We start from the raw sequence: 72,089 nt of genomic DNA, 5'->3' as shown, positions 1-72,089 counted from the left end.
TACAGGGGGTTGATATAACGTAGGTAACTACTTTAATTGAACACGCCATAATTTGAGTCTCAACAATTCTTCTATCACAGAATGATATCTGAAAATATTACAGTGGTCCCTTACTTCAGGTAAATATTTCGGTGGAAGCGATGCACAATTTTCATTGAAGAGTTACGGAAAAAACTTATTGAAATACCTTTAAAATGAAATCCTATTTTAAAATGCTTCTTAAAGGACGGAACCTATTTACTTTCATGTATTCCATTTAATTCAAATATTTACAGTAACTTGCCTTTTCAAGAATATCATGTTTTTATATTTTACTTACAATTAGTAAGATTTTTTTTTAATAATGGACAAAATTCTTGGCAGTTGACGGCGGGGATAATAGCACTTGAATATGATTAATAAAAAGTGTAAGCGCCATTTCTCAGAATCCTTTTGGACAGTTACGAAGAGAGAAAGTCGATATTCCGATAGGATCTTACAATTTAATCTTTTCTGTCAACAGCCCTCCTCAATGGACCCTTTATTATGTTCTTCCACCTTTTATTCTCTCAGTGAGGACAACAATTCCAGGAAGAAGGATCAAAAGGTAAATGATACGTTTCCAATTTATTTTTAGCTGCTCTTTCACATCGTCATAACGGATTTAACCATCAATTTATTTGATAAGCTGGGCCTTTCGGGATGGTTCTTCCAAGTTACTGAAAGATAAAATCGCATAAGGGTCGCTAATCAGAGAGCAGCAGAATGAAGCTTTGAGTCGTATAGTATACTTGAGCCAAGAGATATGAAGTATACTATGAAAGGATCGTTCGCTACTACTGCCAAAAACTATTTTTTACCTAAAATATAAAAATTGCCACTAAAGATAAACAACGGATGTTAGTTTGATTGACCGTATCCCATCGGGTGCAATTAACACCTTCTATTCAATTTTGAATTCAAAAGGTCAAAAACAGGTGAATAGATAGGAAGAAATTTACTATCGTCTAGAATCAAAGGTAGCATCCTAGCTTGTGCTAAAAGCACCTCGACAAGAGCCAAAGACCTCCGGTGTATTATGTATCATAACTTTGGATATACCATAACTTGGCATGTATCATAACTTGGTTAGATCTAACTTTTTGGTGCTTCTTAACATCAACTTCCAGCAATATACTAGAATAGTTGAGTCGCAATTGAAATACATGTAATCAGTACGTATAAAATAATAACAAGAACTTCGGTTGAGGGTACTATTATACTTTACCGGGATTCGTCAGCGATTGCCAGAATCACGTTTTAATATGGTAGTGAAGGCTATACGAGTTCTCCACCGGGTAATCTCCTCAATGGCTGCCGACGTTTCGGGGTACGAGTCGTCCCCCATTTTCAGGGCTGAGTGTCATTTCTCGGAAGGTGTTCGCCTTATATAGCGTGCCGGGATGTCAGGTTCCCTCTGATTGGCCCTTGGTATTGGCCAATCAGATTATATTCAATACGGGTTTCCATACTTTATTAAGGGAATAACCGCCATCTCTGTTGAAGTTTTTGTCCATTAGCCGGATTTCTATGGCCTCCAGAGGGAACCTGACATCCCGACACGCTATACCAGGCGAACACCCTCCGAGAAATGACACTCAGCCCTGAAGATGGAGTACGACTCGTACCTCGAAACGTCGGCAGCCATGGAGGAGATTACCTGGTGGAGAACTCGAATAGCCTTCACTACCAGCATACGCCGGGAAAGCATCCGAACTTTATTCACGTTTTAATCTGGTTAATAAATAAACATCTAAGAAAGTTATAATTGAAATGGATGAATAAAACCAAGGAGGGTCACTTTGCCTTCGCACCAGGATAAATATTTTGTTCATTGCTCATACATTCTAGGTTCAAGTTTTCAAAATATTAAGTTTGATTTGATTCAGTATGCTATTGTGAATAGCAATAAGAGGTGAGTAGCAAGATGTAGAAGTGGGCTGTCCAAATTTTAACTTTTGCAGTGGGAAGGAACTATTCATAATGTCTTGCTTTTCATAAGGCTTAAGTTTTCAAAATAAATATTTGAAGAAAGATAAATTAGCTAGTTTGGGAGATGCGAGGAATGGAGGAATAATATATAAAATATATTAGCCAGAAATAGTTACTCCATCAGAAGGATTAAACTAAAAACCTCTCTCTCTAAGAAATAGTTTTGCTATATGTACGGGAGCTGGCAAATTGAATAAAATGCCATTATAGAAAAATTACGAATAGTAGAAAAGTAAAAAACGTTTCCACAGTCATTTTGGCATAAACTCATTATTTCTTTAAAACCTAATGTTTTGAAAATTAAAATAATAACAATAGGATCTCGAATGCAGAGAGCACCTGATCAAATCTGAGATATCAGATGCCCATGTCTCTCCCGGAAGTCTAATTGAAAGGTTGTCCCCTTCTGCCCATATTGGATTCCCCATGATAAATCTGATTTACTGCTTCATAGGGTCTGAGACCGTTTCAATAAGGACCTGGTTCAACGCATACCTTTCACTTGCACCGCCACCGCATAACTATCCTGTAATGTGATTTTCCTGCACTCGTTCTATGACAGTAAACGTATTCCATCTGTAAATAAGAAATGTTCCTACTAAGATCATCACCATTATTAGAGTTTACTCAGGCGTGATATATATATATACTATAATACATATATGTAGTAGCACAAGATTGGCGGTATCCTGCTTATTATGCACCTTGTCCCGATGTTTGTAAACTAGTGTTGCCTATACTACAGGATAGTAAAAAGGATAACTTCTTATAAATATATTCCAGAATAAAATGATCGAACTCACTTACCCATAAGCGGATGGACTCGAAATAAAAGAATTCTTAAAGTTCATTATGTGTGGACTGATGGAACATCAAAACCTTGGACGGTAAGCTAAATCAGTCGGGAAAAATATGGAATTCAAGGGAATTTTGTATCATTCCGATACCTCTGCAAACAAAATTACGTACTATGATTATGTAGCATAATGGTAATGAAAAATCACTTACGAGGTATAAGAATGATGAGGAGAAAGATTTGAGAAGATGAATAATAAAGTACATGGGGATATTCCCCATCAGGGAATCAATATGTCAGCTACCATATATAGTGTAAAATTCGAATGTAGCAACAAAAAAAACATTCGATTTTTCTAGAGGAAACTTAAATTTTCTCTGCATGAACATGAGAGAATTCAATTTTTTAATAATGTTGCCAAGTCAAACTTCCAAATATTAAAACCTTTGCATTTATTTCTATTTGAAATGCACAACTAGCGTTGCAGATAGTTTCAAATTTAACTTTATTTCTCCCGGAGTTGAATATATAATAGACTTTTGGCATTTAATTATACGTAGCATGTGAAGTTAATCAAATTCGTTTAATGCATGTAAAAAATATCTTTTCTGCACAATACCATGAATTGTAATCAAAAACACCTTAAAATCCGTTCAACATCTGAGTATATCAAGTGATTCTGAGGAGACGGCAAGAATCTTGCCATTACAGCCGCACCAAAGTGACCTAAATAATACGCCTCACATCCCTCTGAAAACGTAAACACCAGGGGACGGGGAAAACTTACGGCACTTCCTGTTCACAACCGAATACTACGCACATCAGAAATAGCAGCGAAACTTTCAGTAGGGAGCCTTGGGAAATAACCGGTGAATTAAGTATGATATTTGAATGAAAATAATATTTTGCCTTCTTTACAGATTTATATTCTTATTACATAACCTAAAACTCGACACATCCGTTTTGAATTGAAAAAAAATTATTGCGATCATCAGCGGAAATTTTGCTTCAAAATTCAAATGACACACAAGTTATTTTAGAACATAAATGGTATCGCTTGCACTTTCTTTAAGATTATCTATTACCTTCTCTCTTTAGATTTACGTCCTTCTTACATACTTTAATATGCTATATCTCGGTTTTCAATCATATAATGTATTTCCATTATTCAGCGGGAACTTCGCTCAAATATTTACAAGTTATTTGGCAATATAAATTAATTAACTCTTTCAATTAGTCGCAGCTTATCACTATAATTTCAATATCCACAAGCTAGGGTATTGCAGGATGTACTAAAAAGTAGTCGGAATGCTAATTTCTGCAGAGGAAAGGAACTAATCATAATTTTTGGCTGTCCCTTAAGTTTTCAAAATAAATATTTCAAAAAAAAGGTAAATTAGCTACGTTGAGTGAAGGTAGGAATGGCGGTGTAAGATATCAAAAATTGTAATCGTATATAAAACCTACGCGAAAAGGATTAACCTAATAATTCTTTTCACTAAAATTCGGTTTAGCTATAATTGAGTGATGATAGCAATTAGATAGGTTAACACGATTAATGAAACTACATACACTTTTTACACAACTTCATTATGACCTCGATCGAATTCAACGATATAGCATCGTTTCCAAAGGGATAAGAAACGCTTGAAAATTACGCTTTTGAAAAAATGACAACCTTGACAATGAAATCGATCGGGTAAATGTTAATAATCTGTAGAAACTACCAAGTTTTTTTCATTTGCCATGCTCAACGTACGGAAATTCCACGAAGTATCGCCACCATCCATCAACCCTTTCTAACCCAGAGCTGTTTTTGGGAGAAATCAAATTTCAAGATTGTTCATTTTGAAAACTTGAAAATTTTACACTCGATGATAATTATCCTGGCAGCTAAATAATTCGTCATTAAATTTTACACTACAAAATAATATTTAGTTCAGATATCTCATAAATGGAGCAGAAAGTTTAATAAATTTTGATGTTGCTTAAAAGCAACATTGGATTAGAAAGGGTAAACGTGACGTGGGTGTAAGATATTTAATGAGAACCAATCTATCCACAAATAGCTCCATCCTGTTGACCCGTGGGTGACAGTATGCTACGCGGCAGTCAAACAGGAGCTGAGTCTTGATTGCAAAAGCGTCCCATCAAAGCAAGCCATCCCCAACGCGCTTAGACAAACGTACGATCGACACGATAATGAGGAGGCCCTCCTCTCCTCCTACTCCGTAACCGAAGAGGTCAGTCGCCGTCCTATGCATCGAACGCACAGTCCTCACACCCAACCTCCACTCTGATCAACTGTACGATCTATTACTGGATATCAACTTAAAGGAAATACAACTGATGATTTCAGGATTAACTTTTTGAAATTTTCCATTATGTAAAATGAAAGAATAGACTTTGATAGATTCACTTATATGCTTGAAAAAGCACGACCCTGGGTTTGGTAACATCGTAACATCGTCAGGTCACCTCACGGTGTGACTATGTTATGAAACAAGGGTTAATATTTCAATAATATTAGTTAACTCAACGAAGTTTTTTCTTTCATTTTTCCAAGAGGAAGTAGCCATCAAATGGCTCCATCCACTCATAGATATAATCCGAAGGTTTTCTTGGATAGGTGAGGATAGAATTAGACCCATATTGAGCAACAGGAGTCAAAGCAATTTCACTTTTTCATGTTTGCGGGGAAAATCAGTGGTGGCTTATTATTTTCACCGATATTTTTATTTTTACCCCTTAAAAGAAATTATAGGGAATATACAATCGATAGGTAAAACTAGTTAGGTCCATTACTTAAGAAATACCTCGACATATCATTTCAAATAACTATGGAATTCTATTTTCAAACAATATCGTGAATTGAAAAATATATGAAATTATTGAATTTTTTCTATCCTTCTTAAATATCTTATTGAATTCCCTTTTGAATTCTCCCAATGACTTGAAACGTTTTGTCAATGCGTTAAGTTTTGTTTAGTAACCTCTATTTTAAACAGCTAGCCTGATTTTTTCGACATGCGTACTCTACTTCACATAGTAAATTTTAAGAGGTCAAAATCAAGAAAAATCGAAAATAAGCCACGCCAAGGGGGCAGTTCCCTTCGATAGTTCACCTCACACTTCGAAAATTTATTTTTGCAGAGTCTATTGACTTCACTCAGGATTTGAACCTAGGACATTTCGATCAACAGACAAGTTTAGTATTCTCTAGGCTAAAAAACACCCCAAGCAACCGAAAAAATACATTATAAACCGAATGTGTTTCATAGGAAAACGACGCTGTTGATTCTCCTTCGCACCGATAGCAAGACTGATGAAATACAGAATAGGAAAAAAATTTTCCCTAATATGCAAAGATACTTTTACCAACCATGTTTTTTTTAATCTAGCAAATAGAACTTTTAACACAAACTAAATATGAATAAAACTAAATATCCGAGATTATAACGATCGGTTTTGATAATATATTTGAGATGAAAACTCAACCCACCTCCTTTTATTATTGTTTGGAGCATAGGGGAAAGTTTATGGAAATGAGAAATCAAGGACTATTCGGTGATCATTCCACGCCAAGTTTTTGAGCTCATTTCATTCTTAATTTGTGTTTTCAGGTACAAATATAGCACATGTAGATTCTATTTCAGTAAATTGAATATTTTCTGAATTATCATCGAGTTAACGTTCCATTTCCTCATAATTACTTAGGGCATTTCCCGTATTTCATTAACTAATTCCAGGTACGTTTCCACAAATGGAGAGGCATTGAATTGCACATTTGACATTAAAGAACTATGCTAAAAATATCCGGGAAGTCAAGACACGAAGCGGAGAGAAATAAGCCCTATCATTTTAGAGATCTAACTCATTACATCTCTGAATTCTTGAAATTCACTTCGCTTGTTTTCGTGATGAGCCTTGAAATTCCATAATAAGACTCCATTTCCTGTGAATTCAAATGAAAACAATAGCAAAAGGTTGCAAAGGAATGAAACAAAGATTGTATCGGTGAGGCAAGCAAAACATCCAACTTCCTCATACGCAACTTCGGCATAATTAATAATAATGAACCGCTAAGAGTTAATTCCGGATTGATCCGGCGTGAATCACTGCGAATCGCAAAATTACTTCCCTCTTCACATTCGCTGTAGTTCTATCAACTCGATTCCACCTACAATAACAGCTCCGAATCAAAATTTCAATTGGGTCGTAATCCCCAATTTGCCTTTCCCTCCACGACCGACCTCATACTCGGAATAGCAATTTCAATGGCACGAGAGTGAGGCATTACGACTTCGAAAATACAGGAATTGTTTAATGAGGGGAGGAAACCGAGCCACAACAATAACCTGCGAGTGGACCAAAATAAATGTACTACTCCGAATAGCCAATACTAACTGAGGTTATTACTTGAAATGAGTGGATTTCAAATGTCGATTCATTGGGCACAAAATCGAGATCGAGAATCGATCGCCTAAAGTCGATTCCGATTCCATAGATTCCAGGAAGATAAATATTATTTAAATAGTCTATAAGCTTGGGTTATAAAGACCACTACACTCCTTAGCTTTTGTTCTATGCATATTATTAAGTTAACGAATTATGCTTGAAGTAGTTACAGTGTTAATGGTTTTATTAAATTTGAAAATACATTACTATAATACTAATTAGCTATTTTTAATGAATATGACTTTTGGGCCACTATATTGTATTTTTTATTATATTCCATTCCGTTCTAAAATTTTTAATGACAGCAACGCTACTGAAAAATCAATACAACACCTGCTATTATGAATAAAAAGTGATGGAATTGGAATGGCGAATCGATTTGAAAGAATCGGAATTGTTATAGGAATCGAAAAAAAGTGGAATCGCCTCATCCCTAGTTATTATTTTAATATAAAATTATGATTTCGCGGAGAAACTATGTAAATGCCTTATCTACTTTTCATTTCGGAAGTATTACCTTCGTATTATACCCAACCGAATGCCATTAGCAAAACTTTTTGTTTTTTAAATGTATTTTCCAATTGAAACTACAATTTAAGAATATACTTCTACAAATAATATTATAGCTATACCAATTTGCATATGTGTATAATGGATAATAAATAGGAAGTAATTAGGCTTTAGGAAATACATTATGTTTGACAGGTGCTCATGTATATGCACATGAATCGCCACTAAAATACAAATTTCACACTACTCCCGAGTTGAAAAACTGTATTAGCAATAATAAAAATAACATAAGTTGACTAGATAAAGGAATAATTCAGCATGGAATAAAAAATGGTACGAAATTGTTACTCAAAGTAAATGAAATGGTATTCCCTGTTATTACACGAAGATGGTAAAAATATTGACACTTATGAGTACGCTAAAAATATTACGCTAATACGTACGCTATTATTGAAATATTTTTATTTGAATTTAACGGCTACGATGTCATTTTTAGGAGAATACTACAACTGACACCGATACAATAACATTGACTGAGCTAAATATACGATAAACTATGACATGCAGATAGGAGACGGTATAAATATTAAGGGTTTTAATTATCGAGGCGAAAAAAATATGACGTTAGCTTTACAAATAAAAGAATTTTAAACCGATAATAATACGAGAAATCAAAATGTATCCCCTAATACAATTATAAAATCCCAATTTGACAGTTATGAAAATAAAATTATACTACGCTCTTATATTTACGATGCAAATGATGCATATCAAATATGTAACGTTAACGTTTTTTCGGTAAAACATTTGTTTTAACTATTCTCCAATGATTGCCATTCCCCACTTCTCTCAATTTACGCCAATGGAAGAGAAAAATAGATTTGATAGGGATGTGCCTTTACTATCAACACAATCTTTTCCGATTCCTCTCTCTCAATGTGCTTGTTTAAATAAACGAAAAAAATTAATTGAATGGAAGAAACAGATACTTTGTGGAGATTCATTATAAAATATGATGATAATGTGATACTACTTTGCACTTTCCCACGTTAGACTTTATTTCACCAGAGATAACATGTTTCACTGCAATGCAGCATTATCAAGACTAACAAAAAAGTTTACTTAGCCAGAATAAATAGCCTCGTATAAATTTGTACACTAACAGAAAAGTGAGAGTGGGTGTGGAAGGAGGGTTCCATCAGTCTGTTTCAACATCCCATAAATGTTGCACTGGGTAAAATAGGGGACAAAAATGGACATTTGGCAACAATTGTACATCGTTTCAGCCGTTGGTTGGAAATAAATAATCACTAATGACCACGTTTTTTCCTTCCATTCCCCAATCCTGGCCGGCCTCGGTGGCGCCGGGGTAAAGTCCCCGACTGCTAACCAAGAGGTCGCGGGTTCGAATCCCGCCTGGGTGGTTTGACCACCATCCAGGGCATGGATGTATGTGATTGTCAAACAAGTTAATTGTAAGAGAGGACTATGTAGTCCTAAATTCACTTGTGAAATAAAGACGACATTATTATTATTATTATTACTCCTTGACCTCTCTCAGCTAATCGGGAAAAGAATCTCCGATCACCAGAAGACAGTCACCATCCCGTCCTCCCCTACCTCACCTCAGACCAATGGTCAGTTCAAAATTCCCAACCCTCCCCTCACTCTTAACGTCGACTATTTTCCCCACCCTTGAAAACAAAGGAATACGATAATTTTCTCCTCCCACCCCACCTTCCACCTCCACCTTCTCATAATTTGTTAGTATGTTGACTCAGGTGAAATAAAGCTTTATGTGGAAATACTGCAAATTAGCGTCACATCATATCTTATAATGGATCTCCACAAAGTATCTGCTTCTTCCATTCAATTTACAAAGTTAATTTAAAGGATAAGCATTACAAACTATTCCCAGCATTTTGGTTTAAAATATTTACGCAATTTTTTTGCATCAGATAAATCATTTGATCCGCGAAATTTTACTAAGCGTTTTAGCTGAGAAGTCATTTGGTAGGACTAATATTTGGAGCATGTTTCTGTATGGAGGCAAGGCATTGGTGATGGCAGCAGAAGAGAAATTGAAATTGGAAGCTTTCGAAATGTGGTTTTATGAAGAATGACGAAGATCGACTAGAAGTTAGATCGAGTGACTTAAGGAGATTTCCCGATTAGCTGAGGGAGGACAAGGAGCGGGGAATGGAAGGGAAAAACATGCTCATTCGTGATACTTTCTTTCCTACTAACGGCCGAATCGACGCACAATTGTTCCCAAATGTCCATTTTTGTCCCCTATTTTTCCCGGTGCAGCATTTCTGGGATGATGGACACCGGGCTGATGGACCCCACCTTCTCATTTTTTTGTGAGTGCGCAAATTCGTACGAGACTACTTATTCTGGCATGGTTAACTTCTTTGTTAGTCTTGATAATGCTGCAGAGCAGTGAAACATGTTGGCTCAGGTGAAATAAAGTTTTATGTGGAAAAGTGCAAAGTATGTAGTATCACTTCATAAATTAAAAAAATTTAAAAATTTCAAAAAGTAGTAATATTTAGGAGTACTCTGCACGAGGATCAGGGAGCCTCGAAAAGTGAAAAAAGGAGCAGGTGAACCGGCATATAGATCAGAAGGGGTAATTGACCGAAGCCAACGGAGCTTTCGGGCAAGTCAATCGAACCAGTGTCATAGGGAGATTTACGTACATTCCGCGAACATTATATAGGAGGATAAAACTATATTAGTCCGAGTGTCACGTCTTAACTCTTAATGCAGCAGAATAAGACGTTTTCAGCAGTTTTAAAAATCAAATTTATTACTAAATGGAGTTCAGAAAACCTCACGAATAGAAGTAATTTTTCAGCATGCACTTGAAAACTATTGATTCGTTTTTTATTAAATATGATAAGCCTTCCTAACAAACATTACTTAATGATAATGCAGGACTCTGAGAAAGAAAAACTGACATTACTTTTTCCATTTAAACTGTATTCATGATAATTTAAATCATGATCCTACTATATTTTTGCTTCTACACATACACCGGAAAAATATTGGTTCCTTTTTTATTAAATATAGGGATGGGTCGAATAGTAGATTTCTCGAATTCGAATATCGAATTCGAATATTAAATCATTGCTCGAATATTCGAATACCTCGAATTTCGAATACCTCGAATACTAAACGATGAATGTGAAAATGTTTGACTAGGTCGCCTATGCAGCAGGAAACCCAAGATTTTGGCGAGTAACTGTGATTGCCTTTAAAGGATTCAAACAGGAATTTAGCTGATTAATGGAATATTTTAATTTTATGTAAACAATAGGGTAGTTTCCTTCATTAAAGAAAACGAAAGGTATTGATTGTGATTCGTTACCCACCATTAGTGTATTCATAATATACAAATTATTTCGTTCTAGAAATACCGGTTTAGACTAATGGCAATGTTCAATTTTACCTCATTTGAAAAAGGCCAGATTGGCGCCTATGCGATGCCACTCCACGTGACATCACAGGGACCTAGTTTCTACACGAGAGGATCGGAGTTTTACATCGTCTGAGGTTACCAATGCATGCATGAGGCACAGAGCTCAGGGAAACATGGCTTAATAATCACACAGTCTGTTTGATAAGGTATTAATAATCCTTATTTAAGCCAAGCGCTACCAGCTAGCATGGTACTCGGCTACCTGCTAGCATCCTGCGTCGTAATAGCGCTCAGAGCCTCGCCCCAAGGTCACCTCACTTGCGGCAGCGGGAACCAGAACGACGTCACGCGGAGTTTTTCCCGGCATTCATACTTACCCGTCGCGTATTCGCGCGCTTGAAAATTTTCACTTTTAATTTAATCGCGAAAAATAGATATCGTCTTATAAAACTCTAAAAGCGTTAAATACGTACTTCAGGAGTATTAATATTTCGATTTAGGCAATAAAAAATAATAGGAAACCACCCTATTTGAGCAATCTTCTTTCTTAAATTACGCGCACATCACTAATATTTCAATCCAATAAAGGTGTAATAACAATTGCCGAAAGTCATTGTTAGACACCTTTCGGGCTAGTAGATGACTCATGCAGCAGTTGACCTCGAGAAAGGGGGAAATTCGAAGCAGGTAGGTAGAAAAAGGTCAGTGGGTGAGAAAAGGGGGTGGGTGCGAGACACGTTTCTATTTTTCTCGCGTAACTTGATATTTTTTGAAGCTAAGGTTTTTGTAATACAATCCCTGCGCGAGCTGGGATCTTTTGTTTGATTTCGGAGAAGAGGAAATCGTCAAGAGTGGGTGAGGCGAATGCTGAATGGAGGGGGATAGCAGATCGTGGGAAATGCGCCAATGTCACTATCCCACGGCACTGAGTTCCTCCCTATGGTAGTTTCATCTCCTGGGGAAGATTCAAAATAAGTGCTTGTCATTATTAGCCACAAAGGACACACGGCAAACACCTCCTCTCATTTTTTCATAAGATGGATGCGGGAAAATGGTCAGTGGGGAGAAAGAGGGAAGGGTGAAACACGATTCTATTATTTTCCGGTAACTTGATATTTTTTTCAAAGCTGAGGTCTTCGTAATATGATCCCTGCACGAGCCGGGACCTTTTTTTTGTTTTCTGGGAAGAGGAAATCGTCTGAGAGGGGGGGGCGAAAGCTGAATGGATGGGGATAGCGGATCGTGGGAAATGCGCCAATGTCGCTATCCCACGGAACTGAGGTTCTCCTGATAGGGGACACCTGGGATTTTCGGATTTTTTTCATCCGATCAATTTCGGTTCCCCACGTCGAACTCTTTTCACCGCTCAAACCCGTGAATTTGATGTATTTCGTCAGCTTGCCTAAAACGGCGCTGCATGCACTAGACGAGTTCTCATTTTTCCGAGTCAACTACCAACGACGTGCGAGCGACAGTGTATGACGCGAAATTCAAAGTATTCGAGGTATTCGAGACGGTACCTTTGGCATAACTATTCGAGATCTCGAATATCGAATACTTTCTATTATTCGAGGTATTCGAGTATTCGCGGATACTATTCGCACATCTCTAATTAAATATCATAAGCCTTCCTATCAATGAAAATAAACTGTCTTTTTCATATTTCCACTATGAACTTCTTTTTAAATTTAATGGAATACATGTTAAAACCCAAGCATAAGAAAACAGGAAGCATCATCACCATATAATAGATACAAATTTTAGGGGAGATTATGACCGATATTCATATTACCAAATTAAATTTATTTGCTCAATTAAATCAATAATTATTTAATTATCCAGGATATATAAAAGCCAATGTTTCGGAAAATGTCCTCAGCTGAAATACATGCATTAAAAGCCATAGTAAATAAAAATTTAAAACAACGCAGAAACATATCATGCCCTTAAAAATTAAATGTTTATCCAAAAAGAATTTTTCTCTAAAGAAGTTTGGCCACCAATTGATACCAAATCAAATAAATTATACATTTTAAAATGCTAATGATATCCCATCCCATTGCCAGCAATTAATTTTTAAATTAACTTTCAGATTAAGTGTTTAATTGTGATTTGGTTAAACAATAAAACAATCTGAAACATTTTGTTATTCATAAGTACTACCAGGCTTTTTCTGGGTATTACTGATCACTACGGTACAATGTTATAGGGCGGGCAATATTTTCCATCCACGGGCGACCCAAAGTGGAATGAAGCATTGGGAAATGAAAAATGGAAAGAGAGAAAAGGAGCAATGGAATTACAAGAGTCAGCCCAGGCATGGAACTGATTAATTGAGGGATATGATAGGGCGGCTCGAAGCACTTCGCGTGAGAACGAAGGCCTTGGGAAGTATTAATGCTAATGGGAGGGGAAAAAATATGAGTGGAGCCACTCCATACCTTCTTTCATCTGGACTAATTGAAATTGGAGCTCTCTCTCGTTTGGAGAATTTTTCATTGAGGAACACCCACTCCCGCCATGAAAATCGATTTTTCAATACGCCAAATTCAGTACAGCAATGTTACAACTACACAGTCTTCTTCGTCAGGGCATAAATCGCATTACAGAAATAGACCTAACACCTCTCAAGCGCATATCTAATTCCCATCATATTAGATAAAAATGAATGATGAAGTTCTTAATTTTTCCGTTGAAGCTTCAGGCAGGTTTTCCATGCTGTATGAGGCTTGGATATATTGTTTACAGTTAAGTTCTGATGTGATGACTATAATTTTAAAAAAAATTGATGACTAAAATTAAATGTAATACATTTTACTATGGCTATACCAACACATTTTCCAAGAAAATGCCACCGGAGTAAGCATTTTATTGCTTTTTTCTCACAAGGTTAATGTTTGACAAAAAATCACAGAATTCGTTGAATTCAACAAGGAAAAAACTACGCTATGGCATTTTAAAGCTCAAGCTCCATGGACGGCAAGTCTTCCACTAGAATACATGAATAAATAAAGCCCCACCTCAGAGTATATAGTTTTTTACTTCACATTTTCTGGCGACATATATTCCCATTGGCTAATAATACCATCGATATAAGTCTCCGCGACAACTAAAAATAACAATACCTATCAATTAAAAAATTAATCCTAAATTAAGTAGCTCGATTAAATATGGTTAATAATACCACGACTATATTAGATAAGGACTATGGTACCTAAAGGGAAAATAGGCAACTCCTTAGTGGTAGGTAACCTAATTACTTATAACTTTGGGCCAAATAAAACTAAAAAAACTCTTAACTTAAAATCAACGCGCGAATGAATAGTAAACCTAACTGAAAAAAGTTATTCACCAGACAGCAACCAGACAGATCAGATAAAAAGATACCAAGAAACCTGGCACAGCTACAAAACTATTTCTTTATTTACCCCACAGTATAGCTTTGCATTCCCGTGACGTAATATAATATTCTTTTACCGGCCAAATAAAACTAAGAAATAAATCCCCAAGCCTTTCAGGCTTTCAAATTGCAGTCCTCTGCTTCCTTTTTCGCTTTCAAAATTCGTTGGTTCTTTCTCTGGCAGGGGAAGGCAGAGCACGAGAAAGAGAGAAAAAAGCCCCCTTTGTCAGCACTGCTTTTACAACATACAATGAACGCCTGCCCTCTTTTGTTCCAACTCTTAAATCCTTGATCACCGCAGAACTTAAATTGGAGTTTAATGAAACCCGCCGACTTCCCTCATGAATTTCTTTCAAACGGAACCATTGTCGTGGATGTTTTTCATGCTCATTCTAAATCCTCCGGGATAAAAGAATTGTCATTCACGACTTCCCCTTCGCCGGACCAACTTTTTCTCTTTTACAGGAATGGTTAATTACCACTTTAGAAGGCACAGGAAGAAAACAATTACCCAACTTGTACTAGATGACAACACGCTAATCCATTAGCAATACCACCATTGGCCAATATGGGAGGGCATAACGATTTTGTTTTCTGGTACAGTTATAGAAAAACAATAATATTCCAGCAAAACTAGAAAACAACTTCAATATTTAAACCATTTTTAGATAATATTGCGATAACAGGATATTTGACTCAGTAAGGGAAGAGTCACCACGAAACTGGATACGAATATAGGAAGAGGAGTCCAAAAACACGTTGGAGTATTATCAAAGTTTAAAATAGTATAATATAATTACTCACGGCCATACTTCTCAAAAAATCTTGTCATTTAATACATTTACAAAGATAAAATTGCATCTAAATGCCTGAAATTACTGTTAAAGGTAATATGGATTTAAAACTAATCAAATATTTTATAATCGAAAGAAAATATTTTTATAATAATTTCATAAGCACTACATAAATGTTAATTCCATCAACAAATACATAGGATGAAGAAAAGGCCTATGGTATTATTGCTCAAGAATTTTGAAAAATACATACCTCTGGTAAGGGGTCGGAGACGTTCAGTAATCAGTGGTAGGTAGTTCGTGCGGTACCTGCTACATACATCTCTCAGAAAGGAAATGGATTTAAATGTTACAATCAAACATGATAAATAACGAGTCAATAACAATAATGAGAACTTAGAATATAGAACCTTTTGTTCTATTGACCATTCCATTCGGAAATCGCTGATGTTTTCCTTATATCGCTTTTGATATTGATAACAATTTAGGTACAAAAGTAGAGAAAACAAGTTGCTCATGAAGGCTAGTAAGATTATTCGAATTAATAGTTTTTATAACTGAATTAAAATTTAATATGATTTATGATTACTACTGCGTGGTTTCATATCAAATCTTCCACACTCACCCTCGATAAATCATGCATTCGCATGCCATTTATAAACTGAAACCTTTATAATCGGCTGTTTCGATGCGAAAATATGCAGTTGGAAAACAAGGTCCTCAAAATCAACTAAAAAACCTTATAATTTCACCGGCATTAATACGCATTAAAAATTCTTTTATACCGAAATATATGCCATAACGTCATGGTTAAATGAGCTTCAAAGACAAATAATTTTTTTGTTAATAATTTTTTATTTTTATTTATTTCACACACCACAGAAAACAGCACTGCATATGAGATATTTTCGGTTCATTGATCATTATTCATGACATTAAATTCATATTTCAGTAATATAGCACATGCTTCGAATACTCATACTTAAAAAAATGGCAAATTTATACCGCAAAATCAAAAATATTATGAAAATTTAGGGAGATTAGTGAATAAATTTAATATTTAATGAACATCCGTTTAATTATTCTGAAGCCATTATTCCATTCGCATTACTAGATCGTTTCAGAATTTATTGAACAATGTATTACAAAGCAGCGTAGAGAGGTGCTCACAATTCGCTTTTACTGCAACTCTTGCATAATGATGACTTAAGCATGATATTTTCATACAGATAACATATTTATGCCATATATACTCTTTTCTGAGTAAACTAGTAGGTATTTTCCGTCAAAAAAGCCAGTAGGCTCTTATTGCAATTTTAATACAAAATTTCGAATTACATTCTTTATAAAATAATTCGATTTTAGAATTCTTCGGAGGCAGAAAACGCCATAATTTCACTGCATCCACTAAGAGGTCATTGAAGTGGTAAGTGGCAGCGGGTGATATTGGAACCGTGTCACTAAGGAGGCAGTTGAGATCCGCCTCCACCCTGGCAACATTAACAGGGATCAAGTCAATCCCATCATTACGTCTGGGAGCTCTTAGATGGAAACGGCAGCGCTGACTGACCGAGAAGCAGGCAATTAAAGAGAGCCAAGCTGAAGGAGAATAGTATAATCATTGGCACTTAATGAATTTGGCATCTAGCGCGAGCCCTAAGGATGCTGAAAAGTCATTCCAACGAAACGTCGACCATTACAGACTCGGTTAAAAATGAGATGAGAATTTATCAAAGAAAGAAGCTGTTGCTTTTTCACAAATTTGTAAAATTAAAAGAAGTGGTAACTTTCCAAAAATATTTTAGTTTCCTTCGATTAACGGATAAAATCACACCAGCCGTTTGTATAATCTGAGTACGGGGTGAATTGAATCATCTTCCATCCCATTTTTTCATCACAGTGTGCACAAATAATTGCATTACTTCTTTCGTACACATGAACAAGTTTCGGAAATACTGATATAAGTACTAAAATTTAGGCCACAGTTTACATAACATAAATCTTTCCTATTCTATTCCACACTTCTCTTTAATTTTCAGCAATAAATTGACCTAATCACGCATGACCTTTCACCCTAATAACTTCATAACAGCGTATTGCTAAAAATACACCTAACTAGAGAAATTTACTATGAAACCAGCTACCATAGAGGCCAGATAAATTGATACCGAGAAACCTGGCACAAATAACCAACTATTTCATTATTAGTCCAAAACAATCAGCAAAACATTTTCACGGTGCAATATAAATTCTTCCACGAACCAAATAACTGTACGAAGGATAATATCGTAAAACAAATTGAGAGCCAGAAGATAATTCAAAAGTATTGAAACCAATGGTGAATGTTATAGTCCCATCAGATTAAGCCAGAAAAAAATCTCTGTACCTTGCTTCACAGAGATGACGCATTAAGGAAAGCCGGCTACAAGTTCTCTCCAACCTTAACCTTAGGCTTTTTCTTTTCCATTCATCTTTCAAAATCCTACTCTCCATTAATTTGTGTCGCGCAAAAAATTATAGTTCTCAGAGAGCTTTGATGAGCCGCCTCAACAGTATATCATATAGTCAGGGAACTCTTTCGTCATAAATAGATAGAAAAAATTTTACTGCTGACGCAAATCCTTAAACTAAATCGCAAAAAACGCTGTTTACGTGCATTAAGAGACACTTTACTCCACCTTAAGCTGCCAACTCACTTCATGAAACTTATTTCAGTAACTATGATAGAGGCTGAAAACAATTAATACATGTACACAATATATTCCCTTCTTGGATTCATTTTAAAATCTAAAAATAATAATTCCTAAAATTAAATATTATGAGTAATCGTTCCTCATTACATTAACGTTCATATTTCAAACTCCCGAACGTTGCGCCATTTAGCACATGAACGAGACTAAAAATCACCAATTCCAAACATTGGGCCCACGCTTTTTCAAATATCATGGCAAATATAATAATTCCAATCACTCGATAGGTAACCCATCCGATCGATTCCCGATTCACAACTACCACCGTTGCACAAAATATCTTTCCAAAACTCCGAATTAGGCTGAATCTCACTGTCTCTTTTATGCTGCAAGCACATACACTGCTTATTGAAACCTATGATTCATAACCCGTTAAAAAGAAGCAATAAAAAGCGAATGAATTTCATCCGCATGAAAAGAAAATTTTCTGCATCGACTCCCCATATACGCTCACTCAAGCGCTTTTTTGATCTAATTCCGTTTTGGGAGATAATTCTCTGTTGATAGTCCATTCAATAAGATGATGAGCTCGTGACAACAGTTCCCTTGAGGATGGTAACATGAAATTTAGGGAAAATATGGGAGAGAGTAATAGAAGGCAAGAAAAGGAATGAACAGACGATAGAGAACGTAAATGGAGCACTAACTGCGAGGTAAATGAATATAGAGGCGATAAAATAGGAATTAAAAAAAGGAGAAGTGCGATTAATAGATGAATGCTTGTGGATACAAAATAAAAAAGAAGGGGAATGTATGAAGCCGATGGTGAATAGTAACGTTGATACATCGTCCTCCATTTTAAACAATCTTTCCCAGATAATAATGAAGAACAATAAATGTCTTAGCTGGAGAAGCAATATGACTTTAGAAGAATGCTAGCAGGCAAAAAGCATCCGTATCAGTGCTTTTATACATTATACATATTACATATTCATAATTCTATTATAGTGTTCTACGAGGTGAGTTCAATAAGAAATACTATTTCTCAGCCGATTTGGTTGAAATTACTTGTCATGTCTCGACTCGGCCTCAGTCCTCAGGGCTGTGAGTGAAGAGTAGCTATCTCTTTTTTTCTATTTTGTCTATTTAGTCTATCAATTTTCATTTCCGGAGGACGATACTCAGTCAGACATTGAAACGTCGGCAGTCACGCAGTTCCTGACCCGGTGGTGATCCCGAGAGATCTTCACGAAGTCTATTTGCCGGGAAAGCACTATGTTATTGATGCAGCACGACGTTAGCTCCGACATCGACCAGTGGAATGATAATGTGCAGGCATACAGGCTCTCCTTTCAACGTGGCATCAAGCCATACCTTTGCATAGAGATTACGTTGAAAAATGGTGATGTGTAGTGAAAAGATTGGGGAATAATAAGGTGTATTTGAATGACGTTGACTCCGACATCGACCATTGGAATAATACCGTGCAAGCATACAGGCTCTCCCTTTGAGGTGGCGTCAAGCCGAACCATTGAATAGGGTTACGTTGAAAAAACGATGTGTTGCATTTCTCATTAAATACCCTTCGTTTTGCCTATAACCGTCCTGAATATACGGACAATACTATATAGTTGATTCATCTTCCTCATTTCATGCCTTCCTGTGCTATTTCGTCTCTCTTTCTGCCTGACGCCCGTAGATTTCCCCAGCCTTTCGAGATTTCCGCAAAAATTGGGATCGATCGCCGTAGATTTCCCCGACCAAACCCCCCAAGTCTTCGCAAGTCAGAGCCTGGGGGATCTTTCAAATCCCCCAAAACTTGCCATTTCTCCGCCAAGCGTCCAAAGGCTTTCAACGGGAAACGTGGATGATTGCATTGAATGTGACGGCCACGGCTGCCGAAGTAGACGGTCCCTGGACACGCAAACAGAATCAGCAGATGGCAAAGGCAACCAATACAGAAAGAAGTGCCTGGACTCGGACGCAAAGTTTTTTTTTAGAAAATAAAGATCCAATCTGAACTCACTCCGGCGCAATCAAGAGCAATGATGAACGAGGAGTAAAGTTTTCATTTTTTTATCACTGATTAAATAATTCCTGCCAATAATTAAATTTTTTAAGGCAATGCGGTTATAATTCTTATCAATCATACTAATTAAATCAATCAGGAATGAGAAATATTGGAAATTGCTGTCAAAAATATAAGTTGAGGATCATCAGACTTGTGGAAAAGTGTAAAAATAATAGATGGAAGATATGATTAGATAAGTATTTTCCCTCATGAATCAAGTATTCGGGCCTTGTCCCAAGGATTTGCAATGTATAATTAGGTGGCATTTGCTACCTACGTTTGCCTCTTTTCACACTGCCGGATAAAATGTTCTATGATAAGTTCATGACTACATTGAGGAAACATAAAAACAGAAGCTTCCTTCACTTCCTGCTTATTTAATTCATAGTATCGGGCGTGACTTCATGTAATCGAATTAAAATAATGAATTGTAAAAAAATTTATAATTCTACATAAATTTAATGTTCCATGACCTAGGTTTTGACGTGACACGTCATCTAATGATAATCATCAGATGATAACGTCCCACGTCGAAATCCACAGACCAAATTTGTGTTGAATTACTAAGTTTTTTGTATTTCACTATCCTGCTAACTTCATTACCACCTACCGAGTAGTTACCGATACACAGCATTTCTAACTCAATTTTATCGACTATTTGAAGGATAGAGTAAGCAAAAACTCCGATTAGAACAAAAGTCATTCGCTCTGGTCTGGATGGAAAAGTAAGCCTTGGCAGCTCATGCACTCGGTGCAGATTCAAGGATTTTGGATTAGGATTAGTTCAAGGAAATTGGCTTATCTCCTAGGAAAATGTTTCCATTCAATCAATAATTTAAGCCAGCAGCGTAGCAATGGAACTGCCTCAGAACGGTAGTTAACCGGAAAAAAATTCGCAAAGCCAAAATAGTTTTCTTTCGAGGTTAAATTGAGGCTTAATTACGAATAAAAGATTATTTTCCACTAAATTTCATTTTTATAAATAAATCATACTAAGCTAGCATAAATAATTTGAAATTTTCTAGTAATAATACGCAAAAAACATTATGTTACAATAAATTTCAAGATAACTAGCACAGGCATTACTTTTATCTCATATCGCTGAAAATAAGCTGTGCTCCTATGGAATCAACTCATCATTATAGAAGACTGCTTAAAACATTTCCTCAGAATTATTTTTGAGAGATCTTATCGCTAAGCTTTACTATTTGACCACACTTTCAGTATCAATTATTTCATGAAATATTTATACATTATTTAGTTTAAACCCTGGAACACGCACCTAAAATTATTGAATGTGTTATATGCAACTGAAGAATGTGCAGAGTTTTAAAAAGGGTGTTAAAGTTTCCCATTCACTTTAATGCGTAAATAATCCTGCTAGCTGCATAAATTTAATTGAGTATTAATAACATGGTATCATTTTGACCATGTATTAACAAGATATTATTTATAAAATTGTTACATATTGGATTGGAAATTTCAAAAATAATGCTGAGGATGGGTTTTTGAGGTCGCTTCGATAATGATGAATTCATGACATTGCGACACAACTTATTTTCAGCAATATATGACAAAATTGTTGTTGTCTGTGCTAGCTTTCTTGAAATTTTATAGTATTCTTTTTAGTGCATGAAATATTTGTTGCCTGCAGGGATGGCAATCAAAACAAAATGAAACTCAAAACTAGTAAAATTTCAATAATTTCGTTCCCGGTAGCGATATGTAGAAACGAAAGGAAGAGGATTCAAACCCGGGGAGCTAAACTCCGGGTCGAAACGAAATTGGAGTCAAAACTATTCCGGGTCGAAACTAAATAAGACCTCTGGGACAAAATGAAATACGATAATGTTTCGCAGCGGAGATAACCTCGTGCTACGCCTTCGAAAGGTTCAGTTTCGACCCACACACCAATTGCGAAGTATGGTTGAATGAAGTGGAGGTTCGGCCACTTGATGCATGGGGCAGTCATATTTTGACCACAAACGGGAGAACGGTGAACAGTTTCCATTCATAATGCGCCTCGCAGTATTTCGTCGCAATATGACGAAGCTAAATGCTTTACCCTCTCTATATTCTGTCATGAAATGGGTTGAAACTATTCCCTCTTTTCCCCCTCCACTCAACTTCTAGGATCAAAACTTAACTATGAGCAGCGGGGTTTCGATTAATTTAGTTTCGTTCCCGGGAGTAAAGTTTTGTCTCGGGTCGAAACTAAACTCCTAGGTGATTTTAATTCCGTGCAGGAGTGAATCTAAACCCAGGCCTCGCATTTTTGTTTCACTCCGGGTCGATACGAAACATTTTCGTTTTATTTCACGACCTATCCCTGGTTGCTTAAACCTATACATATGTGTTTTTGTTTAAGGGTTAAAAATTATGTTAAGGGTTATAAATTATGTGTAAGGGTTATAAATTATGGCAGATTGACAAATCATTATTGTCAATCAAGACAAAATCAAACCAATTCCTAAATAAACATATCAAGGTTTTAGATTTCTTTGATTTTGATCTTAAGTGCTTTGTGAATAACTACCTGTTCAATGCATAAGTATAATACCACTCACAATTATAATAAGTGCTAGAGGTGCAAAAGCCATTTCTTGTGGTAGGTGGCGTTTTGGTCCACTCGATGAGCCATTATTGGAAACTGCAATGCTTCCCTCAATATGCGTGGGATGCTTTCAACGCTAACTCATTTGATGTCGTTGAACCGTGCCTCGGGTGACGGGAGATGCGAGGTGGCCCTAAAAATAAAACAGTTCGCTTCGCAATATCGAAAAATATAAGCCAGTGCAAAACCTTGAGAAGTTTACGTTCTGCCAATGAAAAAATAGGTAGAAAAGATGCAGAGAAGAATCCTATTATCTCTAATCGGCGCCTAATCAAATCGTATATTGTCCGTGTATAGGTCAACTGAAATTAAATCAAACGTATTAAAAAATAGGCCACATTATTAGCCTGGTACCTTCATCCCACCATTGGCTATTTTTGAATGTGTGATCCTATATCTTGCGATGATACGTCATCGAATCCATCACTTCAATTCTCCGACACGGTTTCATATTTTACTACCATTGATTCTATTTCCCAAAATATACCTATTCTATTTTTAGGTAATACATTTTATGTATTTTACTTTTTTATTACGCACGTCTTTAATGAAACGTAATGCATAGTTTAATCATTAAGAATACTGGCAATACAAGAAAATTATTTTCTTCAAAAACGGTTACGTTACAGGTAAAATGATGTAATAAACGACCCCACACGAAAGGAAATATTTGATTTGCCATAGCAAAAATTAATGGATTATTACTATTATTATTAAGTAAGGAATGGCGTAAATCCCAAACTCGAAAACATGAAAGAAATGCTCGTCAACATATATAATACTGAAAGATTGTGCGGAGACAACTTTTACCCCACTTCACCGACTAAGGGTTAAGTATCATAATACTTAACTGAGTGCTTGATGTCTCACGGTCACTTTTAAAGTAATTTATTAAAATACAATAAGGTTATCTGCGTTCACCATCATCTTCTTCTGAACTTGAATGGCTACCACCACATCATATTGAAAAAATTTCGTGATTGAAACAGTAAATATTTATCACAGAAAATCAAATCAGTGCTCGAGAATATGAAACTACTAACTGCTGCAGCATTATAAATCTCAAAAGACAAAATAAATGATTCGTACATCGTAAAACGTATCTTAAAGCACCATATCACCATTTCAGTTTTTTTAAATACTCTTTGCTATAGAATATATAAGGGAATGAAGCAGTACATCACCTTTAAGAGTAACAGCCAGGAACGCCGCGGTAGGGAATGATCTGCCACCTTCACAGCTCCCAAGACCTTTTACATAGTTTATGTGACGGGCTAAATCACCATGACTCATTAATGTCTTCGTAATAGCAGGGTGAAGAACCCCAGGAGACACAAATCCCTCGGATTTGAATTCTTTTGAAAACCCTTGCATTATTTCGCTTCACACAGACCTGAAGGAAATTTCTTCCCAATTCGAACGAAGCTTTTTTTCTTTCAAATTTATTTCCTGAGGAGCACATACTGAATTTAATTTCCTTGTCATAGCTTAAGTACACGGCCGTCTGTTTCAAAGCTTCTTACTATTGAAACCACATGAATATTTAGCGGTAGGTAGGTATAATTCTATCATAAACAGTTCACTGCAGTAAATTATTTAAACTTTTAGCCTCTTATAAAAATAGAATTTTCCAACACTTCCCTTCCTTGAATAAAAAAATAATGCCAAAAATTAATTCCGTTGCCCTTGCTCAGTGAGCAAAAGTGTTTCGCGGAGCTATAAATAAGGGTTGGTTATGGAAGGTTAAAAAAAGGGAGGACGAAGAAAAAACTACAATATTCCTTAACGTCAACTAAACAGTATCCAATCCCAAACTTTCTAAATACACTAATAATAATATCTACTTACTTAATGTTCATTTTCACCAAAAATACACCCAATAAAACATCATGTCTCTCTTAACAGTGAAAAAAATAAGCTAGACAAACTGAAATATTGAAAAAATAAATAGTGAATTTGCGAAGTCATTGCAATTTACAGTCTAATTTTGGTTCTGTGTAACAGTGCTTCAAGAAATATATTCTGCTGCAAGAATGCCATATTTGTAAGGCAAGCTCAAGAAATTCAGAAGCAAAATATTCTGAGGAAAGACACGCAGCAGCTGATCAATCAGTTGCGACATAGGAAGATATCATATTTAAAAATATACCGACCGAAAAAAAACTGAAATTCCTGCATACAATCTGTGTTTTCTGCACAGCTGTCATTAAATGCAATCAGTGATGTCTCATCTCTAAACAGCCGCCTACATTTCCCATCTTTTATTGCTATACTCGCAGTGTCTTATTTTTTATCCATTTTATTATTCGTGCAATTTTCTTTTAAGTGAAAAATTATATCCTTTTTTTAATTTTCCCGAAAAGTCTTCTCCAACACAAAATTATAAATGGACGATTTTATCCTCCCGAAATATTTAATTTCCATACAAGCGGTTTTGCATTGCGAAAGTTATAATGAAGGATACAATGATCTGAAAATATTTAACACAACGAAAGCACTCGTCTTCCACACTTCTTTATTTATACCTTCCCATGTTTTGGCACATTGTGCCACTTTCAGCGTCAAAACATTTTCACATATAGCCTTGAAAATGTATTTTTGTGCCGAAACCTGGATCGGTAGAAATATAGTCGTGTGAACATAGAATAATGCTTTTATTATGTTAAATATCAAAGTTTTCTACCGAATTACACCTTTCATCTGAAAATATTTATAGTAAAACTCGCTTTTAGCGAATTTCAGTGAACCGTCGTTCTATTTTGTATTAAACGGGATTTTTTTATATCCATAATAAAGGATTTTGCCCAATACATCGCAGGATTTCCAGTTAATATTCCGTAAATCGTCTTTTTTTTAAGCAACAGATCGCGACAATCAACCATCGTCCCAATCTTTCCATCAAACAGCTATAATGGTAGACATTTAGAGATCAACAATAGAAGTATGTGGTAATATACACACCAGAGAACAACTGATGATAAGGTATGGAACGGTTAAGTACCAAAGATGACTTTGATTTCCTAATAAAAGAGGAAATAATTCCCCAAGGGACCAAGTAATAGTCCGTATTAGCGGGGATTTAGAACCATCCGAACTCGTTATATGACTGGAAACTCACCTACCTGTTTTACTGTGTTACTATTCATTGTATGAATAGCGGTCAAATTAAGAAGGAACTATGATATTATTAACTCCATTAGTGAAATATCTCGGGCTTTCCACCGGGAGAGTAGCTTGCAGGCCGATGTTTCGATAGTTACCTCTGCCATTATCCACAGGGCAATTTCCTTAGTCCTCAGACGTCCTTAGGACATTTGCAGAGGTAGCTAAAGAACCGACGGCCTACAAGAAAGTCACCCGGTGGAAAACCCGAGAAAGTTTAACCACTACCTAATGACGGGAAAAAACAAAATCATATATATATCTCCATTTTCTTCCCTCACAGGCGTACTTCGGGGTCATCGTTGCCGTCATGTCGACCTTCTTGGACGAGGCGGGGGAGAAGGGTGGGGGTGGCGGAGGAGGGGTGGGGGACGTGGAGGAGGGTGGGGGCGAGGAGGAGGACGAGGGGGGCGGCAGCGGGGCCCTAACAATGGGTGAAAACGGGACCACCGCGGACCCTAGGCACCCGATGACACAGAGCTTCCTGGAGCCGGAGGGCATCTCCGTAAGTGAGTATTATGCCGTCTCGGTCTATCGCTCATTTCGTCGGAGCATCATCTTTGCATGACAATAATTCTAGAGCTTCATTATACTTTGAATTCAGGTGAATGCTTCACTCATAGTTGTATGCAGAGTATTATGAATGGAAGTCCCAAGGGACAGCTTAAAAATGCAGACTCTCCAGTTAATGTAGTTTACATTTGATATTCAAATATGGCAAGTATAAGGACTATTTTCTGAAAGTGACCAACAGGCAATAGCCTCTGAGGTCAACTAAAGCGCTAACCTGGTTTTGATTCTAGGTGTATTAAAAATTTTAAAGGAGCAATGAAATATATTATTTTTGATCATTGATATTAGATATTGGAAGGTGCACGATTTTCCTGTGATTCGTTTTTTTTTGTAAAAATTAAAATTTTCCTACAGCCACCCACCAACGCTTAGGGGTGAAAAGGTCAAAATTTCGAACATTGGTTTATATCAAACATAACAAATAACTTTTTTGATGTGTATACTGAGTTTAATTGAAATAGCACAACTTGAGAAGCCTAAAATTAAGAGTTCAAAAATGACACAACGCTAATTGAATAGCCTGATCAACAGAATCACAAATTGAGAAAAATTACAGAGGAATCTCAGACAATTCACTTATTTCCATGCTGTAGGGTCATGATTCTCTCCAGCTTATCGTCTTTTTTCTAGAATATTCTAGCAAGCAATTGTAAAAATCTTGTCATTGTGTTTCGTGTAATATATACCATCACAGTAATATGTGCCAAATAGTGTACATAACTTGCACTCGAGGACATGACTGCATAAAAAATTTCTCGCTCCATGCAGTGCTTTGGCATGAGATAAGCTGTAGTCACGTAGTCAATCTAGCTTAGTATCAACCCAAATCTTCAATTTGGCTCTTCTATTAGTTCAGCCTGAGACATTTTTCTAACAATATAAATTGAAATAGTGAATAGCTAAATAAATAATCAGGTTTTAAATGGATATCGTCTCCGTTATCGGTGAACGAAAAATTACATGGTTTTGCTCCTATGCTATGAATATAATATAAATCGTTGCATAGTTCTACAGAAGGCATACTTTCATATCACTTTACCTTGTTCATAAGTATAGCTTATAATAAGAATAGTCTTTTTTTAATGCTTAGAAAATACAACTGCTAATCATATTTCCCTAAGGTTCAGACTCCATCAATATTAGGATTTTAATTACTATAAGCAAAATTTTACGTTGCAGAAAAGTTTCTCGGGTTTTCCACCGGTTGATGTCACCCATGTCTCCCGACGTTTCGAGCAGCGACTTTCTGATCATCCTCAGGGAATCTTCCGAATCCCTGAGGATGATCAGCAAGTCGCTGCTCGAAACGTCGCGTCGGGAGACATGGACGACATCAACCGGTGGGAAACCCTAGAAACTTTTCTGCAACTGAAACGCCGGGAAAACCTAAGAACATACATAAGTCTAATACGGATAAAGAACAAATAAAAATCCTCGAGACAAAAATTGAATTAAAAAAATATTTGATGAAAAAGTAATATCTCCACGTTATCATTTGGGATAATTATAGTTTTTATTATTTATTACTCCCTCATCCATTTAACATTTTCTAAGTTGGTTGCATCATTTTATATTCCATTCATATTTTTCTATAAAAAGTATTAATGCGAATTGTGCATATGAGAGGATCTGAGGAGGGTGATGAATAATTCACTGCCTCCTCTAGTGCACCCTGTGGGATTTCCGCCTGTTAGGATGGTCATGCCAAGAGACCCTGCACTCCAGGAGAGCCGGAAGCACCAATTGTGTCAGCTTCCTCCCCCTAGACCTCCACTTATCCCCCTTCCTCGGCATTTCTGTGCTTGACTGCAAGAGGCGCGAAACGCGAGAGAAGTACGAAACGCCATCCCATGCTAACGAGCGTCCACTTGTATGCATGGACCGGCAGACGGATAGTTACTCCGGTGCACAATTCTGCAAAATTCCACAACCTTAATCTGTTCCCCTGTGTTTTTGAACTTGAATGATTTAGTTTATTAATAACAATATATACATATTCCATCATGTCTTTTAACATATAACAATCTAGGCCCCGCTAAGTCTCAATGACTTGTCAGCGGGTTCCAAAACATCACAAAAATATATGACAGCATTTGTATAATACAGATACATTTTCCCAACTAATGCAAGCATACATACATACATACATACATGTTATTCATTTAATTTTATCCCTAGGCTAAGGAGATTAACTCTTTGTACCAGTAGTGTTCCTAAATTTCCACCTTCGCGGGAGCTTTGCAAAATGAGTCTTATCGCTTAAAATCTTCAACCGGCACAAAATATACGTTAAAACCCGTCGAGATCCGCTGAATATGAGTGCATTTGGGTATTTTAAGTATATTTTCTAAGGTCAAGATCATTTAAGTTAATTATTTTACGTAAATGAATTTAAAATAAGAACACTACGTCATATTTGGTATCTAAAATGAAGGCCTCGCCGGCAGAGGGGTGAAGTTCTTGCCAGCAAAACAAGAAGTCGCGGATTCGGTCGTGTACGTTTAATAGTTACCTTCTAGAAAATCCCAGATTAAAAGGCCAATATAGTGATGCTTTTGTTGGGTTGGGAATAAAATAAAATAAAGTCGAGATGTACAGAAATGATGAAAAAACAATGGTATTAGAGGAAGGTTAGTAATAGCCGGTAAAAAAAACCAGAAAAGATTGATAGCTCTAAGCGAAAAAGGTAAATAATACACATTTTCCTCCTTTTGGGAGGTTGAGCGGGGTCCCTACTCCCCCTTCTGGCTCTTGGTGTAAAATTCACTTAGGTCGAGTTTAATCAAGTTCCAAGATTCCGCCCGAGAATCTACCTATACATCCGCTACCAACTCACCCCGCCCTCTGTTCCGTATTTTTCCTCATATATGTTCATCCTCTGCGGCTGCCGTTGCTCAGCAACCATGTACTTCATATTGGTGATTCTGGTGTGTGCCTGCGTCGGGTTCCTCGCCTCACTGCTACTCTGCTGCGGACTCTACGTCGTAAGTACCGAATTTGCACCTTCAAGGGTCTTGCAAGTCACTAAAATGTAAAATTAGATCACTTTTAAAAAAACATAACCCCATAATTTACGCTAATATTGTAAATGAGCCGAAAAAGTCTGAAGACGATCTTAATTTCAAGTAAACTTGTAAAAGATTTTATTTTTATTTTAACGTGTTTTACGTAATTTAACTTCCTTCCTCACTAAAACTTAAGCTTAAACCAATGTCCAAATATATCACCTTCTGTAATGCATGAGCTTAAATGTGTAAAATCAAACACCCTTCGTAGCACATGTTCTGGAATATCACACGGGTCCTTAGTAGAAAGGAAGTAATGAGATAGAAAACAATAGGGTGGTTTCCTATTATTTTTTATCGCCTAAATCGAAAGATTATTACACCTGGAGTACGTATTTCACGCATTTAGATTTTTAAATGACGATATATATTTTTCGCGATTAAATGAAAATTGAAAATTTTCAAGCGCGCGAAAACGCGACGGGTAAGTATGAATGCCGGGAAATCTCTCCGTGTGACGTATTTCTCGTTCCCGCTGCCACCCTGTGAGGTGACCTTGAGGGATGCTTGAGCGCTGATACGACGCAGGCTGCTAGGGGGTAGCAGAGTACCCTGCTAGCTGGTAGCGCTTGGCTTAAATAAGGGTTATTAATACCTTATCAAACGAAGAAAACTTTCAGACCTTAGCCAGTTTTAATAAGTGATTATTAAGACATGTTTCCCTGAGCTCTGCGCCTCATACATGCATTGGTAATCTCAGACGATGTATAACTCCTATCTACTCGTATAAAAACTAGGTCCTTGTGACGCCACGTGGAGTGGCATAGCGTGGGCGCCAATCTGGCCGTTTTCAAATGAGGATAAAAATGGACCATTGACATTCGTCTAAACCGCTATTTCTAAAACGAAATAATTTGTATATTGTGAATGCACTAATGGTGAGTAACGAATCGTAATCAATGCCTTTCGTTTTCTTTGATGAAGGAAACTACCCTTTTATAAGATTTTAACATTGAATAACTGCAAGTCCAGAAATATTACATAAAAAACTAAGTTGGGCCCTAGGACATAAATAAATGCTACCTGTCAGCATGATTGAGCTCATGTCGATCCGATCCTTTTAGACTGAAACAAAACTTCCCGTTCACCAAAGTTCAGTAGGGCAAAAATGTAATATTAAATGGAGGAGACTGTTTTTAATGGTTCGTACACCCATTCCTCGCACTCAGTTCCAATACGTCGCACGCTTCTTCCATAACGGTTTTCTTTCAGTATTACTAATAGGTGTAAGATTGTATTCGCAAATTTTTTTGCTGCAAGGTTTTGCTTCCGCATTCCATTATCAAATAATAGCAGAGGCATATACTTCAAGGCACGCATGAGTTTAATGGGCCCATTAAAAGTTTAGAAAAAAATTGAACAAGTAAACTTCCGCCTCTGATTCCACGGATCTAAACTCACAAAGTTCAAAGCTGACACAGGCTAATGGACTGCCGGCATCATCCATCTCTGGCTTCTAGGAAATTTCACTTCTAAAACCATTATCCAGCCCCATAAATTCATCATTTGACTTAATGGCTTTTAAGTAGGATGGAAGCCTAAATATGTTGTACTTTCACCAAATATATACTCGCCATATGAAGAAGAATAAAAATAATGGATAATATTTTTCTTAACAAAAATAATCTTTAAATCATATCATTGTAAAAAGAATAAATTTAATATTTTCAGCAATTTATATATCCTTTCTAAACCTTGATATAATCCAAGGAAATGGTATTAATGGCAATTAACATGCATTTTTTACTTTTTAATATCGACAATACGGAGCGAAGTTTCTAGAATAGATTGGACGAGGAAATAATGCAGATTTAAAATGACGGTGAGTCTTCAGCCTGGAAAAATAACGCTTTATATACCAAACTTTACTAAAACCCACAGTCTTCAACACGCGAATGACACTATCAAGGTAAAATATAATTATAATTAACAATAGAAGGAAGTCCCTATTTAAAATTCATCGATCCCTGAAGTAAATTCTTAAGCGTCATTTATGCCTTATTAGCCTTTTATCCAATCAAATATCGGAATTGGGACATTATAATGGCTTCAAGGAAAAACCAATTTTCAATGACATAGTCTTTGCGAACAAATTCCCGATTCAACAAGGGAACTCACTACCTTTTTGCTTCATATGCAACCCTTTTACTTCAGCTAGAAAAAAAAACTCTTAAACATGCAAAAGGATGGATCCACTCAGACAAGACAGATCAAGATGAAATTCATTAGCTTTTTCCAGACAGTGTGGACAGCTTAAAGAATATTTCAGATTACTTCATTAGATAGTACATACTTTAACAATGTACACATACGTGCAAACATTAAAATGTTATTAATTTCTACAAATGATTAGCCAAATACCCACTCAGTGATAACGAAATGAAAAAGTATTTTATTCCACCAATTTCTTTAAAGTTATCTCAAGTTTCGACGCAGCGGCGTCATCATCAGATACCCAAATCGCCGCTGCATCGAAACTAGAGATAACTTTAAATAAATAGTTGGAATAAAATAAAGTCTTTTTTAATTCATTATTAAAATGAACTTCCACAAAGCTGAGCCTCAGACGATAGAGGAAACCAACCCAGTGATTCAACCCAAAATTTGGTGAGGGTGAAGTTCACCCAAAACTCACCCACGTCTTGGCATAGGTATCATACGGTCGGGGCAAAACGATTACGACAGGGTATCCAACGATTTGATCGATCGGTTTTTCTCTTAAATAGGAAAATCCTCCAAAATCGTTGGTGCATTAATGGCTGATGCCGAGTTTTGCTGGTTAGTGGGCCCTTTCCACTTATATAGCGGTAAAGTGTTTACCCCGTCCCTTCCCTTCTAACCCTTCACCTATCCCTGAGACGTCGACGGGCTCCTATCGCGGCGGCGCCTCTTTCCTTGTTCCTTCCCATCCAAAACCCTCCCCGGGAGCGCGAGCGTATAAGTCTCTGACTTGGTTCCCGGCCCCGGTGTGTTGTATCCTTCAGAGGACCCACCTAGGAGTCCTTATCTCTCTGTCAGACGCTATTTGAAAACTGTAATAAAATATCATGAACGTTAATATAATTACTAACCTACACTTGGAGTGGACGCCTAAATCGGACATATCATGAGAAGCAATGGTGTGATAAAAATAATCATTGAATGGCAATCTGAAGGGAACAACAGGCTCAGATGAGCAGGTGATGACGTATGCAAGGCATAAGAATTATGTAAGTGTTATATGACTACCTGTTGGGATAATTGAGAGTAGATCTTCGGATTAATAGCTAATGACGATGACGATGACATTTGAATTCAGATTTCAGCCATTCCAATAGCGTCACGATACAATTTTCAAGATTAAACGCATTTTTTCGCATGCAAATATTGTGGAAGAGAAACGTGTTTTCTATTTATTTCCAGGAAAACCGTTTGCTGCTCATCCCGTGGATACTGATAGTTGTGATCACTTCCCTGGTGGATTTGCTACACATTCTGTACCTTATGGTGCTCCAGTCCGTGAGTACAGGATCATGTATGTCTAAAAAATATTGCTCACCTAAAACATTACCTAAATTTCCTTTGAAACGATGTGCATTGATTTTATCATAGTGTATTTCATTAAAACTACAAATACCACATATCTAGAGACATGTATTACATATCTATTATTCTATATACAATTAGTTTTAAAAATGCATAAAAAGGAAGTATTCAATGTTACGTTCAACTTTCTTCAAGGCATAATCTCTCAATAATTCAGAAGAAAGTTGAAAAGCATTTAAAAATGCATGCACATTTTCTTCTGAAGAATTTCTTCGTGAAGGATATTGTTTGTGGGCTGAAATTACCTCGATACTTTTTGTTCACAAAATATTTTTCGATCGAAATTCCCCAGTCGAATAACTAATAGCATCATCATCATCATCACTGGTCAACAATCCTAGGATTGATATGATTCAGCTCTCCACTCAATTCTCCTATCAGCTAATCTTTTCACTCCTACGTATTTCTTCTCCTTCACATCTCTCTTTACTTGTTCCATAGCACGAACTAATAGCACGATCATAAATTCACGAAACACCTTGACTGTCATTTTTTAAACGATTCCTCGAAGACATTATGAAACCAAAATACTGCCATTAAAAATTCATAAACTTTTCTCCAAATACGTTGCATTTTTTGCGGACCGTATCTGAAGATGAGGTGAGGTAATCCACTGGATTTAATCGTATAGATGTTAAGGAAGAGTTGTAATGTGGTTAAGACTTTAGGGAAATTGAAACATTGAACCTAGTTTTTAGTCATAAGGATTCATAAAATACCAAGATATTTTCATATTATGCATACCCGTAGTTACAGTCAAGTACGGATAATAATGTAGGAGAAAAGCAGTTTGCATGGAAAGAAATGAAAAATGTTCTAACGCTGGTAGCTGACTTCAAAGTCGACTTGATGTTCACCCTAAATTGCTCCGTGAACTACTTCAAACCACCAACCATATCAAACGTCAAATTATTCCTCTTTATGTAGATGGATTGAAACACCTGATCGCCTTTATAAATCTCCGTAACTGTATGTTACAACAGCAATAAAAATTTGAAAAATGCTGGAAACGATAAGCCCATCGATTTAATGATGCAATATACTTAACTCCATGTTGCAAAAAAAATGTCCCTCCTAAAAAAAATTCCTAATTTTTGCATCGCCTGTATGGCAACATCGTCTTAGGCGAAACCGTGTTCAATGATACACTTCATCTCTATCCTGGAGTACGATTCTCCACATTAACGAGTCTTTGCAGTTACATATTGCTTTCGCGTAACACACGGGGTTGATAAAAAAACTTATTTTTCGAAAGGAAAATATTTCTGCACTACAGAAATTGGTTTCAAAATATCACTAAAGCAATAATAACACACTTCTTTTCTCTCCTTCAATTACAGATGAGTTTCAACCCACTTACGTCGATTGTATTTACCATCGACTTTTTTCTCCTCTCCATAAATGTAAGTACTATCCATCAGCCATTACAATATGTACTTGACTATGTGCAACACAATAAGATAAAGTCTTTATTGCTTAATCTCCGAATAGCATTGTCAATTTGGTTCATTTAAGCAATTTTACTAATAAATACGCATTGTCACAAACTACAAGGTATTACAGCCAAGTCATTAACTACCGCAAATTGCTCAAAGTTTCAATGGAATATATTTAATGATATTTAAGGTGGTTCTATGAAGCTGAATAAATATTCAGTCACAAATGTTTACTCTTATACGGGTATAAAAATTAATCTAGGTACCCATGTTGGGATTCGATGTATGGCTATTTTTTGCTTAATGAATGCACTTTTTTGCCAAATAAATTCATTTTTTCTCTTATATCAACAATAGCATAGGCGGATTTAAGGTAGGCACGGGGGCACGTGCCCCTGCCCCCCACGCTTAAAAAATAGACAAACTTTTTCAAACTGTTATCATAACGTTCGTTGTTTTTTCATTTTAGAGCCTCGATCATTTAATTTCATATTAATAATTTTCACATCAAAATAAATAGAACATTTCCTACAGTAATTGCTGCATTTTGTTTTTAATCTCAAATATGAGAAGGTCGTTTGCCGATCAGGCCCTTGTGCCCCCCCCCCCCTCCCCCCCAGAAATCTTAATACGCCCTGAAACACTAGTGTATTTTCTTGATAAACGCAGTATCGAAATGATGTACGGGAATATTAACCAAATTAATATGGAATAAAAATAGTTGTGCAATCTCTCTTATAACGTACATTGTATCTTTAGAACTAATAAGATTAGCGAGCCATGTCAAAGGCACTGATTGAAAGCCATGGCCAAGCCCTAGTTGGATAGGTAGTATGGAGTCTTAAGCACATGAAATCCATTTCGTGACAGCATTAAATTCCTTTAAGTTAAATTACAGTGCAGATGAACACTGAGGTTAGTAGGTATAGAAATTTGACAACTTATGTATTTGTAACACACAAAAAAAGCATAACAAGACCATCAGTCTCGTAATGGTATGTCGTACGATTTATAGACGGACTGAGTAGCATTGTGCAGAATCTTAAGAGAATATTTTATGCTAAGAAAATGGTGTCAGTTAAAACTGTGGTGTAATAAATGGCAAATAGATTCGTAAATTGTTAAATTTACGGGATTAATCTATTTAATTAAAAATAATAATGCCGTAAATAAAGGCAATGAGAATGCTCCATCTTGTGACTGGACTTATGTATACTTTATCTTCGAGATGTCTACGAGGATTTTGATGATAAAATGGAGAGAGGTAATTCTAATTTTAGCCGTTCCTTATAAACGCGATATAATGACGCGAGTGGGTACAAAACACTACTCGAGTGTCTGTGAACGCTTCCTCCATTGAATTGAGAGGACGCGTCACTCCCTTTCGTCGGACGTATTATATTTCGTAACGAGCTACTCGTTTAAAACATAATCATTCCTTCTAATCATGAAATTTTCAGAACGCATACAGTGTACCCCCCCACAATATATACCTGTATCTCAAAAATGAAATTTCTACAACCGAAAATGGTATGATAAAATTTTCATGCATGAGATACATTATGTCCTTACAAGGTTCCTATATACGCTATAAAATTTCAAGATGATAGCTTGAGCTCCACGTAAAAAATGCCTCACAAAAAAATGTCTCATCGAATAGGAGTAATTTTTACGATGAAAGATACAACTTTATGGACCTACATGGTTAAAAATGAACTCCTCTTAGTGATTTCCGCAATATTTTTTATATCACGGTTGTTATCAGAGAAATGGCTTTGAAACTAAGTCCAAGCCAGTGCCGGGAAGATAAATAATTCCGTGAGCATCGCTGAACCCTGTTTTCCAAATTCTGGCCTTTTGGCCCGATACCATAAGCAGGCGACCCTTCTTATCTTTTACGGACGACCCCCTAATACATATCTTATGGCCCAGCAAGGGGCATGGGCCCGGCAATGGCTTAAGGAGTCATAAACTGATTTTAATGATTTTTTTTACTACATGATCGCAGAGTTTTAATCTAATTATAATTTCATCGTTCTTTTCGCGGATACGGTATTATTATTTAAGTATTATACAGATTAAGTTGGTTTGTATGGAACATGTAGGATTTCATATGTTTAAGTATCCACACTGCCTATCCAATTAGGTGTTGGCTATGGCAGACACTTTGATATAGCTCGCTAATTTTATTGGTCGCCATTTTGCATTTATAATAATACGAGGGGTGCTAAAAACAGATCGCACAACGATTTTATTCAATATTAATTTATAATTCTCACACGTTATTCCAATATCGCAATTATCAATAAAATGCAATAGTGTTCATATTAGAAAAAAATAATCAATACGGCGAAAAATTGCATTCGTTTAAAAAATTAACCATGGATTCAAATTGAATAAAAAAAGAAGTACCTATCTCAATTTTTTAATTGCTAAAATAAATCTTAATGGTAAGGAAATCAGCATCCACTCACTAAACACTGAAAATGGTACTAAACAAGAATTTATGATGAAAGCAAAGTCTCATTACTGTATTCGAATGCATACCCAATAATGGAAAAAAAATCCCTTTTTATTAAAACATTTATACATTTTCCATTGTAACATTGAAGCTAGGGGTTTCGATATTTCACATACTTTTCGCAGCTATGTTGAGCATGTTCTTTTCACTACGCAATCAGTTCAATTCGATACCTCAGTCAAATCCCCATTTTCGTTGTATTTCAGATCTACTGCCTACTTTGCGTGGTGTCTCAGTACCAAGAATACAGGGCCGGAAGAGGAACGGCACAATATGAAGCTTTCACTGGAAGGGTGAGGATTATATTTTGTTAACTCTCCTGGGTCAATCTCGAAAAAATCGTGCATTTTCTACAGGCAAAATTAAAAAAAATCAAGTTTTGTTCATACAAGAGCCAAAATTGTGTATTTAAAGTTTGTCACTCATACAATCTCATGACATAAGCGGCAGAGATCGTTTGTAATATTTATACAGTTTTTTTTTTTTAATTTTGTGCTGTCTGAGGACGTGATGAATATGTTTACGGACACAGCAGAAGGGGAATATTGTGCTTACGAGAACTAGTTTGTTTTCTAGTGCCATGAGCCTCGGTATAATTGCCATGGGAATTGAAGAACCTGGATAGCGTAGTGGTCTGCGCATTGGCCCGGAAAGCCAAAGGTCCGTTGTTCGATTACCGGTCCAGGGGAATTTTTTCTCATGGCAATTCTTGTATAGTTTGTTTTATTTGTCATTGAACTTTCTATAGCTAGTCATAGTGTATCATCATGTCCGTAACCACCTGTCAGTTATAGTTGGGACTGATAGTAAGTTAGGACAGCTTTGAACGTAGGTTTTCGCACCCGGAAGCCGTTAGTAAGTTAGGACACTTGTCTTACTACAATGAACTTGCATCTTACCGCTGTTAAAGGCATTTCAATTGTAATTATTAAATTATTTTACTTTTACCAATTTTTACTTGTCCACGGACATGACTGATGATCTTGGTTCTTTCAGTGAACTGAACTAATATTTTTCTCCCAGCGTAAAAAGCATGAAATAAACCAATTACAAACTCAAACAGCTCATTATTGCTGACAGTCTCATTTTCTACACAGTTGTTGTTTAGGGCTACCACCGGCTCCTATGAATAATTCCCCCTTTATCATGTGTGTCCACGGACATGGCTTTTTTTAGGTAGGACAAATGGTTTTTTTATTTTATCATAAATTTTATGGAATAAAATCAACCCAAAAAGACCATTTTGGAATTTTCATATCGTTGCAACTTGTTTAATCATAGATTTTATCACAAAGTATTTAGTAAATGTTCATCATCATCATCATCACTGGTCAACAATCCTAGGATTGGTTTGACGCAGCTCTCCACTCAGTTCTCCTATCAGCTAATCTTTTCACACCTACGTATTTCTTCTCTTTCACATCTCCCTTTACTCGTTCCATATATTTTGTTCGAGGTCTTCCTTTTCCATTCTTGCCTTCCACTTGTCCTTCGACGATTTTCTTCATCAGGCCATTATGTCTCAAGATGTGGCCTATAAGGTTAGTAAATGTTATTAATACAATAAATACCTCTTCGAAAATCTATGTGGGACTGTTCACGGACATGACGAGTCATAGTCTGTGGACATTAAATTTGAGGAATATAATTTTTTTCATTGTTAACACTAGGAGGACGGGAGTTTCGCGCTACCTAGAAGGACGGCTAGGGGTCATTTGACCCCTAATATGTATTTTGGAATAAAACGCCTAATTTTCAACCAATATTCAGTTAAATCGTATTAATTGTTGAATCAGTTCATTAAAAACACTATTTAACATTATTAAATATTATTTCCATCGTCAAAAGTTAATAACAATTATTTTAAAGAATCATGAATTAAACCGTATGTAGTAGTCGATTGCAAATCAAATAATGAAAATACATGCACTCAATACAAAGGTTGTGTTACATGCCTAAACAATGGGGGTAATGGGCTTACAAAATTTGCATTAAAATTTTTAAAACTTATTACTTTGTTGTAAATCTCAGACAGACAGTATTTTTTCAGCGCTGTTTCCACAAAATATTTTTTTGCGCTGAATGCGTTCATTGGACGATTTATTCATCTACATCTAAATCTACATACTAACCCGCAAGCCGCTTAAAAGCGTGTGGCAGGGGGTGTTAGGACACCAGCCATTTGCACATGAAAAGAATTTGGAAAATGGAAAGGAAATTGGTGCAATGATTCAATTTGATGGTATTTGGCACCTTTTTCTTTTTTGTGCCCGTGGAGATATGGCTGTTGGATTTGGAGACGTCTAAATAAATTGATACATGCTATCCATCATATCTACTTCCGTTTTGTTTTTATTATGAAATAGGATGGTCTCCGGTATTCTTTAATTCGTTTCGGAAATAGTGTCGTCTGAGATCATGCTGCTGAGTGAAAGTACATTATTGTTCTAGTTTGCCTGATTCTACGTAAGAGTATGGCCTAAGGTATTTTTGAACCCTCGCGTTGAATGGATTACATGGCTATTTTAGGGGTCATGGATATTTATGCGTCACGCCTGTTTTTTTCAGATCGTCCATGCAAGAGAAGTTTTCCATTTTTTTATGACTTCCTGCCAGCTGGATGGATGGATAATAATTGTTACAAGTTACATTTATTCCTGAATTCTTGTATGTTACGGTCACTTTAGTAACTATGTATTTCCCCAACGCTTGATTTGATGGCCAATCATCATCTTTGCCACAATATGGAAATTCATTTAGGCTGTATTTTCATTTCACATCTGTCAAAACCCAGTACTCGATTCCAAATTTGTCTGGTTTATTTGAAATTTACCTCATAAAAGGACAGCTGCATTTTGTTGGATAGAGCTGTGCATTTGATATCACGCCAAAGTTGCCATCGGATTCACTATCTTGGACTTCGTCGCTTCCATCACGCGCAGATGTTGATGGATTGGTCAGAATGTCCTTGAATTGATGTTTACGATTGACTTCCAGACTGATCTTCAATATTCCCTACAGCTATTTGAATCGCGACGATTCTCTTCTCTTGATAAATTTCTCGACTTCTTACTTTCTTCCTCAACTCGCTACTGATATGCATGCAAAAAAATCTACAAACGAAAGCGCATTATGGTAGAATCTTCTCTAATTGCATTTGAGGTATAGAGAGCTGGAGAGCATTAGAAATTCATACAAAAGGACAACATTTTCAGAAGTAACGCTAATTGCCGTTCGAAAGGCAGGGACCTAACATCCAACCGCATCCTGATTCGTATCTTCCAGGAACTTGCAGTAATGCTTCTTCTCCGACCTACGTGCGGATTCCAAGGGTAGGATTTACAGTAGAATTTTACAGTCCACCCAATTCCTCCACTCTCTCAAAAAGAGACAGGATTTTTCCCCAGGACGCAGAATGCTGTCAACCCGCCCCAAACCCCGACGGGGTCAGGCGGCACTAATGCTGGACACACGACAAAGGAGCTAGGTCAAGTGACAGTGCCGTCAGGCCAGAAAAATGAAAGTTATTCGTAATCCTGATGAGTCGATATTGAAAATAATGCCTCTAAGAGCTCTGAATCTTGGACGACGGAAAATAATTCTTGGGATACGTGACGATTTTCCGGTGTGGGTAATACAATAATCATTGAACAATAAATAAAACAAAATTAAAATATCATAATTACATGAATTTACGCAAATCAAGGATTGAAAAGGTTTTATTTCCCTTTGTTGCCCAAAAAATATCGAAAGATTGTGCACAACAAGTCGTTATGCCTAGGTCTTCGAATACAGATAGGAGCCCTTGGGACGAAACTGGCATTGAACCGGGTACTTCCAGATTAAAAATGAAGCAAATCATCTACCACACTAGCATCTTGCTGATTATATGATATACATGGCACTAAAGTGCCCACGGGCAAGAAAATAGCGCGAAAACCAGTTGTGGGTCAAATGACCCCTAGCCGTCCTTCTAGGTATAACACGTCATAAAAATTTAAAACAAAACATTATTGTTGAATTTTCACTAATTTATCAAAATATAGACCAAAATGAACAAAGTCAAAAAGTTTCAAAATTAAAAAAAATATTTTAATAAGAGAAAAATGAATTTGAATTCTGAAAATGGGTCAAATGACCCCTGCCGTCCTTCTAGTGTTAATTTGTCACTAAAATTAGTAAAAAAAGGTACATATAATAATATGCCACTTTATTTTTGATTTATCAGTTTTGGTTTTTTTATGGCCGTCCATGGACATGAATTTGTACGATTGTGGGAGAATGACCCTCCTCCATTTAACTCAGTGCATGGATGTGCCGTCAATAAATATATATTTCTGGGGATCTGTCCGTTACAATATAAAATTATCCATTTGAAGATAATTATTATCCCTTAAGAATTATTGGTCAATTAAAAAAAATAAGGAGAAAATTCTCACGATAGTAAAAATTCTGTTAAGGAAATTTCATGGCTTAAAAACTTGACAAAGATCAATGAGGAACATGCATGGAATTTGTTCATCATCCTAGTTAGTCTCATTGAATAGAAAATTTTCTCACGAGTCCAAATATATAAGCCAATATTCTCCTGGTACTCCACAAACGTCAATAAATGCTAATTAAAAACGCTCGAATATCGCTTGAAGTCACGTGACCTGAAACGCCGTCTGACGTCATCGCACGGAACACCATTCACTTCGCTAAGAGAGTAGAGTGTTAGAGGCTTGAATGCAAGATATTTAAAGTAAAAATTGCAATTATTATCGCCAAATTTGCATTTGAGCCCTCGTAGATCGATTTTCTATCCACTTCCTCAGTCTGTCATCAGTGGATGCCGTGATGTCACGCTTCGATGACGTCGTGTTTTCAATCAGCCGATGAAGATCAATTTTTAAAGACTCATAACTCAGCTAAAAAGCATAATTCATACGCGAAATTTTCGACGAGTACATTTGAGGTAGAGGCCTTCTTATTCCAGTACTTTAAAAAAATTGTGCATGTTCCCCATTTTGCAGAAAAGTTTCTCGGGTTTTCCACCGGTTAATGTCGTCCATGTCTCCCGACGTTTCGATCCGCGACTTGCTGATCATCCTCAGGGGATCTTCCGAAGATTCCGGGATTCGGGAGATCCCCTGAGGATGATCAGCTAGTCGCGGATCGAAACGTCGGGAGACATGGACGACATCAACCGGTGGAAAACCCGAGAAACTTTTCTGCAACTGATACGCCGGGAAAACCTAAGAACATACAAGATCAATTTTACATGAATGCTTCTTTTTTAATCCCTACGACATTTAATGAAAGTTAATAATATCACTAACCAAGGGCTCACCATTGTATTGCCTCTCCTCCCTTCTAAACTCACTACCCTCTCTCAATCGATTCTATTTACTAGTAACGCAACAATTTCTCTGCACCAGCTTTATTCCATCTATTAGCTACATGAATGTTTTCCTCTCTCTTCTAATTAATTTTTTTTAGTTTTATGCAATGATTGTATTTTTTCTCGTTCATGTTTTTATAAAATTTTCTCTGTAATTAGGCGTCAGGGCTGTGTGTGAAAATATGAATTAAATAAATAATGCATGCACGGTGAAATTTAACCAACGAATATCCCAAATTAAAATGGCATGACTGTCCCAAGGTCCATAACACCTTTTATTTGTCTGTTATCGTGTTTTTTTCATTTTGAATCAGTTTTTCCGCATTTTTACCTATACTACACATTTGTGAGTATGGATCTGGTTTGATTAAAAATGTTGCGGCCACAGACATTACCTGGGGCTCCTTTTACACCGACATACACCGATGATGGGTTGTGATATTGTGCGAGATAAATAAAATGCCATTTGAGAGGGGGAGAAGCAAAGGGGTGCAAGTAATATTTTTCTCACCGGAGTTAGGTGAAGTTAATTGTTAGAAGAAATACACCAAAAATTGGTTGCCAAGGGATACGAATGAGTCTCTGTCCTGTGCTGAAATTGAGTGGAAAATCAAATGCATTACTAAATATCTAAATGATCTTCTTTGTTTTCTACAGCTAATTTCTGCACCTTACACTGCATAGAAAGGAGAAATCCATTGGCTTCTCACCCACTCATATCATATCACATCTGAATATGGAAGTAGGAGGGACACTCGTTCCGGGTATTACGATTCGCTACGAGGAAAAGTGGCATAACGAGGCTGTAAAACCGCTCTCGGTGGCAGGCGGAGAGGGCTAAAGTCCTCGGTGCCCAAATGGTCATGGGTTCGAGTCGAAATAGCGAAATGGCATCATGGAAAAATTATCACACCCAAGTGTCTGTCGTTGTCTTTTGTTATTTTTTCGCCCATATGTAAAAGGCACAGCGGTTTTTTTTCGAATGCATGGAAAAAAATAAATAAAAGATTCAGTATTTTTTACAACTTATTGCGATGTATCATAACTAATGAAAATAGTACATGTATTTCTTACAATGTTAACTAAATGGTCGTTGGAAAAAAATAAAGTCTGAGTATACTTGTGCAGAATTATTATGGATTTGTGCTGAAATATTTTGCATTACCCTGATATTTTATTCTGAATTTTTTTAGTTATCATTCGTTTCGGGATAAAACATTTAATTTTTTGAAGAATAATCCGCAGTTTTCCCGACAATCAACTGCAATAAGTCACTTGATGCATTTTTTATAGAAGTTAAATTGAGATAGTATTTGATACATTTTGAAAGATCATCATTTACTGGCACCTTTTTTGACACGAAATTTATCTCTATGTTTAAACCTCTAACCACATATTATCCTGTTTAAAATTAAAATTCCGGAAAATTAATTCAAATTTACATTTTTTCAGGGCTTTTTCAAAAGTATCAATAACAAAAAAGTTGACATAATTCCGAGTTCACTTGAAAGTAAAGTACAGGGATATCTTATATGACTCTAATTGAAATGCATCAAGGGGACATCTATCGGTCGTTGCCGACTAAAGTAAAACATATGCTAACTATTAACCACCATGCTGTTCGATACCCATAATTTTAAAGCAGGGATGAGCCCTTCACGCATGAACATAACAATTTAGATTTTCCTACGGCTTCGAAACGTGTTTTCAGCCGCTGCGTATTTCTCTCCACTCTAGTCAACACTCACGCTGCCAACGGGCAGAGCGTTGTGAACGTCACGGAGAAAAATAACGAATGTTGGGGCTGTTAACTGGGCTTCATATTCGTGATGGTGAGCCGAGTTGGATTTGCAAAGTTTTCAACGCTTTTGCTTATCAAATATTATGTGTAAATATTGAGTATAAATGGATTGCGCTGCACTTATCGTCGCGCCACTCGCCTCGTCGAGATAATTTTGAAAACCAAATTAGATGCGCTCAAAAAGAAAACATTAGCCAAGCTTTTATCCACGAATACTTCAAACTAGAGTCCTCAAGTCGGCCTCATAATGTGTTGTCACCTACCGCGCGTTTAAATGGGTTTACAAAAGCCGCCACTCATGTCGCTGACGGACAAATTGATCTGAGTTCCACGGGGAAATAAGGTATAATGAGGGATATTAACCTAAAAGTATACTATTGCTGATGCGATACATCAAATTCATAACTTTTCAATGCTATTCCTTGCAATGACAAAAATCATACTGCAAAATATTGGATAAAATTGGATCGCATTGTACTCATTTCCGCGCCGCGGATATTTTTGGAAACTGATTAAAATGCGACCGAAGTGGTAACAGAAATCAGCCTTCTATAGGATGGAATTGGGCCTCCTTTATGCAGTCCCCATGCTTCTACTGGGGCCTCCTCTGTGTATATTCCTTGCTTGGGTGTCCCCGTCATTGGAAGCATCTCGAAAAGTGCCCTATTAGATCAGCATCCCCTATAGTAAGGCTCGAAATCGAGTTAACTTGATTATTAGCCCTTCCAGAAACCCCTCAATGTGTGTCCTGACCCTTCCCACAGCTTCCCGTGATCCGCTACGAGGCGCCCCAAGGACCAACGAGCTTCCTGAGCTCCAAAAAGGCGGCGCCATCAGCTATCATCTCCTCTGTGTCAAGGCCTCCACCTATTCTGCTCACGACGAGCCCAGAGGGAAGGGCAGGAATGACGTCACCGGCAGCAGTGGCCGCAGAGGCCGCCATTGCCGCGGATATCGAGGCCCGAGGGGCTAAGGTTCGTCGTTTAATGTTGGAATGCCGCAATACAATGAAGTTGACTCGTTCAGTCTTCGCATAGTTGATTTTGATACATTCATTAAAATAAATTTGTGCTCCCATGATCATTTCATTCTTTAGTACAGCAAGTTTCACCTACTATTTAATAAATTTACAACCAATATCAAAGTTAAGAGTAACTGATGATGCTTCAGAACAATCACATCAATCATAATAAATAATCGTTTAAATACAAATAAATCACAATAAATAAAGGTATTTATATGTTTTTCACAACTCCTATTTTGTTCCGCAATGACAGAGTTCTCTGCTAAAAAAAACAAAGCAACTCTTCACTTTTATGGTAAATTTATAAATATTTTGAGATATGGCATGCGATAATAATTCGTAACATACAATTTCGGGGCAAAAGTGTACTGCTTTAGGGCATTTTGGACGGTGTTGTGCTTACAAAACCAGTTGCTGATAACACCATGGAGAATATTTACGAGGTTTGCCCAGAAAGTTATGCACAATATTTTTATTCTTCGACATTTATTAATTGCACATAATGAGAATTACACACGCAAAATAATGATGTTTAAACTGCATAACATATTTTTCTACGTAATATCCGTCCCATTATATTGCCTACCTCCAGCGCGGAACAAGAACGTGTTCTCCGTGTTGGTACCAATCCTTGTTCTGGTCCCCAACCGCTGCAAATCTTGGAGCACCGCCGAAACGCCTTCTAATGTCCTCGTCCTCAGGGTTCAGTGACTAATTGTACTCCTGTTGACAGCAGATACACCATAGACTTTCTACGAACGTTTTTAAATGTTTTTTTACAGTTTATTTCTCTTCAGCTGAGAAATTCCATGACGGCAGACTGCCTCAAGCGTTCATCACTTATAGACACCATTTTGAAATGGTCCTGCCGCTACGCTATCTATCGTAAGGGCCAGAAATTTTTCAGGCGCTCCCATGAAATTTCAGATAATGAATATATGATGTTTCGCATTCGCATCATTGTTGTCTGCTGAGATAAAAGTTTTGGTTATTACTTTCTCGGCAACCCTAGTAAAACGTGTTCTTTGTCATAGCTATTGATAGGTCATGTTATTCGCCTATTTTTTACGTGGATGTATTTTCCACGCTATGTGAGCGAAGTTAATTATCCACCACATAAATTATATTCTGTTTTTAGAAGCAAAAGCAACCACGACCATGAAATAGATCTCTCAATGAGTCCACATAAACGTAGATTTACAGAAATCATAATGGTGGTTGATTGAATTTAAAAAAAAATATTTTCGCAGGGAATCTTTAAAAAACTACAAAATTATTGGAATGCGCGATTATTTCTACTATTAAAGAGCGGCCGTCTCATACAGCCGTACCGCTGGCTTCTTTAATTAAAATTCTGATGAGGCAAGAAATACAGATGTATGATATTGACGTTTTATAATAAAATCATATTACAAAATTCAAAAGATTTTGTTATGGTCAATCATTGATTTCTCTTAATGAGGGTTTTAAGTGGATTTGAAATAACACAATTAAGCATCTGAGATATGAGTGTAATAGCAATAAATATTTTTCATTATTATAATATTGAAGGCGACTGTAAGTGGGGAAGGTGCGAATCCTGGGGAGGGCAGGATCACTTTCATCGGAGTCCCTGGCGTGGAAGGGTTGACCTTGGACGAGGGGAAGCGGTGGGAGGAGAGGAAGAGGCGGAGGCCACAGAAGAGGGTGCAGTTCCCTCTCGACGAGAGCTGCCTGGAGGCGCCGGCGCTAGCGGTCGCAAGGGCCGAGGAAGGACTGGCGGAAGCGGAGATCGGAAATGGGCACCACGAAGGACCCTTCATCTCGGAAGGTGAGAGGATACACGGCGATAAAGCCACGAGTCCCTTTAGTGCTGGAGCACCTGATTGAGCACTTGGATACTCAAACGATTACTAGACTACTCAAATTAATGATGAGTATCATAACAAATAGAGAGAATGTTGAAGTTGTTTCGGGTTTCCCACCGAGTTAGGTTCTCCATCTCTGCCGACGTTTTGTTGGCCGTGTCGTCCAACGTCATCAGGGCTTGTCTACGAGTTGAGTGATCCGGCTAATATGCCGGAGAACCTCATCCGGTGGGAAACCCGAAACAACTTCAACATCATCATACGCCGGGAAATCCTCAGACCTTTCTTCAAATGGAGAATACTCCAATTATAACATTAGTACTCCAATAAAAAGGATGAATACTCACACGAATATCACAGCTATTAGGTGAAAAGCCCTTGTATTCATTTAAATCCTTCTGTCAGAGCTAATGTGTTAATTTCGCGTCACCCTATTCAATTGCGGAACTAGAAAGTTTGGTTGCCATCGTAGTCACCAGTAGTCACCGGTAGTATGCATTTTAATCATTTGAGTACTCATATACTTTAAATGCTCTAGTAATCATTTGCGTACTCATGGATTCATGTGATCACGCACTCCAATCTTAATCCGTACCCTGCCGTTGGGGCTTGAACCGGCTTCATTGGTCGGCCTAAAATGACCGCGTGAACTACAATTAAATTTAGGCTAATAAGAATGAAGATTATGTATTATGATAACTAGATTAATAATTTGATGGATGATTATCATCATAAATAGAGAGTACTGCAATTTTAAGTTGAGTACTCAAATGATAATAATGAATGCCCTTGCGAATATCACAGCAATTGGGCCGAAACTCGTGTATTCATCTAAGTACTCAGGTTAGAGCTAGTGCATTATAATTTCGTGTCACCCTATGCAACTGGGAATCCGATAACTTATTTGCTATGGCATACACCTACTTATTCAGTGTAATCGTTATAGTAACCATATATTCTTGCAGTAGATGCACGTAGCACGTAATGTAAATGGTTCAAGTCTCTATCACCAAACATAGGAACACAAAAAGAAGCAGTCACACGGGAAAATAAAACTGGGAGCTTTCGAAGTGGTGACTTCTTCCTCAGCCTGAGCCAGAATGGGAATGGAATATACCTATATATATATTCAATTTTCCATACTTTATTATTCAAAATATATCAAATTTGAAGTTAAATGGCAGCTCACCTTCGTTCATCTCCTTTTGTAGGTGGACACCGGTCAGTCGCCGACTCAGTGACCAAGTCAGCGATGCTGTTCCTGTCTTCGTCCTCGGTGACCGCGGCGGCCGCGGTGGTCGTCGCCAACGACACCGCACCTTTACTCTCCCCGAAGCCACCTCTCTCCGTCGACTGTAGCACGGGAACGGCATTCTTCGGCGGCGGAATGGTAGACTCCTAATTGTGTGAAAAGAAGGCATCAAGCATTACCCTCCACTCTGAATTGGCCGTCCCAACATCATCTCCATTTAAAGAACTTTGAAGACACATCACTCCCACTGTGCCAGTCTTTTTTTCGTGGCGTTTTACTCGGTTAATAAACATGCAATCAACTCAATATTTTCAGAGTATATAAAATAGACCATTGACTACATTGGAACACTAACGCAGTGACTTCCTCAGCGATTCCACGCAAAAGTAAGTTTTATAGGTGAGGTTAGAGGTCACCCCAAATTAAGTCACAGACCGAAGAAAATCACACATTCAGGTTATCCTCGACAACATTTGAGCAAAAACTCAGTGATTCCACCAAAAAGGTGGTTTGGGTAGGTGAGGTTAGAGCTCACCCCAAACTAAACCACTGGCCAGTAAATATCATACAATCAGTGTGGGGGGGTCACTCCTTTTCTCGGGGCCACCTCTAACTGAGAAGAATTCGCTTGGCAGTGTGTCCGAAAAGATCTGAACCTGAGACCATTTGAACAGCTGCCAAGCGCTGTATCTGCCGGGCTCCCTTGCTCCCAAGCTAAATCTTCAGTTTTAAATTTTCACCCTACTGTTTTCTTAAATGAAAAGTTATAGAATTTGAAGTACAGGTAAATGCTGAAAAAGCGCTTCAATACGCACCGTGAAAATTGTGAATATGATCACTCAATTTTTTAATCAATTTATTCGTCGTGAGAAAAGTCAAAATTACGATCAGCCAAGAGGAGTGATGCATGTGATGCGTTATCTAAATAAAGGCCGCTAAACATGGCGAATGGTCATGCGAATGATCATGCTGAATGATCATGAAATTTCGTCATTGTACACGGTGAATGAAATCATTCGCCGTGCACAACGGAAATATTCGCGAACGAACCGTCATGCGCATGAACATTCTGTGACAATTGGAACATGTTCTATTTTGCACGCATGATCCTATGAATGACCACGTGATCATTCATCATGGTCATTCGCATGATGATCCACCGTGTAAGGCGGCCTATGAGCACATTCCTGCAAGTGAATCGCGTCATCGGAGATCTAGGCGGAGTCATTTCAAGAAGTCAAGCAACGAGTGTTGACATTGGTGGTACGCTATTTTTGTGAAGAAAAAAACTACAGTAGATTCCTGAATGTGCTAATCCCCATTGAGAATGTGAGAACATAAAATTTTCTGAAGTGAAGTGACGGGTTTTACGCAGTAATGCACTTTGTTTGTGAGTGTGAGTGACTGACAATATTCATGACGTATGCGGAGTTTCTTGGCCATATTCCATCTGGATAACCAAAATATAGCAATGGATACACTATGAAAGAACCGAGCCGAGTTGGTGTGATAGATGGCATTGCATCTGGAAGACACGGACTCAATCCCAAGCTGTGACAGGCAATTTGTATGGAAAATCCGCTTCCTGCTTGGGTGCTAAGTGGATTACACTCCAAGCAAATCACTCCGTCCTTAGGATAGGACGTTCAGCCGTGATATCCTAGACACCTTTCTTTAAAACCAGGCTAAACACGGCACACACCGAGTTTATCTTATGACCTTAGCTTTCGGTCAACCATTCAATGACTAATGATTTTTTCGCGATATTCCGCCAGGTTTAAAAATTCCAATGTTGCCAACGTTCAAATAGCGTGTTGCTCGTATTCAGGGCAGTCTGATGCAGGGATAGAACAACTGCGCTTATATGACCTAGAATATGTATGTGATTGATGTATGGGCCTAATGATTGGGTTCCATGATTGGCTGAGATGGAACCCTTGGTCTCCATTTAAACTTCATCTTTTTGTCAGTCAAATTTCAATCGCTACTTTCATCACTCTGCCCCAAAAACCTAGGGCGTGGCAGAGCAGTTTGTGTGTCTTCCTCTGCAACTTTGCGCTTTGACAAACAAAGTCGGTTTCGCTAATTTGAACAGTTTTCCTAAGTTCATGACCAAAGTTTCAGAAAACACTGCATTCTCATTCCACTGCGACAACTGACTACTGTTAAGCAAAACTCGTGCGTAAGGACAGTAACTGCGATGAGGTAACAATCAATTGAGAACCTAGTCCATCTTAATCCTTCCAACAGTGAGTATGAAGCTTTCAAACGTGAAACGCAATATTAATTTATGACAATGACTACATCTCAATTGGCAAAGTTAATTTAACTGAGGAGGATTGCATTTTGTACATGATTGCCCAAGGGCTGTTCGATCTCAGCATCAGACTGTCCTAAAGTCGAAGAAGCAACGCGCTATTCGAAACGTTGCAGACGATGGAGTTTTTAATCCGAAAGGAATCCCAAAAAAAAAACATTCTTCATACACGGCAGGAAGGAGTCTCTTTATAGATCATTCAATGACTCCATTATAACTTTAAGGAATGGTCTTACATGAAATGCCAGGCTACCATACATGTGGACCTCAAGAAATATTTTTTTACCTACGCAGGAGACCAAATTAAATGCCAATAAATTATCTTCCTATTCTAGGTAATCCATATTTTCGGTCAAATGGGGTCATAAATTGAACCCGGTGAGATAGAAGTTCATGAACTCATGGAGAGAACCTATTGTGATTTTTTTATTGATATCGTGTAAAAAAATATTCTCATCGATCACAGAACAGTAATTAATTCTGTATAAATAATTATAAAAGTTATTCACTTATGCGGCTTATCTTAAATATAACGATCTGCAATATATGTTTTCACCATGGATATTATCAAATTTCATAGCCATACAAGTGAATTTATTCTTGTGCAATTAAAAGACTGCAACCGCTGACTACATGGTTGCATCTACCATGAATGAATGGTTGAATCTACCATGATGTCCACAGTTATAGTCGAAACAAATAATCGGATACTTTTTGCTAGTTTTTCCACAATTTCAGAGGGCTTTATATTTAAAGTTATCACAGCTAATCATACGTGGCATAGAAAGAGTGACAAAAATAGGGATAAACCTAAAAGTTATTATTTTATCGGAAATATATTCCAACTTAAAAAAAAGTACGGGTTACTCGACTGAGGGACATTTTTGGAAAATTTTAACGAGGTATGGAAGAAAATTAATTTTATCAAGCATATTTCTACAACAAGCATTATTCTACAACATTTTTGGGTTTTTCATGTATTTAAATGGGAGTTTTAAAAGCTTAAAACATTTTTGTGGAGAAGAAATGATACTGAAGGAAACGATAGATGCAAAACATCTATCACTTCATTTTATTACAGGATTACTTTAGCCTCACAGTAATTGGTGACTGAAGCATCCACTCAATGCGCATGTCAGAAAGCTCTGATTTGAAGCTCATCATGGTCAAAAGGGTTGCGTGAAGATGACAGCGCCAGTTTACGCTAATTAATGTTCATATCCACAGACTCTATAGAGCTAATCAGTGGAAATCGGGCTGAATGTAAGTGGTTACCCTTGTGTTTCATGATGCCCATGTCAGCAGCGTGATGTTTCTTCCGTCAAAAACTTCCTTTTATATCTTGATGTACTACAGATTGTATTCTTCTTGAATGTTATTTCTGAGTAAAAATCTGACAAAAATTTGACACCTGAACTTATAATCATTCATTTTATACCGAAAATATAATTTTAGTACGTCACCACAACAGTCAGAAAATAAACTATTGAAATTAATATAAAATAGAACATTCTTCATGTGAGCGAACCTAAAACTCTCAATTTAAATAGTAAGAGCAGATATTATCAATTAGGTCATTTATTTATCAATTAATCAACTAATTTCTTTAACGATAATATATTTCTTTAGATAAATTTATAATTTTTTTAGAAAAAATGACAAAAAGAATAGAATGGATGTTAAAAGATAAATCAATAAAATGAAATCATCATAATTTTTTTGAGGTAAAATACAATTAACTTACGTATGTATAATTCAAGTTTAGTTACGTCATAGTGACAAAACAATCAAATCAAAACCATGTCAATTGTCTCGGAAAATGTGATAGGCATGAGGATAGGCACTAAATTATTATAAAAGAGATTTAATCTAATGCAAATCAGTACAGGTGATTCGAATATGGATGAAATGGGAGTGGAAATTTAAAAAAAAGTAATCCAGACTTAGACACCAGTTATATTTATTACCGTAAACAATGCAAATACCCATATTTAGAGACCAAATCGGATTTAATCCTTCCCGTTTGAAAATAAAATGGCAATTGATATGAAAAACCGACGATATTTTTTTACAATAAAACGAATTAAAACCTTATTTAATTCGAAAGGGCATTATTTGATCATAATAGTACTATGAAATTGTTCGGGATAAACGGATTTTACATCAATTTATGCAAACCGTATAAAATATTTTACAGAAAATATTTCACGAGTTTTTCAATGATACATGTTCTGCTCTACTTTTCGAGCCAAAAATGTATAATTTTTCAGAAAAAACGGTGAATCCCTATTCTGCTTGGCTAACTTCAGTGATATGTTGACGTACCTACGTACGTTTAAGTTCGACCGATTCATGCGTGATATAGTGGACGTTCGACATATTGAAATGAAAGATAGTTTCACTTTTCCACGATAATTTAATGCGTACCACGGGTTTTGGCTCACAGAGGCATCATCTAGTCGTGACCAGATGATGGTTCTGTAAGCTGAAACGCGACGTACTCATTAAATTGTAGTGAAAAATAGTGACTACCGTTCATTTCAGTACGCATGTATTTGAACATACTTCAATAACATATTTATTCAGTTAATTTTCCATGTTTGAAATTAGAAAGGCATATTGAAAGGGTCATGTGACTGACAACACTCTCTAAACAGCACACTCCTCCAACCTTTGAAATGAAAGACTGACTATCTACCGCTCCTACGCTCCACGGCGCAGAGATTGAACATTTTGATGAAATTACAGAGCACTTCCATGCCTTCGTCTCAATATGTGATAAAGGCAACACGATGCAAAGTGAACCCGAGATTATTGCCCGAGGTTGCCTAGCAAGATTCGCACGCACACAAGCACCGTATCTGCCTTAAAGCCAATGACACTGCGAGAAGCAGGGGTACGTCGGAGATGATCAAAGGGGATGGCAAAGGATAAGGGGATGTACGCACTTTGGATGGATCCTTCGCATCGAAGACGCCGGAAATTCCCTTCGAAGGATTAGAGAATTAAGATACAAGAGACCGAACCCATAGGCCCGAGGTATAGCCTATCCATTTGGGTTTCATGATGGATAACTTTCCACGGAAATGTCGTTTTTGTCAAGTTTTATTTATTTATTTATCTCAACTACCGCCGAAAACAGCTCAATGTGGCCTTTACATCGGGATTTTAAACAATCAACAAGAGACGATCATAGACACCCATGTCCTGGAAGGGGCAACCTACCCAGGCGGGACTCGAACCCGCGATCTTCGGTACGAGGACTAAACCCCGCCGCCACCGAGGGCAACAATCTATCTAGATGTAGGGCTTTTCTTCACATAACAAATTCGCTACCTTGGTTTGACAAGGTTCTAACCGACATTTTGGCAAAATTTGGTGTTTTCAATCAAGATAACTAAGTTTATGTTTCTCTATGTGTTCACCAGTTTTTATTCCTGTATGTAAAATAATAACAGATTTAGAACAGTGACAAAGTTCCAACTGCAAGGAGAAAAAACTAACATTTGGTGTGACAAGGTTCTAACTGCATTTTACTTATTTTATTACTCATATCAACATGTAAAAAAATAAAATAAATAACATATTTTCTTAAAGTAATAATTACTAGTGTATCTAGTGGATCACTAGTGTATGTGCCAAAAATCAAAAATAAATTCCTATTAATAATAGAAATAGAGCAGTTTAAAACTTTGACAAGGTTTTTCTCAAAACCAGCTTAAGGTCAGTTAGAACCTTGTCAAACCAAGGTAGCGAATTGACAGTGAGAAACATATAGCACTCCTAACACCGTATTAAAATTACTTTCCCGAATGGTTGATAGTTCTGTTCCTCCTAAGTTGTTGTCTTCAGTTTTGTAACGGCACATAGTTTTGGCGTGGCATCATTATATGCACATAAACGATTGATGCTAATAGCCTGCAAATATTCTCTCATTTTTATAAAAATCAATCAAGTTCTAAGGGTGAAAACTGTACATGCCAGTACGAGGGTGGTTTTTTCCAAGGTTCTTAGAGTAAAGGTTGCCTCATTCGCGACTCGGGTTCCAATTGGCTTGATCCAACTTCCAGCGCCGTTTTAAATTCTAGCCTCTCCGCGGGCGTATCTGCTACAGTCTAAGAACCTTGGTTATTTTCAACCTCCGATCGCTCATCAAATACACCATAGAGGCGACAGGCGGGTAGTGCCCGGATAGGACGATTGTGGGTCCTTCGTGCCACACGCTTAAGTTATTTCCGATCTTAATTTGATAGTGGCAATCTCATTAACTACACTGCCTCAATTGATTCTTCCGCCAAGAATACACTGCGGAGCGACAACCAGAAAACTCGCCGAATAGCTTCAGCATTGACATTTATGCCTATAAAACAGAATTTTATTAATGCACTGAGGAGACATGCAGAATTCAGTAATTATTCTGATCCATAACAACACCAGTCATCTCAGCGCTGATGTAGCCCAACCGCCCCTGGATATATATTTCAACGAGACATTTTCTATCACCCACCGAGCAAATCCAGCCTAGTGCCGTGTGACTACCATCTTTACACTGAAATTGGCTACGAGGGAAGCGTTTTCAAACGGACGATGAGCTTCAGGACAAAGGCAAAGTTCATTGAAAGTCATTGGTGGCGACATTGTATGAAGAAGGTATCGTAAAGCTTGTCCACAGGCACGACCGATTCCTCAATTGCCGAAGGCATTATGTGGTAAGGACACCACAAATGTGCTCAATATTTAGCAATGAAATAATTTTCAATGAATCGCTTCGTCTTCTGTTCACGACCCATCGGAGGTTGAAATAAAATCGCCTTCGTATAAAAAGTTTCATAAATATACGTATTAAAAGAATAGAGAGATGACACTTACCCACAGGTTAACTGAGATTGCGACGCGAGCTTATCAAGTACAATGACCTGACGGTCTAAACGCGTCGTACTTTCAAGAATAAACCTGTGGAAAAGTGCCATCTCTCTATTCTTGTAATATTTACAGGATGTCATTCCACTATATTTTGCCTGCTTCCGTTCGGTTAAGTTTCATAACTGTTAAATGAAGGCATTATTGTAAACAGATCATCCGTTGATGTCAGTAATAGCGTGGAAGCATATCTTTTACTCCGTCTGCAGAACATATGAAAGGGTTGGAAGCCAGGTACAAGTACAAGTGCTTTCTCTTTTCTGCACAGAGTTAGGTACAGAAATTAGGTATAGAAAACAAACGAGATCAATTAGATATTTTGTAGTGCATTTGATTTTCCACTCGATGTCAGCACAGAACAGAGACTAATTCGTTTCCCTTGGCAACCAGGCTTTTGTGTATTTATCCTAACAATTAACTTCACCTTACTCTGTTGAGAAAAAAATCACTTTTACCCGTTGGCTTCCAACCCACCCATACATGATACAACGTATTAGCGTATACTTTCCGCTCCCTATTTTTTTAAATCAGAGTAAGGCATGGTTTAAAAAATTAATGCAAATAACAAATAGCATGGAATTATTGGTTACCATGAACTCCCGCTTTTCTTGTTTCCAGAGTGAGCTATGGTTACCCACATCTATCTATACGAATTAACGTAAGTTCTCTTACGCTGCTATAAGGTTACACTAAAAGCCTAGTCGTCGCAGTGGCATGGAAACCGATAATTCAACCTTAGAACCTAGCTTCCTCCTTCGTGACAAGGAGTAAGGAACTGTCACTACAAACATAACTATGAATCAAATCTTACGAATGTTTGAAGATTCGATGACGATGTGGAATTTTTTTGTACGGAGACAAGTTCAGTCCAAACATGGGCCTTTTGAAGCAAATATCTGCGACATATCCCAATTATTTAACAACACTTTTATGGAAGAATTTTAACCAGTTACTCCACAGTGAAATGACGAGTTACAACTACGAATAAAAAATATCTCGAATTGCATCGAATTTTTTCAGCTCCTCATCAACAAATATCAATACAAAAGCCATTACTTCCAACACATATCATTCCCTTGAAAACCGCAGCCAAAACTACGATTGGTCATAAACACTTTAATCACATATTCAAACACGGAACGTGCTTTCAGTACCAAAAAGTGTTGATAATGAGCAAATAATAGTACACACGCATTCAATTACCCTGCAAGTGGTAACAATAATTCAAACAGAAATATAGAAAACTTCGAACAATAATATCTGAGCTTAAATCAAGGATGAACAGGGTCTTTAATCAATGTCTGAAAGTAATTTCCTTCCCAGAATGCATTTTTTTTAGTCACGACGCAATTCTTTCTCATCTGGAAAACTTGTTGACGCCACGGTTACCGCAATAAATCCCGCTACCAAAGAGCCGCAGACATTTTTCCTTCACCCTTATTATTTTCACCCCCCCAACACAGCCTTCAAAAGGATTGTTCCGTTATATGAATCCTAGTCATCCCTCTTCCCTTTCTGAAGGTCACCGATTCGGATAAAACCATTAGTTCCTGGCGAGAGCGCTGGGAACGAGCTTGCCGGTGAAGAATACCTTGGAAGGACAAGGGGATTGAAAATGCCAGGACGGTGGGTGGGGACGATGGAGCCAGGTAGCTAGCTACCAATGGGCGAAAGAAAATGCTCGCTCACACGAGGCGGTGATATATCCTTCATTCAAGACCTCACTCTCTCACCACTATCGGCCGTATATCTTGCTACGTTTTACTGCGTAGTGCATAAGGCCCCAGGGACGCGTTAGTTGCCAATTCCATCGCAAACGGCTTTCCGCGAAATTAACGGTAGTGACACATGGCTACAGCGATGGCTGTTCCATTGTTTTATGTAGCACGAAGTTCCGTCCTACGAGTAATCATAAAGAGGAGTACTATCGTGCGGTATTTTTTTCGTCAAGTGAGTCTCAATTTCAAGGCATTTTCAGGTTCTATTAAGCAAAATAAAAATGGAAAATGGTGTTGTTTAATTCATGTAATTTTAATTATAATCTCTTTGTATTTCTTCTACATAAATCTTTTTCCGTGTACAGAAATATTTAGCCTCTTTGTTCATGCTTTCAACGCATCCCAACGTAAATTCGCATATGTTTGTTTTTTTGATAACTCTGCGCCACATCCGACCTTGATCCCACTACGCCCTTTATTTTTTTGCAAAATTAACATTTAAAATGACCTTTTTACGCTAAAAGCGCAAATGAATTGATGTGAGGCACATACATACATGATTATAAAATTCACTGTGTAAAGCTATGAATTGCATTAATGCATCTAAAAATGCATATGCACACGCCAACGAAATAGTCACTCTTCTAATTTTAGAAGTAATATACACATGCCCGCTATAGGGAAATGTTCAGTCAAAAGAAAAAGATCGCAGGTTTAACAGCTTTTAAAATTATTTGTAAACTGTCCACGGAATGTGCACTCGATTAGGCTGTTAAAGGCCGAAGTTTCGACGAATCGCTCTCTGATCGCTACGAGGGCTGAAACTGAATTCATACTTTTATCGAAATTTGTATTTATTTTTATGGATGAAAGTAATTTATTGTATTATGTGTGATGGCCAATCGCAAATCTACTTAAGGAATAATCTTCCATTTAGTACAAGCCAAAAATCGCAGTTCAACATCGAATCTACACAGTTAATCGAATCTCCGCTGCTCACAGTTAAGTTTCTATCCCAGAAGTTTAGTGGAGGGGGATAAGAGGGAATAGTTTCGACCCATAACGTTGGAGAGAGGTTAAAACATTGAGCTTAAAAATCGAATGGCCAGTTTTCGATCACCGTTCTCTTGTTTATGGTAAAAAAAAATAAATGCCCCATGCACCTAGAGGTGGTTGGCCGAACCTCAACTTCATTCAATCATAATTCGTACTTGGTGAGTGGGTCGAAACTAAACCGTTCGAAGGCGAAGCACGTGGTCCCTCCGGTGCGAAACATTATCAGCATTTCGTTTCGTCCCAGAGGTTTAGTTTAGTTACAACCCACTGTAGTTTTGACTCCGATTTCGTTTCTACCCTGAGTTCATCTCCCCGGGTTTAAATCCATTTCGTTTCGTTTCAATATTTCGCTCCCGGGAACGAAACTATTGAAATTTTTGCTGGTTTTAACTTTCGTTTAGTTTAGATACAAAACCTGGTTATAGGCTAAGGAATAATAATTTTTGGACAACGATTAGTTAGGTTCCTTGAAATGGAAGTCTACCCGTGATGCGATAGTGATCATGGCTCCCCAAGTGGAGAGGAACCAAGGACAAAACCACTTTGTGTAGACTTGCGCCGTGGAATTTCAAAAATATTTGATTGAGCGAAATGGTGGTGCGAAAGGAATAAGATTCTTAATAAAAAGAGGCGCAGATTGGACGGATAGGCGACTCATTCGTACCCTGTTCATGCATAACCAGGTAACAATTAAACCTCTCGTGAAAACAGGCCATTGACAATTTCTTCTGATGCTTCTGCTATGAAGATTATCTATGAAGTATGCACTGCCCGCTAATTGATTCGGCACATGAAAATGACATACTCTCTTACGCCAACGTTCTGCATTACTTTTATCTGTTTGTTTATTAAAGGAAGATGTCCATCCATTTAGAAAGAACGCAATTTATATAGGGGAACATGGATCATCATTAATAGTTAGGAATGCGAAGATTGGTTACACACTACCCTGAGGGTCCGGGATCATAATCCCGGCAAATTCAGAGCCAGTACAATCCGGGCTTGAAACCTTCGTGGAGGGCATTTCAAGTACAGCACTTTGTCCCTCGAATGGGACTTAAAGCCGTGGTCCCCATGACGCCTTTCACTAATAATGGAGTAATACCTAAGCTGGATTTCTTTACACCCTTCTTTCCCTACCCTTCTCTATTGAAGCAAACGAACTTAGCTGAGTGCTACCTTCTCCAAATACCATTCTACGGTATGACGCAACTCTGCACTAAATAACCCATAGGCCAATCTTAACTCCTACGTATTTTTTTTACTGTAGATCCATCATCATCCAATATATGTATCTTATTCGAAGCCAACTAAGCTGTTATTCCCTTTCACCTGTATTTCACCGATAATTTTCATAAGACTACAGTGTCTCGTTATGTAGCCGATTAGATTCCATACAAGGATTTTATAACATTTCTCTCCTACCCGTCTTAGTACTCCCGCCTTGCTCACACGATATATCCATGATATGTTAGGCCGACGCTTATTTTTTCAAAATGCAAAAATTCGTGCTCTCAAAATGTGCGAAATGGTGAGAAAAAATTATATAAAAGTGTCCAGTTCGTGCGACGTCGGATAGCCATGCCTATCTAACAATCAAAGTCGACATTTTGTCATCGGGAAAGCATCCTGTGCGCATTGTACGGGCAGCGTTTCGACATGAAGGAATCGGGATGACTAAACGGTGGAAATGTTTGCCCAAAGGGCTCTAAAATATCATGTTTACCTAAGAAAACGTTTTATCCGGGTCGAAAAACTTAACGTTCAAAATAACTGCATCATTGCCCTATAGGCGCCTCAGGTACGGCTATCCGACGTCGCACGAGCCTGACCCTTTTTTTATAAGTTTTTCCTCACCATTGCACATTTTGAGACCACGTATTCTTAAATCGGACCATTTAAATCCTACATGAACACAAAATTTCGACGAAAAACAGGGTCTGCTATTTTATATCGTATCGGCCACAAATAATACAACTGAGTCGTGAAAGTTACCAAGAATTAACAATAATAAACCAAATTATAATAGTGTAAATTTTTGTTTCTATTGAATTACTACAGAAGGTGTGGCATTAATTTTAACATGCTGATTTTCGGAAAACATTCAGTGAGGGAAATTTTTGCGAAATTTGTTCAACTTTGAGGCCAAGTAATTTGTTTAAAAAATTTACTGATGAAAAACTGTTTGCGTCAAAAAATGCACTAATTTATTGACAACAACTGCGCAAAGTTTCAAATTCCGCACTCAAAAAAATCGTTTTTGAGGTTTTGACCAGCTTTTTTCGATTTCAGCCCACTGTGCGCCGAGGGGACCACGGCTTAACGTCTCATCCGACGGGCAGTGTTTTGTGTTCGAAATGTTCTCCACACAACAGGCACGCAAGTCTAGGGCAGTCTCTAAAAATTCTCTAACACCGCCGGGATTTGAACCCGAACCCACTGGGTGGGAGGGCAACACTCTAGCCACCACACCAACCCGATCACTCACGGTCTAACCATATATCTGAACCGAGCCAAAATGTATTAGGAGTCTCTCACACATTTTAGCTCGTTTTTACATGATTTTATACATGTATCCACGTTCAGATACATGTGCATGTAATCATGTAAAAACACCTCACACTACGAAACACATAATCTATATTCAACATAGGAAGCAATCTGCCCTTGGTGCTAGAACATGCGAAACATGATGTCAGAAATACTTGGAAAATTCAGAAGTATTTTTTTTAGCTATAGTGAAGTTAGTAAGGTACACATGAGAATAAAATAAAATGGTAACCTTCCACACAATTTTATTTACTTAAGTACCGACCCGGTTTCGACACGTAGTGCCATTATCAAGGTACCAATTTGGCTTTCCAAGTTCTATATATACCGTCCAGCAAGAGAAAGGTAAGGTGGAAAGGATAGCAAGGGAGGGGGGAGACAGTTTGACTAAAAAGATGCGTAACAGCAGAGAGGAGGGTAATAGGGAAGGTCTTTGAAGGAGGGGGGGAGGGACTAGGGATTACGTAAATCAGTGAATCGGGGAGGTAGGAAGAGAAGTCATAGCAACGAGGAGGAGCGGGTGTGGATGGAGAACTTGGAAAGCCAAATTGGTACCTTGATAATGAAACTACGTGTCGAAACCGGGTCGGTACTTTAGTAAATAAAATTGTGTGGAAGGTTAGCATTTTATTTTATTCTCATGGATATAAAACATTTCCACCAGATACCGCCGGACACTGTGAATTATGTTAGTAAGGTACACGCCTAGTCGAGTAAAGTGAGTCCAAGCGCTAAAAACGAGCCAAAACGCCCAAGGGACTCTTCACGTACAAGTCCTCAACAAACGAAAATAAAGTTCAACAAAATAGTTGGGTGTAAATAGAGAGGGATAAAAAAATCGATCAGAGCAATAGTCTCCCTTTCCTCGACCACTCTCCTCGGTCCCTTCCAAGGAAAAAAACCTCTCCATTGGCTCTCGCCATAATTCATCGTATCTTTCTACCTCGCTTCTTTTATTCCGACCAACGTGCTCCCCTTTTGCTCATCCGGCCTAACCGCTTCGTGATATCGGACCCTTAAAACTCTTAGCAACCCCCAACCCCCTCCCAACAACTCCTCCTTCCACCTCAGCTCCCTTCTCATCGCTTCCAGCACACAATTCAGTTCCTTTCTCTTCACAAGAGAAACTTTTTCCTCTACTTTTCCTTACTTCCTTCAACTCACTCAAGTGACGGCTGCATTGAAAAAAAATATCACTGGGAAGGTTCAGATTTTAACGCGTTTATCGCGTGAGATGCTTTTCTGGTGCTTCATATCATAAAAAAAACTTCTTATATTCGGTGATTTGTGAGCGAAAATCACGATGGATTTATCTTTCTGAAGTAGGTATGGTAGTTCAATTATTTTGGCAGTACTTTAGAGGACAACGAACACAGCAGTGAGGATATGTGGTGAAAAATTGCGTAGGCAAAAGAGGCATGCATGAATTGAAACGAGCCAATGTGAGGATCGCTGAATAAGAGTTCCAAAAAAAAAGGTTTGTTGAGCTATGTTATACAGTAATGGATCTTTTATGAAGTGTAGCTCTCCATAAATCCTATCCTATCCTATTCATACGGCGCGGTTACGTGGACGCTGAGGAGAGAGGACGAGAAAAAAACTGGACGACTTCGAGATGCGGGTACAGAAAAGAAAGTAGAGGGAGAAATGGATGGTGAGGTCGAAGAGCCATGAGAGGCTTGACAAAGTGTGTTCGGACAGGTAACTTTAAGAGGTTTAACTTTAAGAGGACGCACGAATAAGACACAGGATCTGGATGGAACAAGTAGTAAGCGGATAGGAGATGCTGAAAACCCTGTTAATAAGAATGTAAGGTATGTGGGGAAGGGGTTTATAAATGTCATGAAAGGTAGTAGGCTTTACTGTTAACTGAAGAGAGATCTACATCTACATATTACCCTACAAGCCACCTACAGAGAAGTTTGGCAGGGATTGAACCATCACCAATATGCACCAGAGGATTAAAATTTACTCCCACGAATATGCACTACGCAACATGTACTCTACATATGACACATAAGTTATGGGATTATTCTATATCTTCCTGAAGAAGGGAATCTTGTGGAATCTACGAATGATCCGCACCACTGTGAAGTAAACAAGAAAGAATAGAAACTTGCAACTCACAAAATTCATGAGGATTCCGCTCGATTACAGCGATAGAAATCCTATTCTTTACCTTTCTCACTGACCTAACATTCTTTGTAACAGGGCTTTTCCCATCCCCTTACATTTGTCACAAGGTTTTTCATCCCCTGAAATGATACCCTATCCTCTTATTACTTGCTCCACCCAGGTACTTTATTTCCTCCATGTGTTATCTATCTTCACCCCATATGTCACACGCCACATACCACACGCGTTTTAGTCGGCTTGCTGGGGAGTATGTAGATGCAGATATCCATGTGAATGAAAATAGTTGATAAATATGCATCAATTAAATAATAGAAACATCTTCTATAAACTTTTATTACATTTACTCGACTTCCTCTCCAGCTCACAAAGAACAACCTTAAATGATTACACGAGAGATACGGACCAAAGAAGTCTACGTCCTGTAAACATTATTTTGACCTTGGCTCCGTAATCGCAAGAAAAAAAAAGGAATTCCTTGAATGCCACGCCAATGCTGCATGCATCACCGGGCAGAAGATTCAAAGCAATGATCGCATGTCGCAAGCAAGAAGAAAGAGAGACTTGAGTGAGAATTTGGAGTGGAATGAAAACATCCAGCGCCGCTGAATAAAGTGGAAAGGTTGTCGTGCATCACCGTTAACCTGACCTGGATCCTTCAACAGCCTCGATTGCGCGCCGACGACAAGAAAAAAAATCTGGAAAAAAATTGCGGCGCAAATATTGAGTCTGGCTGGGTCTCGCTAAAGGGTCGCTACATGGCAACACCTAAACATTATCCCCCTCCTTCTCTCAGGGTGCGATTGGGATTTAGCGGGGATAAACTTTCAGATAGGGAGAACTCTCTCGGAGTTCAAGCTTTTTTGCACGTTATTTTCCCGTCTCATATTATTTTGTGGCCGACGTAAATCATCCCTTTGCTTTGCTCAATCCACGGTTTCCATCCATAACGATCAATACTGCCTACTATTCAGAGTAGCGCGTATACGAAATTGTAATCCAATTCTGATAGCTTTATGATTGATTTTGATTAATCGATCTTGATCTTGATTTTCTATAAACCTTATAACGTCAATTTTGTATGAAATTTATTAAAATATAAATTTTACAATGTTTGCAACAAATTTCTAAACACGTGAAAACACTTGCCCCATGATTTTCAAACGTAATATCATTCAACTAGAGCATGTGAATTTATTTTAACCTAGCTGGCCAACTTCTTGGTTTCAGTTTTATAGAAATGCATGAAATGCCTGATTGGAAAATTTGATGACGCCTTGGATTGGTACACTACACCATGCATTCATTTCTCTTAAAATAAACATCAGCCCATGGCCTAAAAACTTTTGATTTTTCATTAACCAAGATTGAAAACACAGCGTACCATCACACGGAAAGCACATGCCACAGGATCTCGGTTGAAATGGAATGAAATAACACCTTCTGCAATGCATAAGCACATCAGTAAATAACTTACCCAGAAAATGGCTATGAAAGGTTTTGTGAAAGATCACCCCTTCCACAATCACTTCACCATAAAGATAGGCTTTCTACGTACGACAAAAATGTATACAACTTTTGACACAATTTCACGGTAGATTTATAGAGTAACCTCGATTTTTTCCATGACTAATATCACCTGAATAAATACCTACAGAGAACCCTTTACTGCATTGGAAAGTGTTTTAACCCTAAAACACCTCAATTGAGGCAGCCAAAAGGGAATTTTAGGGTCTGTATGCTGACAGCAATGAGGCCGAAATGACCCAGAAAAAGTTCTTTAAACCTAAAACGGTGGCATTAAATATTTTACTGCGATATAGATACATTTACTGAGGGTTAGTGGGGGCCAGTGTAATTACAATAGGTGCGAGGTAGGTCAAAGATTTTACCGCTTGGCGCCTGGTCGAAAGGTTCTGGGTTCAAAATCCGAAAGGGAAGCTATTGGGACAAATAAAAATCCTAGAAATACGAGGGAAAGTAACTGCCCCTACATTTGGGAAAGTTTTGATCGATGGATTCCTCTCAATAATCCTCCTTAGAATAATCCTCCAGTTTCGTTGGCACATTAATGGTTGTACCAGGTTTCGCTAGTCGTGGGCCCCATCGTCCTTCATGGTGGCGTGGGTATTTCCCTATCCCCGGGAGCTCGTATCGCGGCGGCGCCTCCTTCCTTTTTCCTTCCCAATCCAACCCTCTCTCTGGGTGACTGGACGAATCAGTTTTTGGTGCTGAGACCCGGCCACGCTGTGTTGTGCCCTTGAAAGGGTCCCCCTTGGATTCCTCTACATTGTCCGCCCCTACATTGAATTCCTCTTCTATTTGATGTATTGAATTTACATGCCTGTGATTAGCCCGTGGTGATATCTATCATCGCCTAGGCCAGGGGTCTCCAAAATACGGCCCGCGCACTCGTTTCAAGTAGCGCGCGATTCTCGCTCGTTTAACTCTGTGAGACGCCGCTAGGAGCATTGCAGCGCTGTACTGCACGTCAAAGTCGCCTTCAACTGTTCGTAAATAAGAAATACGCCTCCGGATACTTCAGTAGACGTTGGTATCGAATACTTCAGTCATCGGCAAATTTTCTATCCGGCCCGCGGCCGCGGGGCGATTTGGAACTTGGAATCTGACCCTCGTGCCTAGTTAATTGGAGACCCCTGGCCTAGGCAATCAACATCCACGCTTAAACGAGTTAAGTCAGGGTGGTGAGAAAAGCGAATCGAGATTAAATTTCCAATCCGGTGCACTTTGTAAAACTTGTGATTGGTGAATATTTAAATAAAAAGACGATAGTAAAACCATACGTAAAAGATAAAAAACCATAGTAAAGCATAAAATTATTACGGAGGCTTCCCCGGTGATTAAATTTATGATTGGTTTCCGGGTTGATTCCTCGTCGACTCATTTTTGGCGGACAACAGATTCGGGCTCCTTCCAGCTCCGGGTCCAAATGACCATCCGGGTCTTCGGGTCCAAATAATCTCCAGACCTGCAATTCTTAATATATAAGACTAGTCAGGAGCACGCTGCTTTGCTCGGTTTGAATTCCATCGTTGGAAGAGCCGTTTGAATGATGAAGCTAAAGGATAGCCGTCCTCCCCATTGAAGTTATTTTCATGATTCGCAATTTCCATCGCCTCCCTTATCAGCCGAGGAAAATATATATATATTCTCTCTGACGATGATTTTTGATCCTTTGAATAGCATGACGTGCCCAGGTTCCGACCATGCATGCTCCGCAACCGCAGGAATGCGATTTTTTTAAATATGTATTTTAAAATCGTAACTCTGCAGATCATTAGGACCCGAAGACGGGAGCTAGAACGCGCCCGAAACTGTCGTCCGCTAAATAATGAGTCGACGCGGAACTAACCCGAAAAATAATCATCGATATTATAGCATATTCTTTTCAACAGAGACAGTACATTCCGGTCGCATAAAGTTTTCGACAATTCGGAAAAGTTGCCAATTTCACAGATATCTAAAAATTATCCCGTTTTTCTTCCATGGTGTTTTCTCAATGCTCAGTTACAAAATTTTTACACCTTCCACTTTTACATAAGAAAGAGATTCGCTCCTCAAATAGTATCATTTGATGGTACAGATTCCTTAGACTCTCCGGAAAGGGTAAGGTATTTCGTGTATTTACTCACATTTCTAAAACGAGTTTCTTTTAGCTAGTTAGATTCTGCCATATAAATCAGAAAATTCATAAGGTTATTTTGGATGAATTTACTGCATGCTTATTCTTTCGTGTGCGAATGAATGTGCATTTGATATATGCGACCACTAAGCCCCACCTGGGTTATTCCACTTTAACGGAACGAATGGTCGCTATCGCACCAGGCCATATTAAACGAACTTTGATGCGTCAACTTAATCACAGGAAATCACCAATTGCGTCAACTTAATTCACAGGAAAAATAGCGCTCCTGGGCATTAGTACTCCTCCCAGTTGCGTAAAAAAACGTCATTTTCGGCCATTTTATGATAAGCCATATCAGGCTCATTTTACTTAATACAGAGCTGACAAATACATTATCTAAAAGTTCCTAGACTGTAATGTATCTGTCAGTATTTAAAAATGTACTTGAATTGAAATTCAATGCTATAGTAACTGCTGTAATTCGAAACTAGGAAAAGTGTTTTTTTTTATGTGGCAATAGCAAACCAAAGAGAGCGCCGATTTTAAAGACTCATTTTCTATTTTTTGCAAAAATCACCCATTAATAGGACACGAATAGTAAATAAAATATATGTTTCACTCGCCCATGACGGAGGACTTAACTCGAATACCTAAGAAATGGTTTTCCGCAGCAAAAAAAAAACTCCACGGCACAGGTTCTAAAATTAAAAAAACAGAGTTATTATTTCATTTGCTAAAAATCTTAAAAGTTTTCTTTTAATCTCCATTCTATAAATTAATACAGTCCTTTATTTCTTGGGAACAAAAACGAATTCCTATACCAGTCCGATCGGAAAAATATCTCTCTCATTTTATCACCTATTTCTGCCGGGCCTAAAAAGAGAATGAGGTTCCGAGATCTGTCTTTATTTCACTCACTAGTGCTTGGCGCTGATGTGATTCATACGATTGAGGATTAAATTCACCGATAACATAAGGATTCATAGTATTTCGTCCAGGTATGTGCCGTTTTTCCCATGTCGGTTTCCTCGACGTTCACAATGAAATGCTTCGTCATCGTTAGCCCGTGTCGTTTTATAGCCCCGGGTAAATCGAATATAGCACTCAACCACTTCTGGGGAAACATGTGCTTAACACGGATTGGGTACCATTTCTCTTGTCAGTTCAGGCCATTCAATATGGCAAAGGCTCTCTCCCCTTCGTACCACTCAGAAAGATCACCGATTTCTGGAGTCGGAAATGAATTGCTATAGCCAATGGCTCTCTATGCTCATAATCCAAACGGTCTTGGCACCAACTTGCTCAATACACGACCAGTTTGCAAATTACTATCTAGTCTTTGATGCCACGTGTATAACACAAGATATTTATCTATATTTATTGGGTTTAGAATCGAATTAATAGAGAAATTGAATAAGTATCATAATAAAGTCCCAAGCTTCAATATCTGCTACCCCTTAATTGGTGCAGTGACGGTATAATTCTTCTTGATAAGGGAAATCGTTTATTTTACTCTGAACTGATAAGTTCACCGTTACCAAGATTTCAGGACGTTATACGTGGAGATATTGTTCAATCTATGTACGATAATACATACTGAGTCGGATGACGCATGAATTACGAATGCATGTCCAAAGAGAATACTGTGAAGGGTTTTTTATACGTAACTACCCATTTAAATGTAAAATGGTTGAAAATAAATAAATCTTCAATGCCCAGCTTATTTCAAAACATCCCTTTATTTTTGACTTAAGTGCGAACAAAACCTGAAAAGTCATCGAAACACGCACTACACTGTGTCACACCCTAGTCGGCTTAATGAGAATGTGAGTAAATCCTATTACATCTGTAGTATTTATAAATTGTTGAATACAATCATTTACATTCCCTTCCCCTTCGTATAGTCTCCTCTGCTGCCATAGTTTCAATAGTCTTCCTTGCCATTCTCAAAGCAATAAAACATATTTACAGCGTTTCTCTATCTGTGCGCCACGAAGATGCTATTAGTCTTGCAAGCATATCCATTACTTGTAAAGAGTGTTCGCGCAATCCGGCCCGTGGTGGCTCAGAAGATGTGTGCGCGGGGACGTGTGCCCCGGGTTATGATAAATAAAGGGAGAGGACACCTGTAATGGAATTCGCTTTATTTCGCGCGCGACTTACAGGAAAGCGCACACCAAAACTCCGCGTCCCGGCTTTCGTTAAACACTGAATGGCACCCGCGCCGTCGGCAAGGGCATGGGTGATAGGGTCTGAGGGTTACTGACCCTCAAGTAACGGCACTGCCCTCACTCCAAAGGGGTGCGAGTCGAGTCCCCATGGCAGAGACCTTAGAGTAGATATATACTTCAATATAGTCCTTTAATAACTTTATTGCAGAGACCACGAGAAAGGGGCCGAATGGGAATCGGCCGCACCTTGAAAAAGCCCGAGGACGGCGACACTCGCCGAAGGGGAGGTGGGGGGGGGGGGAGTACCCAACAAAGAGCATAAGCTGAAACCACGAGACGATTGGGAAAAATTCATCTGCATATCATTTTTTTCCTACTTGATTTCCTATATGATTTACTGATTAATTTTATAACCTGTAAGATTATCCTATGAATACCGGATGATGGTGCGAAGGCTTCCGCGGTGCGCTGGTAATGTAGGCTGCATTTTCCGGGTTTCACCGCGTCATGGTTGCGTTGGTGACAACAGTTCCTCCTGCATTCCAGCAGGCGTCTTCAGGTCGAAGTGATTATGCCGTGTTTTGGCCGCCGTTATATAGGCAGCCCAGTGGTGTAGGTTCTCCCTGCGGCCTATAGCATTGGGGTATGGGGCGAAGAGTCTCTTCCTCATAATTTCAATCGAGAGGATAGCTACCAACTCCACAGTATATGGAAAAGACTCTACGCCCCATACCCCTACACTATTGGCCGCAAGGCGACCAATCAGGGACAACCTACACCACTGGGCTGCCTATATTACGGCGGCCAAAACACGGCATAATCACTTCGACCTGAAGACGCCTGCTGGAATGCAGGAGAAACTGCTGTCACCAACGCAACCACGACGCGGTGAAACCCGGAAAATGCAGCCTATAATACCGGATGATATTCACAATCAACGAGCTTTCTCCTATGCACTGGTAGGACATATCTCCAAGCGAACCACGGCTCTATGAGCTTACGGGTTGATGAGCTAGGCTCCATGTTACTCGCAAATCTTAGAAACCATGGTAATTTTATAATGCTCCACTGGTCTTCATTTTGTTCATCTGGGATACAATTAAACTTTTATACCTGCGTGTTCGTTCATATACTCTCGCAGGAATGTATGTGAATTTCGCTAGTCGTTCATGAAGCAAAGATGACATTAGCGCATAAATTCTAGAAACAATACACATGAACATGCGTATAAAGGTACATTAGCCAGTACATCTCATAACGTCTACAGTATTTGTGACCCTACCTAGCGACTCTTAGGTGCTGCAACGCAAGGAAAAAAATGAGAAATGTGCGACAACAAAAAAGGAGGTTTTCTGAACCCCGACTATTTTCAAACCCCGTCCAAGCAAGCATATTTTCCAGGGCCTCGAATACTTTCCCAATCTGCCATAGAGCAGGAAATGGACGAAAAAATCCACGAGGATGCTTTTCGTGTAGCATGCGAGGTTCTATATGAATGAAAATATGAGTTTCGACTCCATACCTGAGCGAGCCCATTCAAAACCATTGGAGTATGTGCGCATATTGCGGTATCGCCCGGAAGATCACTAGACATTTCTGTCGTTTTTCCACTCGACGAGCTGACGACGAGACGTTATGTGCCAATGTGTCTACTCTCCCGAACGACTCCTCCTCACGCTTAAGAGGACGGTATCCCAGCCTCTCGATCGGTAGTAGGTGTTTCGTCTATTTCGGTGACGCAGCAAAACACGGCCGCAACAACTTGACATAAATTCACCGAAAAATAATTGAACTTGGCAAAATATATTTTAAAAATACAAAGTTCAATTACTTTTCGGTAATAATCGAATTAAAGGAAGTACCTATTGAGTTAACTTGGCGTAACTATGGAGTTTAATTCTTTAAATTAGTGGCGTCTGGTTCATAACAATTTAAAGAGTTGTAACACAAATAGAAATGAGTAAAAGAAAGATAAAATATCTGTTTGAATTAGCCAGCAACAGGGAAAATAATAATACCTATCAATATCTAATCGAGAACTACCCGAATTTCTCTTTAATAGATTCCACGACTGATATATGGCCTTAGTTTTGATTGGTGAAAATTTTCTCCGTTAGATCTGGGTGGTATAAAATCAAATTACGCCAAGATAAAATGTTGTGAACGAGGCTTTAATCCTTCGAAGTTAACACTAGAGCCGCGTGCGGTAGTTGTCAAAATGTTATTTCCCAATCAATGGTTATTTCACTCTTCATCGTTTACATTGTGTTTTTCAACAATAAAATTTTGCTTCATTTTTATTTTCATGAAAAGCGAAATTACAAAAAAAAGAGTAAAATAACTCTCTCCTTTGGAGTTGACGGATTGCCTTCCTCAGACACTGAGGCCTAATAAGATCGTGGACACCATTAAGCCTCATTACAATACAGTGCACGTGGAGGGATAAAAAAAAGCCAAAATAAGAAAAAAATGAAAAATAAGCAGTGATTTACCGCCGCCGAAATTGGAGTGCGAAAACGTCCACTTTGTTCTAATTAAACTGTCATCATGAAAATTTCGGACTCTATAGGGTTGACCACTGTAAACAAATGATTGTACCTCCAATAAAATTTATCATCTGGGAAAATATTGATGTGAAATATCGATTTTTGAGACACTAGATAATTGACCAGGGTCTACTCTATACACCACTAAATTTTTTTACGATAACATTAGTCAACATTTGCCTATTCCTTAAATTTAAATATAAATTCACCTGGGAAAATAATGTGAAACAATGTTCAAATTTCTGACACTGGGTAATATTGAACAGGCAATATTTTACGCACCCAGAAATTTGTCAATTTCATGGCAATAGCACAAATTTTAAACGAGTAATCTTCCGCCCAATATTCGTCTCCCACATCCGCTACTTTAAAGTCGATAAAATGAATATGTTTGACGCTAACTGATCTCAATTTAAACCATAATCGTCGGCAGAACAGCTTGACATTCTGGTTGGGCGACAGGTGTACGTAGGAAGAGTGATATGATGGTCTAGAAGAGACATCATTAATGTAAGCTTACATCATGTTCCAAAATATGTTTCGATTATTCCGCTGGAGTCTTCATAGTAGTATTTTATCAATTTACGAGGGTCGCTCATTTCCGAGAGATTGCACT

The 72,089-nt window shown here is 37.8% G+C and overlaps 1 protein-coding gene and 1 long non-coding RNA gene across 2 annotated transcripts; both read left to right on the top strand.

The window, feature by feature from the left end:
- The first annotated feature begins 26,363 nt into the window (after positions 1 to 26,363).
- On the top strand, positions 26,364 to 33,075 carry LOC124158686. Its single transcript, XR_006864855.1, has 3 exons — positions 26,364 to 26,438; positions 29,401 to 29,486; positions 32,970 to 33,075. It is a non-coding gene; the product is annotated as an uncharacterized LOC124158686 (long non-coding RNA).
- Positions 33,076 to 34,492: 1,417 nt separating this feature from the next.
- LOC124158685 lies at positions 34,493 to 52,141 on the top strand. Its single transcript, XM_046533919.1, has 5 exons — positions 34,493 to 34,555; positions 37,316 to 37,402; positions 45,058 to 45,267; positions 46,869 to 47,127; positions 48,376 to 52,141. The coding sequence occupies exons 1-5, from the start codon at positions 34,493 to 34,495 to the stop codon at positions 48,564 to 48,566; spliced, it is 810 nt and encodes a 269-aa protein (XP_046389875.1). The 3' UTR covers positions 48,567 to 52,141.
- The last annotated feature ends 19,948 nt before the right edge of the window (positions 52,142 to 72,089 follow it).

Source organism: Ischnura elegans, chromosome 5 (assembly GCF_921293095.1).
Source record: "Ischnura elegans chromosome 5, ioIscEleg1.1, whole genome shotgun sequence".
In the NCBI taxonomy this organism is placed as follows: domain Eukaryota; kingdom Metazoa; phylum Arthropoda; class Insecta; order Odonata; family Coenagrionidae; genus Ischnura; species Ischnura elegans.
Note: the sequence above shows the minus strand (reverse complement) of the source record. Positions and strands in the feature narration are given on the sequence as shown.

Coding starts and splice junctions, on each gene's coding strand:
- LOC124158685 (XM_046533919.1), top strand. CDS start 34,493: ATGAGTTTCAACCCACTTACGTCGATTGTATTTACCATCGACTTTTTT. Junction 34,556..37,315: donor TTTTTCTCCTCTCCATAAAT/GTAAGTACTATC, acceptor GTTGTATTTCAG/ATCTACTGCCTACTTTGCGT. Junction 37,403..45,057: donor ATGAAGCTTTCACTGGAAGG/GTGAGGATTATA, acceptor CCCTTCCCACAG/CTTCCCGTGATCCGCTACGA.